Source organism: Durio zibethinus, chromosome 4, assembly GCF_047325235.1.
Source record: "Durio zibethinus cultivar Kanyao isolate XHJ-2024 chromosome 4, ASM4732523v1, whole genome shotgun sequence".
In the NCBI taxonomy this organism is placed as follows: domain Eukaryota; kingdom Viridiplantae; phylum Streptophyta; class Magnoliopsida; order Malvales; family Malvaceae; genus Durio; species Durio zibethinus.
Genome location: NC_143165.1, coordinates 4,350,566 through 4,408,454, shown reverse-complemented (window position 1 = coordinate 4,408,454; position 57,889 = coordinate 4,350,566). Strand labels below are relative to the sequence as shown.

Sequence of the window (57,889 nt, the reverse complement as noted above, 5' to 3'; positions counted from 1 at the left end):
TAAATTGATATATAAAAATAAAATAATATGTATTAAAATATAAATATTTTATTAAGTTCACGATTTATTCAAATTAGGCTTTGAGATATCTGAACTTAATTTGCTCAATAAGTTAAATTGTTCGAGCTTGAGTTAATTATGTTGAATTTAATTTTTATTTGAGTCAAGTTTTAAATAATTTTGAAGTAATAAGGTATTATTTACACCGTTAGATGATACTAATCAATGAAATATATCAAATTATGGTAACTAAATATTCATATATGAAAGAATTAGAGGTGTTTGTGAATCGGGTCAGTTGGAATTAAATTATGTTTATGTTTAATATTAATAATTTATATATTTATCTAAGTCTGACTTAATTTAATATTTCAGGTTTCAAAACTTTTTCAAACTCGATTTAAATTAAAAAAAAAATTTTAAACACATTCATTAATCTAATTTATATTATAAAAAATTAAAAAATCTTTATTTTAAAAAATAAAAATAAAATTTCACATATATAAACTTATATAATTATAATATTTTAATACATATTTTATTCAAATTAAATTAAACTCAAATTTGAATTTTTTTATTTAAGTTTGACTCAAATTTTAAATTAATTTAATAATTTTTAATTTTTTATTCAAATTCTTTTAAAATTTGAGTGAACTTTTGACATAAACGGGATAACCGACCTTTGAACAAATATAGAGAGATCTCATCTAATTGGACATGGAAACATTCACAAGAGTAGCTCTACAGTGTACTTTCCAACTTTTATGGTGCGAGCAGACTTTGCTTATATCTAAACTAGAAGATTTGTCCTGGCTACGCTAGGGAAGTGTTTTTTTTTTTTTTTTTTAAATACAAATTATTTGTGTATTTAATATTTAATAAGAAGTGTATGTATCATCTCATTTAATTTAAAGATTTTGGATTGAATCATCTCAATAAAAAATATAAAAACTTATCGATAAAAGTCTCATGTTTTTTAAAATTTTAATTATAATTTTTAAAGTAAATATTTAAATATGAAAAGATATATAAAAAAAAGGATTTTTACAACTTGACTATTCTTTTTTTTAAACAAATCAATAATTTTGCTTGAATTTTAAAAAAATTTGTCGCTCACAATGTCCTCGAAATTCCATAATTATTTGGATTTTGATTTATTTTTATTATCAAAATGTGTCACATGAAATAAAAATGATGTGCAATCATATCTATATAATTTGGATCCAATTTTGGTGGGTCCTGATTTCAACGGTAATGATTTCGACACATCATTCATCTGGCCTACAAGATTAGTATTCATCTAAGAGTGGATTATTATTTTCCATCACATAAACTCATCAATACAATAAATATAATTATATTAAAATTATCCCAACTTAATATAAAGCTCAATTTTTAGACAAGTGGGATGGATGATTAAAATTGATTTGAGGGGTATTTTCAATAGTAGTTATATTTTTTTCGGGTTAAATTTGAAATTTTTCATAAATTTGTGGTTAATTAAGTCATAACAATAATTTTTACTTTGTTGAGGGTCAAATACAAATTAATATTGTTGACTTTATATTATAGTAAATATTATATGTATGCGATTGACTTTGTTAAAAGATAATTTCAATTCAAAATAAGATAATTATTTTAATAATTTTAATTAATTTAGTAATGCTTGTGCATTAATATCTATATATTAACAACAAAAGAGGGGAAATTTACACAGCCAAACCATGCTACTTAACGAAAACATTTTAAGTGTAAATTATTTTGGGACCTATAAATCGACCAAAATCAACAACGATTGCTCCTTTATCTATCGTGTTCACCCACATGCTAAATGTTATCGTCCCTGTTTGCAAAGTGTAGTGTTAGAGGAAACTAAAATTAGTTATTTTTAGTGATCGATAAAAAAAAGTAATACAAATTGTAACAAAGTTACAACTAAGATGTAATTTATATTAAAAATAATATTTTTTATAAATATTGTACTATTAAATTTATTTTTTTGTCAAATTGAGTTGAATGCGAATTAATTATTTACATATATATATATATGTTGAGTGTGACTCTGATGTAAAAAATAATAATTTAATAATAAATTATAATCAAAACGAATAAAAAATTATCAATATTTTATCTATTTACATTTATATGTAGAGGTTTTTTTTTTTTTAGGCTATTCTTTTTTTTTAATTATTTATTTTAATATTTTAAACTATGTTTGGAAAGATGAATATATAAAAAGAAAAAGATTTGGAATTGAATTGTTTCATAAGATAGAATTAATATCATGAATAATTCTCAAACTAAGTAAAATATATAATGTGGTACTTGAATTTAAAAATTTTTTAATATGGTACTTGAATTATAAATCTGTTAATCAATGTGATATTTTATATAATGTGACTAGCTTCAAATTATAATATATGACAAATAAAAAAAATTTAAAGTATCATAATAGTTATAATTCAAGTATCATATTAGAGATTTTTAAAATTTAAATATTAAATTAAATATTTCATTATAATTTAAGCATATTTCATGATATTAATCTTATAAATTATGAAAATGAAATCAAAACATTATTCATAAATTAGTTGATAAATTTTTATTAATTATTATTTAAAAAAATTATAAACAAAATTATATTTATTGATTTATTAAATTCATCATGAATATTATTAATTTATAAAAAATTTAGATCCATAGCAAGGCACAAACATGTAGACCTAGCTATTTGTGTATGTGTATCATGTAAAATATTAAAATTCTTATATTTATATAATATTTTATATAAAAATTATGTGTTATAATTTGTGTCAACATTGAAATATAAAATATAATTTTTTTATTTATTAAATTCATATATAGTTATTGCTACAATTTTAATTCGTTTCACTTTTATATTTTATTTTTATATTCATGTCGTATTATCATATTGTAATTTATATTACCAGATTTATAAAACATGTTAATATTATTAATATTGAATGTAATTTATTGAAATTAAAAATATAAAAAATAAGTTCATCCCTTTCGAATATAAAAAATATTCAGTCCGTGAGCACCTTTGCTTTAGGGGTACGCGAACTATTCTTTGAGCCCAACAAATAAATCTCTAAGACCCGAGTAATAGAAGTTTGGGTTTGCTTGCTTTGGGCTCTATAGGTTTTGGCTTTCGGTTAAGCAATTGATCGCCAATTCGGAGCTGGAAATTGTATACACAGTTATAAAGTCGGTTGCCTCTCTCAAAAAGAGTAAAATTTTGGTAGAGAAAGTGAGCGAGAATCCATCCATGGAATCATCAAATCTGGGTTCAGTCCCTGAGGAGACCCTCGAAGAGCAGCACCAACAAGACAGCAGCAAGCCGGTTTTTTCTGCCTTTGCCTCGCGTCCTGATCGCCCTCCAACTCAGTAAGTTCTCGTTTCCAATTTTTACTTTCAGACGGTTCTTTATATTCTCTGTCGCCCCTCATTTCATTCGTTTCCTCTAACCTTGGTTTTTCATATTTTTCGATCATTTCTTGCTTAATTTTAGTTTATGTTTTTCTGTTGTTGCATAAATTTCATTTGGGGTTCTCACCATTTGCTTTGGTAAAGAGAAAAACAGTTTCACGCATTTGTTTGTGATACACATGTCTGCGATTAAGTTATTTGTTCATCCGCCTTTCTTCATCATCAAATGCAGCTTTTGAATTTGTTCTGAAATTTTGGTTTGCATTTATATTTTCTATGTTACTTATTTTCGCCTTTGATTTTTTTTTTGTTATAAAAATAACTATTGTTGTAGGAGTTCTTCTCAAAAATACTCACCTCTTGATTGGGCGGCCTATTTTGATCGAGAGGAAGATGTCTGCATATCAGACTCAAATGATGTTTGTGTTTATTGTTTTCGCAATTACATGGCAAATTTTTTTTTTTCATTTTCTATAACTATTTACTTCTAATATGCTTTATCATTTTAGGTCTTTCATTTATATATGGCAGGAAAAGAAGGACCAGTTGTTTTTTGTCTACATGGGGGTGGCTATTCTGGGTATGTTTGATCATCTTTGGTTAGTTATTTTTTTACACGTTTCTAATACATGAAGCTTGATCCTGAAAGGTGTATAACAATGTGTTTATATCAGACTTTTACCATGGCTTATTAAACCTTGACAGCTAGGATGATTGCTGGCACTTAACAAAATTATATCCTAATAATATACTAGGAAATTGCAATCTATACTGTGATTGTGTAGATGCTGCAATTCATGTGGTAAAATAGTAGCAAAAGTCAAAATGTGGTTCTGAGATTACTTTTGGGACCATTATTTGCACTCATAGTTAAAATAATGTTAAAAGGTTAGATTTGGAAGCTGGTATGCAAATGGTGACAAAGTTGATTTTGCGATATTTGCAATTCCCTGTTTAACATTTGTATGGCTTTCTGTTCCTCAAACCATTTCACTCTGTCCACAACAAACCATGTGAATATGATTCAAAACTATTGTTCTTAACAGTGGAATAAATCCATATTTTAATTTATGTTTAAAAGGAATAGGAGAGCTAATATAATAGAGAGAATAATAGAGATCAAATATGATTTAAAGTTTGGTCTTCTGGTAATTAGATTGAACTTGCTTACGTCAATTTGGTGGGATTTCATAAGGGGTGATTTACTCAAAATTTAAGGTGATCAGTTGTAGTTGTGGAAAAACTAAGAAATAAATCAGTGTGGAGACTGAATGTATGTTGGAAAAATGCTTATTGAGAATTATACAAGAATCTTAGGTTTATATACAACTAACTAGGGGTTAAACTAGGAAACTAAATCTTCCTAAAAAACTAATCCTATAATTGAGGGATTGTCTATCCTAATTTTAGGGATACAAATACTTAATTCTAGAGATACAAGTATAAATATACAGATTATAAGATTACAACCAGCTGTAAATAAGTGTTTTCCCACACTCCCCCTCAAGCTGGTGAATAGGTGTTTTCCATTCCCAGCTTGAAAATAATTTCTTGAAATGTTGCACTACTGAGACCTTTAGTCAACACATCTGCAAGTTGACCCTTGGTTGATACATAAGGTGTACAAATCAACCCACTGTCTAGTTTCTCCTTTATGAAATGCCGGTCTACTTCAATGTGTTTTGTTCTATCATGTTGCATAGGATTGTGTGCAATGCTTATTGCAGATTTGTTATCATAGTAGAGTCTCATTGGTCCATCTCACTTGATCTTCAAGTTTTCTAGTATAATCTTTAACCATAGTAGTTCACAAATTCCTTGAGCCATTGCTTTAAACTCTGCTTCAGCACTTGATCTTGCCACCACATTTTATTTTTTACTCCTCCAAGTCACAAGATTACCACCTAAGAAAGTGCAGTAGCCTGAGGTGGATCTTCTATCAGTTACTGAACCTGCATAATCAGTATCTGTATATGTTTCTAAAACTAACCCCAAATTTCTTTTGAATAAGATACCTCTCCCAGGATTAGCCTTCAAATAGTGCAATATACGGTAGACAGCCTATAGGTGCACTTCTTTAGGACTATGCATAAATTGACTTACCACACTCACAGCATATGCTATATCAGCTCTAGTATGTGAGAGATAAATGAGTTTTCCAACTAATCTTTGATTTATCTCTCTATTTACAGCAGCATCTTCATTAGCTTTTCCAATTTTATGATTAGGATCTATAGGGGTATTTGCAAGTTTACATGCAAGCTTCCCAGTTTCCTTCAGAAGATCCATCAGATATTTCTATCGTGAGATGAAAATACCATGCCGTGAGTGAGCTACTTCAATTCCTAGGAAGTACTTCAATTCCTAGGAAGTACTTCAATCTCCCTAGCTCTTTTATCTCAAATTCTCTAGCCAAACTGTTTTAGAGATTTTCTCTCTTTTTCATCATATCTAGTTACAATTATATCATCAACATACACTAATAGAACTGTGACCCTCCCTGAATCAGAGTGCTTGATAAACAATGTGTGATCTCCTTGACTCTGTTTATATCCCATTGCTAGCATCACTTTGGCAAATCTCCCAAACCAAGCATTAGGAGATTGTTTAAGGCCATATAAAGCTTTTTTCAGCGTGCATACTTTGTTTGCTTCTAGATGACCTCCAAATCCCGGTGGAACCTTCATATATATTTCTTCTTCCAAATCACCATGTAGAAAAGCATTCTTTACATCAAATTGTTGAAGTTGCCAATTGTAATTTGCAGCCAATGATAACAAAATCCTAACTGTATTCATCTTAGCAACTGGAGCAAAGGTTTCCTGGGAATCCACTCCATAGGTTTGAGTATAGCCCTTAACCACTAACCTGGATTTATACCTTTCAACAATACCATTTGCCTTGTATTTTATAGTGAAAACCCATTTACACCCCATTGGATTTTTTCCTTTAGGCAACTCTGCCAGTTTCCCATGTCTGATTTTTCTCTAAGGCCTCCATTTCTATTTTCATTGCTTGCCTCCATTTCTCACTAGATAATGCCTCGGATAATGTAGTTGGAACAGAAATAGTGTTTAGGCTCACAAGAAAATTTTTGTGGGATGGTGAGAATTTTTCAAATGACACAAAATTAGAGATTGGGTATAGTGGATGCTTGGTACATTCTCTAGTTCCTTTCCTAATGGCAATAGGCAGATCATAATCACTAGTTATAGTTTTAGGAGATTCATGCTCATTTTGAGAAACAGAGTAAAAAACTGTAGTTACCTCATTTCCAGAGTTAGGATCAGGTTCTTGGACTGGCACTGGTTCAGGATCTGGAACTTTCCTTCTTGAGTACATCTGTAATTCCTTCATAGAATCAAGAACAATATTATCCTTTATCACATTTTTCGTATTTGGAATGGGTTCAGACTCAAATTCAGTGTTTGACTTGGGCTCAGCAGAAACAGGTTTCGACTCAGAAGAATTAATGGGTGTAAATGTTGAAAAAAGGGGCAAATCAAGCAAAAAGAAGTCTTTATCCTTATCTTTCATGAATGAAGTCTCCCCCTGAAGATAAGGTTGAGTAAAAAATGGTTTATTTTCTTCAAAAGTGACATCTGCAGACACATAGAATTTTTTGGTAGGAGGGTGATATCACTTATATCATTTTTGAGTTGAAGACCCCACAAAAATACACTTAATCGCTCTTGGATCCAACTTTCCCTTGTTATGACTGTGAACATGAACAAATGATGTACAACCAAATATCTTAGGTGTGAGATTGTTTGTGGTATTGAGGTTGGGATAAAATTGTGAGAGTAGTTCCATAGGAGTTTTAAATCCCAAAACCCTTGAAGGTAACCTATTTATAATATGTGTGGCAGTGAGAACAGCTTCCCCTCAGTAAAATTTAGGTAAATTTGCTTGAAAAAGAAAGGCTCGGGTTGTGGCTAGTAAATGGTTGTTTTTCCTCTTTGTTACTCTATTCTGCTGTGGAGTATTAATACAAGATGACTCATGGATAATCCCCTCTTTTTGGAAATAGGTAGATAGACTCTGGTTGAAGTAGTCTCTTGCATTATCAGACCTAAATCTCTTGATTCTCACTCCAAATTGATTTTGGATCATGTTTTGGAAGCTTAAAAACACACTATTCACATCTGATTTGAATTTAAGTAAAAAACCCAAGAGACTTTGGTATAATCATCTATGAATGAAACAAACTATCTCGCACCAGAAATATTAGGAATTGTAGAGGGACCCCAAATATCACTATGAATCAAGTAAAAGGGAGTAGAACTTCTTTTGTTACTGATTGAAAAAGACACACGTCTATGCTTTGCAAGTTCGCAAATATCACAATAAAAATCTTCGACATTTAATCCTTTGAACAAAGAAGGAAACATGTTTCTCAAGGTTCCAAAAGAAGGATGTCCAAGACGAAATTGATAAAGCCAGATTTTGTTTTTATTGGAAGATTTTTCAGAAAGAAATGACAAAGGTAAACTATTCTTGATATTACTTGTGTTATTTCATGTCTCAAGATAGTATAGTCCATCCTTCTCCTTAGCAAGTCCAATCATCTTCCCCGAACTCTGGTCCTGAAATTCACAATAAGAGGGATAAAAGGTTACTTTGCAATTCATATCTCTGGTAAGTTTTTGTATAAATATCAAATTAGTAGATAATCCAGGAACATGAAGAACATTTTTGAGAACAAACGAGGGATTAACTTGAACATCTCCTAATCTTGCCACTGTGGTAAGTGAACCATCTGCAACAACAAATTTTTTATTACTAGGACACAGGTTATATGTACTAAACTTTTGTGAGGAATGTGTCATGTCGTCTGTGGCTCCTGAGTCAATGACCCAAGAACTCGTAATAGGCTTAACCGAGACATTTAATCCATGAGAACCGGAAGCTTTACCTGAACTAGAAACTTTACCCAAATAACATACCACAGTAGGCTTTTCAAGGATTTTCAATAAGTTTCTTAGCTTTTCAATCTTTTCCCTGTCGAACTCTTTTTGTTTTTGAGATATCTGTAGTACTCCAGTGATTTTTTCAGTTAACATTTCCTCAAATTGGGTGGTAGTGATCTTTCTTTGAAAGGGTTCGGCAATGAAGGCCTAAACAAGATTCGGCAATGAAGGCCTAAAAAAGTCAGCAATGAAGGCTGAAAATTTTGCTTCCCAAGAAGAGCCTAAAGCTCTGATACCATGTGGAAAAACTAAGAAATAAATCAGTGTGGAAACTGAATGTATGTTGGAAAACTGCTTATTGAGAATTATACAAGAATCTTAGGTTTATATACAACTAACTGGGGGCTAAACTAGGAAATTAAATCTTCCTAAAAAACTAATCCTATAATTGAGGGATTGTCTATCCTAATTTTAGGGATACAAATACTTAATTCTAGAGATACAAATATAAATATACAGATTATAAGATTACAACCAATTGTAAATAAGTGTTTTCCCATAGTAGTGATTAGATCATTGTCTTTGGTAAAAGTTGGTTCTTGTATATGTGGCAATGATCTCAAATTCTGGAGGAGAATTAGATCACTACCTTTAAGAGTGGTCTGAATTCCATCCAAAAAGATCGGACTTTTTTCACCAGCTTAGTCATATGCAAAATGGATTATGGACAAATTTCTCGTTTTAATGTGCATTCAACGTGTTTGCTTCCTTAATACAACTCCAGTCCTGTGCATATAGCCACCCTTTACCGTTTTAAAATTCTCTTTACTGCCCATTTCTAAGCACATTGCAGTCTTCGCTCCTTTTTTTAGCCAATTTATCATCATTTTAACTGGTTTAACTTTTCTTATTCTCAGTCTTTTGGTTAGTTTGATTTACAAGTTTTACATAGCTAACAACACATTAACTTAGGGGTCGTTTGGTATTGTTGTGTGTTTTATATATTATGTTTTATGTTTTTGAAAATTTTGTTTTGTTTTATTTTCGTTTTATTTTTAATTTAGTGAATTTGAAAACATGTTTGGATAGAATGTTTTTGTTTTAGAAATGTGAAAATAAAAACATATAAGAGAAAGTGGTTAAAACTTTTAGGCTCCGTTTGTTATTAATAATATAATAATATTTATTACTATGTTATTTATTAATATATTATTAATAAATATTATTTTAATAAAAAATGTATTATTTGTTAATATTATATTATTTATTAATATATTATAATTAATATAATTGATATATTATATAATTAATGTAATATATTATAATTTTTTAATATATTAATAGTATTATTTATTAATATAATAGTTATTTAATAAAAATATTATTTTATTAATATAATAATTGTAGCATTACTGTAACGATTTTATTGTAATTCTGTGAACAGTGCCTGTATGGTAATAGTGCTAAATTGTTTCCAAAAAACTGAAAACACTATTTTTCTGTTTTCAACAATTTCCAAAACTTTCCAAAATTTTGGTTTTAGTTTTCAAAAATAGAAAACAAAAACAACTTTCCAAACATGTTTTTGTTTACTATTTCAAAAAAATTGAAAACAAAAACAGAAAATAGAAAACGGAAATAAAAACAAACGACCCCTAGTTAGTAACTGAATTTTATTTTGTAAATTGTTCCTCAAATGTGATTGAGATTATATTTTTCAAATTGCTATATAAGGATATTTTGAGAATTTTATACTAAATGCCCCTTTGATTTCTTTTTTAGATGTTTTGGTCAAAAGTTAGTTCTGTGGGCAGATTTTCATGTTATCTACTAAAGATTTCACTATTTTGGCTGGGGAACATTTCTACCATAGTATCACCACTGCTTTACTATCTTATGTTAAAGATTTCAACAATTCCATGCTAGTCCCAATTGTCTTTGTGTGTAAGCTAGGTTAACTCTCTTTAACTCTTTCTCCTTTTTTTCCAGAAGAAAAATGAGTGCCATGCTGATTTGAGGAAATATCCTAGAAGTCAAGTGGGCTTGATTTTTTTTATTCCAGTTAGAGACTAGCTTCAAACAAGATAGTCCCCATTGATTTATCCTTGATGTTTATTGAATATTGCTTCTTATCATAAATCGTTAACTAATCTGGATGTATATTTTGTCTTTAGTAGATTCTCTCCTTGAAATCCAATCTAATATGTACTTTCCAATTGTATAGATGTTTGGAGATTGATATTTTGTCTATTCTTTTTTTAAATTGAATTCCTGATAAAAGCGAGTTGTCTAACTTGCTATGCCAGGCTCTCATTTGCTCTGTCAGCTGGTAAAATTAAGGAGAAGGCTCGAGTAGTTGCCATGGACCTTAGAGGACATGGAAAGTCATCCACAGAAAATGATCTTGACCTATCTATTGAGGTACACATTATTTAAGCGTAGTTAATAGAAGCAAACAAGGATGTCTTCCTACAGACTATATTTTTAATTGTTTGATCATGAATTTTGTCATTCTAGTGTCTCATTCACGGAACTAAACTATATCTTACATGTGCAGACTATGTGTAATGATGTTTTTGCTGTTTTGAATGCATTGTATGGAGATTCGCCTCCTGCAATTGTGCTTGTTGGCCACAGGTTGTTCTCTTCTGTTATTTTAGTTTTGTTTAAAAGTTTTGTACATACCTATACATAATTCATTATCAAGAGGAAAAGCAATAAGAAAAAGAGTGCTCATCCTTTCACGAGCAGTAGTTGTGGAAATGTGCCAAAGTGCCAATTGGATAGGCATGCTTTTTTCTCCATCTCTTTCTCTTCTTTGTTTGTGCGTGCGCATCTGTATGTGCATGTTTATGACCCTGATGATGGCTGTGATAGTGGTTCGATGTGAATGTGGTATATGCATCCATGATTTCTTTATTCTCGCAAATAATATATATTATTAGCTCGAATTAAAATATGTTTGTTATTTTTACAACCCTATAATTTGGAGACATGGGAGTTGGAGAATGAAGAGGTTTCAGATTGTTTCTTGGATAAACTTTACTGTTTGTCAATCAATTTGGATTGCAGAATAATCTAAGCTTCCAATTTAACTTTGTACTTTGTGCAAAGATTAATTATGTTGAATAACTATTTCATTACTAATGCCTGCATTTTATATTCAATGACATATTTCCTGAAAATAGCTATTGGTCTATTGGTGATTTAGTTCACATTCTCAAAATAGAAAAATGGACCTCCTATTAAAGTTTTATATGTTCCTTGTAAACAATGAAAATGGGAAATATACTAAGAGTGTGCCCTAAATGAGTAAATTTTTCTTTGATCATCTTATATCATTTGCATGCAGCATGGGAGGCTCCGTCGCTGTGCATGTTGCTGCTAAGAAAACATTGCGTAGTTTAGCTGGCTTGGTGGTTGTGGATGTTGTAGAGGTTGGTTCCTTTGAAAAGCTTGCTTGACATTACTTTTAACTTTTTGCTTGTTGGCATGTATTGAAACCAAACATGCTCACTTCAGGGAACAGCGATGGCATCATTAATTCACATGCAGAAAATCCTCTCCAACAGGATGCAGCATTTCTCAAGCATTGAGAAAGCAGTAAATACATTTCTCTTATGACCACTGTCTTTTTTCTGTTTATTGGCACATTAATCATTTATCTCTTTCATTTGGTTAAATGTGTTGTGTTTCAAGCTTATCTGTGTGTGTTTTGTGGGTGTGAAGGTGTATTTGCACTTCTTATTTTGTTCTATTACGCCTTCTCTGAGGCATTAACCTTAATAGTTGAAGTTGAGTGGATATGGAAACTTGTAAGGCAGCTATCAGCACATTTAATTTAATTATAACCTACTTTTCAATAATGATTATTGTAATTCCTGAAGTTAGAATTTTGTAGGTAAAAATAAATTAGTAACAGTATGCTGTAGGACCAAGTAATGATCCATCAGGACAATGTTACTGGATAATGGTTTGACAAGCTATTGAAATCATCAAGCAGAAGAATCCAGAATTCACTGCTGTAAATTGTGATAGGAGATTGTGACCTGGCTGAGTATCATCTAGGCTTGTGGCTCTTTTAACCCAGGTTGCCAAACTGTACCTGCCAATTATTCATGTACTCTTCAATTAGTATCAGTTGGAACCCCTAGGAATTTCAGATAAATAAACTTGAGATTTTCCATGAATCTTCTCTTTAATCTAAATTGCACAATACCTCCTAAACCTGGACTTAGATATAAATATGTTGTTCCCTTTTTATGTGATCTGGCTCAATGGTAGTCTCTTGAGACTAGGAACTGTGATAAACATCTATACCTTGTTAAAAATCAAAGGAATAGTTTCCGTTTGATAGTCTTTATTGGATTTGTGTCTGTTATAATTTGTTTTTGATAATACAATTCTTTTTTCAGTTATAAGAAAATAAAAATTCAGTAAATTTTTTGATTAATATGATTACTACTACTAGTCAGTTTATATGTAGGAATGTATGTGAGACAATTCAAATTAGATTAAAAAACTTATGTACCAAAATTTGGGCTTTTTTTATGAAAATAAATAGCTATTAGTGGGAAAAGTTATATAGCTTATTGACTGCTTTTGAAGAAATTTGATTTTAGGTTTCTTGTCTTTACTTGGAATAACAATGTCAAAATTTGTATTTAATAATTAAAATGATTAATTAAATATTACACATTTACAATTTCTTAATACATTCTCCCATAAAATCATGAATGTAGACTAACATGAGGGTTCTAGAATGGTTCAGATATCATTAATCACATAGGAGTGTTGAAATTTTTGTGGGACATCTACAGGTTATATATTGACTCATAAAATGCAAAAGGACTTTTATTTAGAATATTTATATGTATGTATTGATTGCAAATGCAGTGTTCCTGTGGACTTTCCACCTGATTGATTTCCAGTAGTGTTGTGGCTCTAGACAGCGTCAATACTTCTCAACTCCATTAGTATGCATGGGAAGTAGGTTTTTGGATTATTTAGTATAACTGTATAAGGAAGTGTGACAAATTAGTGAAGTTATTGGAATTCTGTCTGGAGGTGCTGCCTTCATGAGTAGGCTGCATGGTGGTTATATCAGTAAGTCAGCAGACTGTATAATAATTATATGTGAAGAAAATATGAAAATGTTAGGGAAATATAGGTGTTCTTGCTCTCAAAAAGGTTGAAATTAAGTTTTAATCACTGTTGGTTTTGATTGCCAAGAGAACTTCTCGTTCTTATTGTATACTAAACACTGATAATAGAATGCCATTAATTTTTTTTTTACCAAAAAATGGAACAGGCTTTAGACTAAACTGATTTCTTCGTTTGAAAGGCTAGTTGTTAAGTGTGAGAACCCAGGGAAAATGCACTGCTTGTTATATAATCATACCTGGCCAAGTTCACAAGTGATATAAAATATGAGCATATGCTTGGTTGAATTGTATTTTCTTCAAGCAAGCTAGTGAGATTATTGTTGTAATGACAAACTAAAATGTGCAGATTGAATGGAGTGTTAGAGGAGGTTCATTAAGAAACATTGACTCTGCTCGTGTATCCATTCCCACCACTTTAAGCTATGATGATTCAAAGCAATGGTAAGCATTTCTATTGTACTAACTATATATATTGTTATTGTGTAAATTTCCTAGTCCAACTGGAATGATTCTAACTTTTTTCTGTAGTTATGTCTACAGAGCACGGTTGGAAGAAACTGAACAATATTGGAGAGGCTGGTGAGTAAAGTTTTGTTATTAATTCATAAAACTTGTGTAATAGTGATGAGGTCGAATGCTGTTATAGATATTTGAACTGAAACCATAGTCTTCGTTGTAAATGTCTTAGCTACTAATTGGTGCTACACATGGCTGCTTGGGGTACAATTTTGTGGTTAATTAGCTGGGATACTGCATCCATGAATGCAATTTTACCAGGTTGGTTGTTCAGTGTTTATGTTAACCAGTAAGCTGTTGCAGTTTTCATGTGTGTATATTTATTTTGTTGAAACTGCTTCAGATTAACTGAAATCATGCTTATGGTTAAAGTAAGTCTGCAAATAGCTTGCAGAGTTTTGTCCTTTTTGCTGTCTGGGATTGTTGTATACCTTAAAAGTGTGTTGCACCTAGTGGCTTACAAATTTATTAGAGGAATTTCCCTGACTTTTTATGGTTGAGCATCATTTATAGTGTGCTGGAAAACTAAGTCCTTTCATGTTCATGCAATTAATTTCCTGTTTGTTTTCAAGTGATGAAGAGTTGAAGTTTTGGGAGTTTGTGTCTATGTTGTTTATAGGGAAAATAATTTAATTATTAGGACAGGCCTATGCAACCAAAGGAATTGTCAGGATTCCAATTGGCATTTTTCTATTGTAGTTGACAGAACATTCTGTCTGATAAGAGGGATGTTATGCTTATTTGATCAGATAGTGAAAGTGGGGACTAAAGAGTAGCCATTTGAGCTATTGTGTAATCCAGGTTTCCTTATACTTTGTTGTTCAAGCTGTTTAACATAGTAGATTCTGTGATAAATGAAGTATGGACCTTTTTAAATGTTTGATGGCATTATAATTTGAAATTCTTAAAATTTGTCTGTAGGAGTGACTTCTTAAAATTTCACTTTTGGATAAGATGAAAAGAATTGGATTTTTTTGGGTGGGGGGAGCTATGAACGTACCTTTATTTTTATTCACCACCCTTGATGTCAATCAAAAAGTTTTTGTCCTCTTGTAAATTTACTGAATTCTAACCTGGAATATTTGAAAGCTAAACCTCTTCCCATGATACCTTGCTCATAACAACTTAGTGTTGGACCATTTCTTGTTCTCTTTTATAATGAATCTAATCTTAATTTTGGAAGTCTGCTGTCAGTAGTAATGAATTATGCTTGTAAAGGAAAAGTTCGCACTTGGGTGGGTTAGCTCTAGGTCCTTTCCTGCTCTGATCATTTCAGGTTTTGTACCTTTCGATTATTTGAGGTTTGCTTCAGTAATTTCTCTAGTTAATTCAAGGTGGGGTGAGTTAGGTGGTGTTTTGGGTTTGAATCAAATTTTGCCACTTTTTTCTGCAAGAGGATAGTTGTGTCCTGGTTCAGATTTTAGGTTATTTCAGGTCTAGGCATTTTCCGCTAATTTAGGTCCTGGGTAGGTTGGAGTTGATTTAGATGAGATCTTTTACCAACTCTAATGATGAGTGTAAATATGTTGTTCTGGCTTCAAGGAACAATATAATGAATTATGATTTGGAGAATCCTGCTGTTAAAAGAATTCCATTCCTTTTTTTTTGGGGGTGGGGGGAGCTGCGAACTGACCTTTATTTTATTCACCACGCTGAATATGATAATTTTCTGATTTCTTTAAATATGATCTTGTCTTAAGGATATTTTGAAAGCTTAGACAATGGAAATGTCAATTAAAAACTGTGTCCTCTTGTAAATTTACTGACTTCTAACCTTGAATCTTCAAAAGCTAAACTTCTTCCCATGATACCTTGCTCATACCAACTTAGTTCTGGACCATTTCTTGTTCTCTTTTATAATAAATCTTATCTTAATTTTGGAAGTCTACTGTCAGTAGTAATGAATTATGCTTGTAAAGGAAAAGTTCGCACTTGGGTGGTTTGGATCTAGGTTCTTTCCTGTTTAGAACATTTCAGGTTTTGTACTTTTTGAATTTTTGAGGTTTGCTTCAGTAATTTCTTAGTCAATTCAAGGTGGGGTGAGTTAGGTGGGCATTTTGGGTTTAAATCAAATTTAGTCACTTTTTTTTTTTTGCAAGAGGATGGTAGTGTCCTGGCTCAGATTTTAGATTATAAGGTCCAGGTTTTTTCTGATAATTTGGTTCCTGGGTACGTTGGAGTTGATTTAGATGAGATCTTTTACCAACTCTAGTTACATATGTTGTTTTGGCTCCAAAGAACAATATAATAAATTTTGATTTGGAGAATCCTGCTGTTAAAATTATATTTGCATTAAGGTCGTTCTGTTTTTTAAACTTGAATGCCAATTTTCTTCTAAGTAGGATACGTACTGGATTTTCTGTAGCACTTCTGTGCTACATGAATATGAGCTCGTATCAATATAGTTGGACGATGGAAAGTAATGTTTAATAAGTGCCTTGCCAGTGCATCAATGTGCAAAAATGTCCCTCTAATCACTTTTACACTTCAAAGACAACTTTTTGAATTTAATACAGAAAGTGAGTGTCATCATACATAACCAACTGCATTGGTAAACCATATTCCTTAATGGCTTTTATTTGTAATCTTTTCTTGATTAAGGTGTTCTTGAAAACTATTCTGATTAAAGTAAGAGGTCCTTACACATTTTTGGTGTGCCTTTTGTTTTTTAGGTGTTACTGATAATATTTGAGTTTTAGTATAAAGCTCCTTTCAATTTTTTTGGGTGCAACATCTTGCTTTGAAAGAGATGGGGAGTATAATATATGCTTATGTATTTATACATATATATAGTTATCGTAACAGCATATTAAAGTAGAGCATATATATATATATATGTATCTAATAATTGCTATCATATGTAAAAGATCCCAAGAGAGAGTACCGTTTCATCTATTTCCAAAAAAGTGAGGATAGAGCAAAAAGGGGAAAAGAATAGTGTGAAAAAATCCTGACTGAACTGTATGGTCAACTTATTGTGCTCGTAATATTCAGTTGACTGGATCTGTTGTTTGGGAACTGAAAGCTCTGCTGCATATTCTCAAGGTTCATTAGAAAAGACGGTTCTTATTACTGAACAAGGAAGCCAGTCTTAATTGCTAGTTTTTCATTTTTTTTTTTAATCATATGAAAATGCTAGATTCTTTCAGATGAAAACTCATCTTCTTACGGTACTATCATGTTTTCTTCTAGTTTTCATTTTTAAGTTTGCTTATTGTCTTGCAGGTATGAAGGCCTTTCAGAAAAATTTCTATCTTGTCCTGTTCCAAAGGTCTTATTATTAGCCGGAACTGACAGACTGGACAGGTAGCCTCCCTTGGATCTTTAATACTCTGCCTATTTAATTTGCTTACTTTTCCTTTTTTAATATACCAAAATGTTTGTCTACTACCATAAGTGGATAAGTAGGTCATCACGTATAGTGAATTTTATTGTTATACCTCTCTTGTAATGTGACAAATTAAATAGTCATTAAACAAAAACAGGTAAATACCGAAGTCAATTAATAGCTTTCCACATTCAATGGTCTGGAGCTTCACTTGCATTGCCTTCACTAACATGGCATCTTGGCCTATGCCCGGTTTGATGAGTAGCATGACCACTGAGTGCAAGTTTTCTGGAGTTTATTTACGATAAAGCTCTCTGGCTGAAATGCTTGGAGGGGTTCTACCTTGTTGATGAGATTATAACTGATAATGTTGAGCTTCTTTGTGTTTCTAATTTACATGGTTATATTACTACTAATAATCAGCATAACTTGATGAATAAGCAACAATTTCAGTCAATCTTGATATTGCACCATCATAAAACTGATTGTTATGTTTGTGATGGAATTGGTTGACATTTGTCTGCATTATTTTGTAATAGAGCTCTCACAATTGGTCAAATGCAAGGCAAGTTTCAAATGGTGGTTGTGAGACATACAGGGCATGCTATACAGGTTCACATCATTACATTTGCTCCCACATTATTTACTTCTTTTTTAGTAAATTTTGACTTCTAGATATTAAAAAAATTGTAGGAAGATGTACCTGATGAATTTGCTACTTTGATACTCAACTTTATATCTCGTAACCGCATTGGCCCTCATGGAGTCGAGGTTTGAATTTTGTTTTTAAATGTTATTGGTTGTATTTTTGAAAATCATTTATATTCTTTGGTTATTTGATTGTGTGGATTGGATCTAAAGTGCTTTCCTCTAATAACATGTAGACAGTAGAATATTATTTTAGGCTCGTTTTTGTAATAGCTGAATTATGTTTGCAGATCCCAGGACTTGGTTGGCGAGCACAGCCACGATCTTGAATTCTATGGCCTTACCTTTAAATTTTTGCAATTTCTTTTCTTTTCATTTTAATTTTAATTCTAATTTTGTTGAAACACTGGATTTTAATTTCTGCCTTTTTTTTTTTTTAATAATAATGCCTATATACTGAAATGAGGCCTCTGGTCTATAGTGGATGTTGAGAAATGAATTGAGGTTAAATGGTTTTTTTTTTTTTTTTTCTTTTGCAATGGGCCGAATGATATATTTTTAACCATGTCTACATTTTTATTCTTTATTTTCCAATGGGCAGAAATAATACTAAAATTTTGCAAGTGGATCAGATCCATTCTCAATGATATAATGTGCACTTCGTATTTGATCAATTCTAGAGCTGAATTAGGAGTGATAACAGATAAGGTTGATCGAATAATATATAATATTGTTAATTTTTAATTTTATGGGTATGGTTTATTGATTTTTAAAATTTAGTTTTTTATATATTATTTTAATAAAAATTTTAATATGTTTAAATTGATTTATATATAAAATAATTATTTTTATTTTATAAAAATTTAAAATATATAAAAAAATTAATAAAATATATAATTTTTTTTTTTTTTCAGATTTTTACATTTCTATATGATATCGGATTTTTTATTTTTTATATTTTAATTTGAAATTTGATTTGAAATTAATATATAAATTTAATATTTAATTTTGACTCGAATCAAATAAGAAAAAATTTAATTTGAACTAAATTAAATATTATAGTTTTGAATCTATTTTTAATTTTAAAAATTTTTTTCTCATCCCTAATTGCAACAAGTGTATTTATGAGTTCAAACTTGATGCGAATTTTTTTTTATAAAATTAAATTAAAATTTTATAATATGCAAATAAAATTTATATTTTATTTATAGTTCATTTCTGATAGTGTAATTTTTTAATTTTATAAACAATTAAAATAATGTAATATGTTATTTTTTAAAATTATTTAAAATTATTTTGTTATGTCTTAAAAGTATGTCATTTTATTAAAGTTAATAGTAAAGTTCTAAAATTTTGTTTTTAATTATTGTGATAAATTTTTTTTTTAATTTATATGCGCGTATATTGTTAAATTTTAATCATAAAACTTGAATTAGATTTTACTTGATTTTGAATAGTGAACAAATTGAATTGGAATATTCATAATTTAAATAATTTATGAGTAATACAAGTCATTTACACTTTTAAGATTAGAAGGGATTAAAAACTCCAGTTGGTGCATTTACAAGGATTTACTCACTGCACCTAAAAGCTTCAGTTGGAAAAAGCTACCAATCATTCCCGGCAATGAAATCCAAACAGCATTTCAGTGCGATTTACACTCTTTTTTTTGCGTTAAAAATGATCTCACAGGAGACTCTCTTAGTAGTCCATTGGACTTAGACTTTTGTGATACCCTTGTTTACTATTTTAGCCATCTTTCTTTTGGTCATGTTCTTCCTTCTTTCTTAATCATTGGTCAAGTAAAATTTCACCATCTAAACTGTTGTCCATTATTTCCACCAATGAATTTGCTGTGGCAAAATTCTTCAGCTCAAACACATCTATTCTTTTAGTGTTCAAAGCCTTATTGAAGGTTTTGATGGAATCAACTCCTATGTCCAAGCCTATCCAACCATCTGAAATCTCAAATGTTGTCACCACCTTACTGTTAGCACCGAAAGCAACTGATATCATGGAATTGATAATAAAATCTTACAGGTTCTTGTAATTTTGAAGACCCTTCTTCACCCCACTTGTAGTATTATAACACTTTTCACCCAAAATGTGAGGGAAAAGCATATAAGATTTAACATCACAAGAATCCAATAGCAAGATAAATACAATTCCAGGAGATTTGCCTCAGCAACACAGCTGTGGTCCCCAAATGAACAAAGTTTGTTGTAAGGTTTGGCTTTGTCAATTCATCAACAAGCACATAAATGGGTTGCACTGCAGTGGTAATACTCTCTTGAAAACCTCTAAGATCAATAGTCAAAATTGGTTGATAGATGACAGCGTATGGAGTAAAACCAAGCAAGATAGATATTTCTGAGTGTGTTTGAGTAAAACAAAAAATGTTAACATATTGACCTTCAACATCACAAAAATTAATAGAGGGAGAAAATCTCATTATCTTTCATCATCCAAAACCTAGTAGAAACAGAAATAACATGGGTATCTAAAGGCTAACCTCTAAACCCCAATTCTCCATCACCTTCATTTATCTTTTTGAATTGGGATAATGTTAAGAATGGCCATTGAATTATAGTGGAATGTTCAATGTGATAACTAAACATTAAAAATCTTTAATGCAGTACCTAAATTATGAATCTATTAGCTAATATGATAGTTAAAAGGTTGTATGTTTGCCACGAGTTATGATTTGGATCTAACCACATTAGAGGTACATATCACATTAGTTAACAAATTCATGGTTTGGTATCACATTAGAGATTTTTAAAGTTCAAGTATCACATTAAACATTTCACTATAGTTCAAGGACCATACATAGCATTAACCCTATTGAATTTTAAGAGGAAAGAGCTTTCCTTATTCATAAATATGTAAAATCAAATATTAGCTAAGGATAAAATGTCCATTTCCCTCAAACTAATCATATAAACTAGTTGGTATCCAGAAAAAATCTTAAAATATTCTCTCTTATATGCTATTCCAGTAAGAGGCACAAAGAGAAATGAAGCAAGATTAGCTTAAATCAATTATGATCTCCTACTCGAATTATTATATTTCTATAGTTTGGTTCATGCTAAGATCTTATTTTTCTGGAGCTAAAGTCTTTACAACTCTTTTTTACACCTTTCCAATAGCATTACAACGAAGAGAATCCTACAAGAATAAAGGAGTTAGTAGCTTATTGACTTGAACAAGATTCATTAGAATTAAGTTCATCTCCTGGAATTAGAGATAAAGATGGTTCAGCAGCAGAGAGGTTAGACATGGATGTGCCTTTAACATATACAACCATGAGTTTACATGTTTGAGAAGTAGACATTGTACTACAATAACTTATACCATCATACACTGAAAACTATGATATTAAATTACTATAGAAATGGAAAATAAAAAATGAACAAACATATATAAGGAATTATACAGCAATACTCTTTATTTCACAAAGTTGTAAGACACAAGGCACCATGATTAAATATTGGAACTCATACTAGCATAAGCCAGACAGAATTTGAGCAATAGTCTTGTTATGTATTTCTATGTCCTTTGGCTTTCTCAAGTGACTCCATGGCTTCTTCAAATGATTTCTGAATAAAAAATTAAAATCAGTAATGTTCTGAAGCAAGTTTCCATAGATTGAATATCATTTATTATCGAATTTAATAAAAAATTCCATTAGGCACAACATTACAGGTCAAATTGCAATTTAGGTTCATGCATTATTATTCAAAAGTAATTTCCTGTTACTTTGGATTTACTGAGTACTTTTATGATGAAGTAAGGCTTCATTTATGACCAACACAATGTCATAAATAAAGCCCTGATTAGAGGGAATATATTAGATAATTTGCCATGCATATCATCGATGACTATTTAAAAAAATAAACAAATAAAAATCTTTAAATGGGCATGGCTAGGGATGAAAATGGGTCCAAGCCCTTCTGCCACATCTAACAATTTCTAATCTAATGCCTTAGTCTATGCTTAAAAAACCAAATATGCTGACAAGGATCAACATCTATAAAAAATAAAATATAACTTCTCATAAGGCACTTAAAATGTTTAAGCAAAATGATGCAGCATCCCCATAAAAATGGTTTTTTGTATACACATAGGTGCATAATGTAGAATGCAAAGAAATATCTTCTTATGATTTTATTTTCTTAATTTATTGTATTTTATAGGCATTATCAGTTGCATTTGTGTCTTAGATTTATGTTTTTTAAGTTACGCTGTAGGCTCTTATTTAATTTTTCTCCTTTTTTGAGTTTCAAGTTTGAAGAGTATTTTCCTAATTTTCTGGTTTGCTGGAAATTCAAGAATTTTTGTTTAGAATCTTAACTCAGGTTTACCTTATCTTACCTTGATTTATTAAGTTTGTAGTTTTCTATTTGGAGTCCAAGTATTTTTGTTAAAGTCATAATGGGAAAAAAGGTTATAGTTCTTTTAGGATTAGGATGTTACGAGTCTAAATAAATCAATGTGCTCTTTCTCTTGAGATATAGATTATCATCATGGAATATTCAGCATTGGTGCTCTTCTTGTTGTCTGATGCAATGAATATAACTACTGAGGTACCGTAGGTGAGAATCTTAGGGTACCTTCTCTTTATCTCTATTATGTTTTCTCTATTCCATTTTCCTGATGTTCCTCAATACTCAAGAATCATCATATCACAAAATTCCCATGAAAAATACCCTCCTACCAGTCCTATATCCGTATCAAACCCCCATGAATGTCTAGCTTTTAACACATGAAAAAGGAAGCTAGCACTATGGAATATAGTGAATTTAGAATGTTTAGAATGTTTCAGGATAAAAGTATAAATATGTAATTGCTGTATGGTCTCAACTATCAACACTGCAACTAAAATTGAGCACTTTAGAAATCAAACAGATCATCAACAATTGGTGAAGCATAAATTTGCAGATCAAACACTGTTCTGTTCCTTTGATAAAGCAAACATAACATACATACCCCAGAATTCCGCTTTTTCCACAATGCTTCTCTGCTGGTATCAAATGCAACAATTCCACCAAACAAGACACTGTCAAAGATCATAAACACACGTCATTAGTTACACAACGAATGAAATTCACTAGAAAATGATCCCAATCAAAGACCCAAAGAGATTACCCGGCAAAGGCGAGATTGAGAAGGAAGGCTCGCGTTGAGAAGAAACGAAACGCAATATTCCAGATGTTATTCTTGTAAGAATAAGAATAGGAAGGGGAAGAAGCGTAGGCATAGCCGCGGCTGGCCTTGCTGTATTGATGAGAATAATTATAAGAAGAAGAAGAAGAGGTAAGATTGTAGTGGGCACGCTTGCGATCGTCGCTGAGGACCTGGTAGGCCTCAGAGACCTGCTTGAATCTGAGGGTGGCGGAGTCTCGGAGGGGTTTTGGGGATTGGGAGTGTTTGTCGGGATGATATTTCACTGCCAGCTTTCGAAACGCTTCTTTGATTTCTTCTTTGGTGGCGCTCCTATTCACCCCCAACACCTTGTACAGATCCATTTTCTGTTTTCTACTACCATTTGTTTTCGTTTTTCTTGTTCTTTTCAGATTTTCTTTAACCACATACCAGTCGCCTTGGCGGCTCGCCCCGGTCCTCTTCTTCCTAAAACATATTTATTTATTATATTAAATATAAAATACACGGTCAGACATTATTTTATTAATTATTAAAAATCAATATTTAAAATAAATATATAAGATTAATATTTTTTAAAAAATTTTATTTATTAATTAATTTATATCATTTAGTTTATATCATTAACAAAATAATATTGTTTAATTTATTAATAATATATAAAATTTAGACACTAATTTTTTATCAGATATAAACTTTTATTTTATTTGTTTGCGAAAGGGGGATGGGTACTATTTTTTACCTTAATACTTCCATTTATTTTTTGCAAGTTTTTTTTTTTTTTTTTTCATTTGATTTTTTAGGAGCTAAGGCTTTTTTCTTTTCAAGAAAAATAATATTTTAAAAATATATTTTTTCAGTTTTTTGTGTTTATCTAATAAAAAATTTAGTCGATTAATAAAAAATAAATTACATCATTTTTTTAAAAAATATTTTTTCATTTAAAAAAAAAGAAGATATTCCAAAAAAAATTTGTTTAAGAGTAAAATTATTTATTAAACTCGTGATCATAATTCTACTAAAGCTTAAGCTTTAACATTTTTTTAAAACTCATATTTAATTTGATCAGATTTTAAATATTATTATATTAATAAAAAAAATTTATTTAATTTTAGTTAAAAGTTTTAAAATATTAATATTAGAGATATTCTAATATTTTAATTTTAAATAATTTTTATAATTCTGTTTAAGCCACCCTTGATATTATATTTAAACTCAAATTTAATACTAACTTACCCCAAATCTTATTACATTAATAAAAAGTATTATTATTTAATTTTAATTAAAAATTTATAATATTACTATTAAAAGTCTTTTGATATTTTAATTTTAAATAATTTAATTTTGTATATTATTAAACATAAATATTTTAATATTTCAATAATAAATAATTTATATTATTATATTAATAATAAATATTAATATTATTTAAATAATATTTTTATTATTTAATATTATTTTAATATTATTTTAATAATATGAATATTTTAATATTTTTGTATTTTTCATTTTAAAACATTTTATTTTTATATTTTGTTGACTAATGTAATATTTTTGTTATGATTTAATAATAAATACTATCAATATAATATATAACTATTTTAATATTAAATATTACTATTTTAATATTATGATATAATAAAAATAATATTATATATTATATATTATTTTTAAAAATTATTTTTAAGTATTAATAAATATTGTAATAAATACTTTTAATATATTTAGTAATAAATAATTTTACTATTTTAATAGTTATGTCAATATGATTAAAAACTAGATTTTTCATAAAATAACATAATCATAAAAAATATTTTTTATGGATTCATCCAAACGAAAAATCTCTAGTTTTTTTTTTTAAATAAAAACATTTTCTTAAAAACATATTTTAGAAATAAATTTTCACGAAATAAATAAAGCTTAAATTTATATTATTTTTGTGAAAAAGATTATATTGAATTACATTTTAAAAAATATATATGTTTTAAAAAGTATTAAATTGAGAATCATTATAAAAGAAAAAAGAAAAAATTTGAACTTTGACTAAAAGGAAAAATGATTGTTATGATCAAAAGTCTAGACATATTGACTAATGATGGACAAGTATTTCTGTGGATTGATAATGTAAATATTAAATTTTAAATAGCTAGTTAAAGTCCATTCGCACCTTTACCGAAGTCCTTTTAGCCTCAAACCTCCCCTTCTCTTAAGTGTAATGTTGATTTTTCTTCCATCATACCAACCGCCTTCTATTGATTGGCAATGGCACCTACTAATCCGTGTTATTCTTTATCTCATGTTTCTAAAACTCAAATACAATCTTATTGATTGGCAATCGTGCCTGTCGATTGACACTTTATCTTGCCTTACGGTAACAGTGGATTCCTAATTTTTTATAAAAGTAATTATTTATAATATATATAAATATTACAAATAAAAATTAAAGTAAAATATTATTATATTATTATAATTCACGATGAATTTTCTTATTTTTAAAAAAGATAAAATTAGTAGTATTATTAATAATATCAAATGTATATTTTTTTAATATGTATAATTAGATCATTCAATAAAAAATATTAATAAATTTAATAATTTTATCGACAACAAATTTTTCAAAAAAAATGTTTTTTTATTTTTAATTTTTGAGATTTTCCATAAACATGATAAGACATTGATCCACCTCTGCCCTACAAACTACTTTTCATCCGTTTGCTTCCGCTTTTCTATTTGGTTTCAATCCTTTCATGATTTAGGAGCTGAATATTGGTAGCGCGATAATAAAGGATAGCTAGTGGGAATTGTGCAGATTCTTGACAGCGATTTCTATTACTTTTCTTAGTAAAATAATAAATATATATATATATATATATGTATTGTTGATTTCTTTCGAAAACATAGAATTTGAATATTCAATTCTAATTTTCTTAGAAGCCATAAATTTTAAACATATTATAAAAGTACATTTGGATGAGAGATTTTAAAAGTGGATTTTCACTTGCAGAAAGATTTTCAAAATTCTAAAATGAGATTATCTTATTTGATAAAATAAAATTTTGATTTGTTGAAATTGTTATAATTTAAATGAGAAATTTTGATGGGCTCAAATCATCTTTAAATAGAATTTGTGAAATTTGTTGGTTTTATAATAAAAAAATCAACATTAATTATATTTCTTTATATATATATATATAAACTTTGGTTTTGTTCAATTTTAACTAAAAACCTCATTATAAATTCTATTTATTTTTATCTTTTCATATTATTATATCTACACATTTTTACAGTGTTATTGACACCCATAATATATTTATATATATAATAGTGTTTTGGTTTTATATATCTAATATCATTATTTCTCTATTATAATTAATTTTTATCTTGTCAAATTTAAATATTTAAAATTTCTTTCTAAAAAATAATTATTTAAAAATGCAAATATAAACTCTATTATTTTTATTTAATGCCTTTTAAAATACCAGTATTTTAAATTTTTTTAAAATTTTAAAATTCTCCATATCAATTTATGTATTTTCAAGTTTTTTTTTTTTTTTTTGAAATTCAAGTACATTTTAACTTTTATTTTGAAATTTAAATGATTAGGATGATAGCCTCTTGCCAAATTTAAATGCAAATTTAACAAGATTATATCACTTACAATTATTAAATATAATTAATCAATTATAATTTAAAATTATGTGAAAATAATCAAAATTTTAAATGAAATTTATATTTATAAATGATTGATCTTTACATAATTATTTATTTTGATAAAATAATTATAACATATATTTTAGTACAAAATAATTGTACCCAAATCCACCAGTTACCCTAAAAAGTTTTAATTTTAATTTTTTGGGGTTAATTCCATTGTTTTCAACGCTAATTCTAGGCCTACACCTACTAGTCTTGTTGGGTGGTTAAGATGAAATAATTTTGCTTTCAAAAGTCATTGTTCTTGACTTTTATTAGCGATTCCATTCTATCATCACAAAATTTATATTTTTATTTTCCACACATAATTATTCTTTATTTTGTATAACACCCAACTACTCATTTTAATGACAGTTTATAGCAACAAGGTGTCAGTTTATAGCAACAAGGCATTCGGTTTTAAATATTTTAGACAAGAATTAAAGATGGCTGCTAACTCATCCGCAAATTCTAACCCACTGATCCTATCATTTGGAGAGATGGTGGTTGACCTTCTTTCCGATGTTGCTGCTGTTTCTTCCGTTGAGTCCTCTGGTTTCCTCAAAGCACCCGGTGGTGCACCCGCTAACGTTGCTTGTGCCGTCAAGAAGCTTGGCGGCAACTCAGCCTTCATCGGCAAGGTGTGTATATATATAATATATACTTGCATACCTGTACGAGGCTATAAAAGTTTTGAAAATTAAAAACTACGCTTCCATGAAATTAATCAATTTTTTTTTTTTTTTTACTCTTAGAATTAAAAATATTTTTAATTTTTTCCAATAAGCTCAAAAGTTGTGGAATATTTCACTTATAATTTTTTTTATTATACTTTTATAATTGATTCAATCACAATAAACTAGAGATTCACTTTTATAAGTGTCGGTTACATTTAAAATTATGATAAATCTTATATAATTTTAAATTATGATTAATTAATTATAGTATAATGATTTTAGGTAATATATTTTTTAAAAATTGCCTACAACTAGTTTTTTTTTTTTATTTTATTTTTAATTGATTTCTCAGGATTTACGGTTTTCTTTTTACTAGTTTATTTTTAAGTTATTATTTATGTTCCATTAACTTGTATAAAAAATCAAAACAAAAAAAATATAACTCTTCGGGTCCTCTACCCTGGGTTCAAAAACCTTGTTGCTGATGAAGAGCATACGTAGTTGCAACAGTGGAAGATTAGCTTTCCAAGATAGGGTCGTTAGTGTTAAAAGAAGGTGATTTTAAGGCAAGTGATCATACTAGATATTTTTAGGTTTACTTTTTCTCTGCCAATAAAAATAATGCAATACGAGTTGAATGGAATAACCCTATGATAAAACCCTTATTTGATATGACCTTACAAATTGTGACATTTAATGCCTGATTTGAAAGTCATCGAAAGGTCAGTGTTACACATTTAAAGTCAGTTTTGGCTTCAATCACGCTGGTAATTCGTGTAGCTTTCCTTCAGTGTGGCACGGTTGGATATTTTCTCTTCCTGCACCTTCAGTTGCTCATTGGAGGTTCCTTTTCCAGTGGCCCACTAGGGGTGTTTTGTCTTTTTCTTATCTCCAACTGTTCGCATATATTAATACGTTTACGTTTTTATTTTTTTAATTTAAGAAATTAAGAAATAATTTTTTTTTAAATTTAATATAAAATGAAGTTTATTATATAATAAATTAGTAAAATAATAAAATTTATTATTATATTAAAAATTAAAAATATTATTATTTTATAATTTAAAATTTTTATTATATATAAAATTTAATATAATATCTTTAATAATATTTTTTCTTCTCATTTCAATTCATCTCATCATTCCACCCATTCAAATGGATTCTAAATCAATAAATATCTTTGATGAGAAATAAAAATATAATTTTCAATTAGACTAGATTTTCTGCAACAAACAGAGTTTTAAAGACTTGTTTTTAATTTGATAATGATAGGGAGAAGATTAAGATTAAATTTCTTGTATTTTTTATATTGTCTTCTCTCATCTTTGTTTATCGAGATTTAATCCATAATTTATGATTTTTTAATTATATTGTTTCAATCAACAAATTTGTCATTTTCATTAAGAACACATCGTTTAGAACTTAATAATTGCAATTAGCAACCATTTACAAGTGAAAAATCACTTTGTGCAAGTTCATTTCAATAAGAAACAATCGTTCAAGTAGAAATAGGCACAATATTCATTTGAAAATCACTTTGTGCCTTGAATTAATTTCAGTTATGCAATATTTTCAAAGCTTATTCCTAACTTTATTAACTTGGTTTCTCGAATAATTAATGAAGCATAATACTTAACTAAATATATTTCACTATTTTAAAAATATTTCTTACACGGATTTACATTGTTACAGTTTGGAGACGACGAGTTTGGGCACATGCTGGTTGATGTGCTGAAGAAACATGGAGTGAACATTGAAGGCATCTGCTTCGATTCTTATGCCAGAACTGCATGTGCAGTGGTGATAATAAAGGAGAATGGAGAGAGGGAGTTCAGTTTTTCTAAAGAGCCCAGTGCGACTATGCTGTTGAAGGAATCAGAGTTAAAAATGGGTCTGATCAAGCAATCCAAGATATTCCATTTCGGATCTATCAGCTTAATATCAGAGCCAAGTAGATCTGCTCACATGGCAGCCATGAATGCTGCCAAGGAAGCTGGAGTTCTTCTTTCTTATGATCCTAATGTGAGGATTGCTCTTTGGCCGTCTCCTGACGCTGCTAGAGAAGGGATCTTCAGCATATGGAACTGTGCTGATTTCATCAAGGTAAATTTTCATTTCATCATATTACTCATAAATTGGATAAATCTGATCAATCAAACAAATTTATTTCATGAATGTGTAAGTTTCTCATTTATAAATTGAAAAAAATCTTATTAATATGTATAAATAATTTAAAAGTGTAATTAACAAAATGTCCATTTTCATAGTTTAAATGTTTTTCACTGTTCAATCTTGCTGGCCTTTTCTTTTTTTTTTCGGTCATCCATAAAGATCCTTTGCTGATCAATCAAGAACCAAGGCTATCACCAATAGAAAAACAATCTGAAATCCTCAATATAATCTTCAGCTAGCCAAACAAAAAGTAGATTTCTTGCCTCCCTTCTAAACTCTTTATCATAACATATAGAATTATAGACTTATAGTTAGACATAACCTAAAGAGTCACCGTTATTTTTTTTTTTTGTTAAAGTGTGATTAATTACTTAAATGAATTTGTCTCTTTTTAAAGAAAAATTTCAAACTTAACTTAAGTATCGTTAAAATGTAGATTTTATGTCGACGAAACCAAGATTAGATCTATGAGTATGGTTATGTATGAAAAGATTATAGTAGTCTCGCAATGCCCATAAAATGATGATACCAGTTTGATTTCATGTTATCCAAGTCTTAAAATATTTTTGAATTTTTACCAAGTAAATTTAATTATTAGAAATTGATATTAAAATTACTCCAATCGCTTGGTAGTGATTTAAGGTAATTTTTTCACCTTAAGAGTATTCATGAAAACTCGTGTTCCAGTTTGAAGAGGTTTTGTCATTGGATTTATTAACGTATTTTCAAAAAAATCATTTTTTAAAAATCAAACAATAAAATCCTCCAATCATTTGATAAGGTTTTATATCAATACATATCCCCTAATTGTTTGTTCATATTTTTATTAAAAATCATTTTATGAAAATTTTAAAAATAAAAATCATTAAATCCTCTAATAGTTTTATAAGATTTAGCAAAAATTTGAATCTTTCAATCGTTTGGTAGGATTAAAAAATTATTTTTTTAAAAATTTATTATGAAATTCTCCAATCTTTTGGTAGAATTCATAATTCAAGAATTAAATCTTTCAATAATTTGGTAGGAATAATGAATTTATTATAAAAATTTATTTTAAATATGCATAAAAGAAAAAAGAAAAATAATTAAATAACATAAATAGATATACAAATAAAGAAGAAAAAAAATTACCTTGTCTTCTTTCTTGTTTTTTTTACAAAACAGCCTATGTTTTTTTGTTAGCACCCACGTCTGTGGTGATTGTCTAACTTAAAACATATATATCCGAAACCTTCAAAAATTTTTGCTGTAAAAACTTTTTGTTGAATGCCTTTTGTGTTTTTTCTCAATTTCTTTTCTCAACATAGAACTCCTGAAAGAAAATCATAAATATCTAAACCCAAAACATCAGAAAAGATTAAAAAAGCTTTTAATTTTTTTACTTTTTTTTACTCTCTCTCTCTTGATTTTTGATTTCAATCTTCTAATCAAAGTTAATTTTGGATTTTTAATCTAAGTTCACCTCTTAACCAAATACATTTTTTTAATTAGAACACCAGACTTTAAACCGAATTAAACTTTTTTTTTCTTCTTTAAAAAAAACCACAAATCAATTAATTAACAAAATAAATAATCCTAAACTAAATAAAATATTAAAATATTAAAATAAAATTAAAAAATACCTTCGACTAAATGAGGTGTCTATAGCTGTCATTCTTTGCACATTTTCTATGAAATAGAAATTGTACAAAGACAAAAGTTATCCATTTTGTTTGGGCCTAGAAAAATCAAAAAATAAAATTACAAAAGTTCCTCTTTAACAGAGACTTAACAATTTCAGAATATAAAATGCTCCTCTTATCGGAAGCTCAACAATTTTGAAAAATATAAAAATTTAAACATTCTACTCTTAAGAAATATGAATCTTGCCTAAAGGACTTGGGATTTTACCCAAAGGTCTTACAAATTTTAATAAAAAAAAAAAGATTCGACTCAAAAGACTTACAAATTTTGCCTGGAAGACTTAGAGACTATTCTCGGAGGTCTTACAAATATTAACATTTAAATACTCCTCTAAATAGAGGTTCTAGAACTTTGAAAATGTAAAAGATATTCTTATCTAAAGGAGATTAGGGGTTCATTCAAATATTCAAATTGAAGATTCAGGATTCTCACTGAAAAATCCTTGAGATTCGCATAAGTCTTTAGGATTCTCATCGAGGATTCAAAGAATCACATTTGAAAATTTTAGAGCTTCACATACAAGATTCAAAGATTCTTATTTGAAAAGTTCAAATCTAAAATTCAATATCTCAAATATTCGCATATGAGATTCTTATTTTGTGGTAAGAAAAAACTCCACTAAATGGATGCTACGAAACTTTAAAACTGGAAGAGTTTCTTAACCAAGATATACTAATTCTTCTTGAAATCATTCTTTTCATCCAAAGGTTTCAAACTTTATCTTCATAATATTTTCCTCATATGAAGACCAAAATTTTATCAAAAGGTCTTATTTTTTCAAATTTTAGTTTTTTTGAGATTATGCTTGGAAGTTTTAAAAATTATGCCTGAAAGTCTTATAAATCATGCTAGAGGTCTTGAAAATTATGACCAAAGGCCTTCAAAATTATGCTTGAAAGTTTTACAAATCATGTTTGGAGGTCTTGAAAATTATGTCTGAAGGGCTTACAAATTATGCCAGAGGTCTTACAAATCATGTTTAGAGGTCTTGAGAATTATGCCCAAAGGCTTTACAAATTATGCTTGAAGGTTTTGAAAATTATGCCTGAATGCCTTTCAAACTATAACTAGAGGTTTTACAAATCATGCTTAGAGGTCTTGAAAATTATGCTTGGAAGCATTATAAATTATGTCTGGAGGTTTTACAAATTATGCCCAAAAGTCTTACAAATCATTTCTTATCTTTGAAAAAGTTTCTCCTTAACAAAGATTTTGAAACTTTAAAAAAATTATTTTTTTTGGAATAAAAACATCTCATCTTGGAAAAGGCTTCACCCTCTAATCAAGGCCAAACACTTTTACAAATCTCATTTTGAAAATTTTCTTAGTCCAAAACTTATCACTTTTGTTATGAAAATTTTTTCTCAACCAAAAAATAAAATCTCATACTCAACAAATTCTCATCAATTAAGGGTCAGAATCTCATATTTCTAAATTTTTAACCTTTTAAAATCAAAATCCAAAGTCAATTGAATATGTAATGAATAAGAAGAATGTCATACATGTAATGCAAAAATCAATGTCATGAATCTTTAATTGTGGTAAATAGGTCCTCAAGCCCTTTTTCATATTTTATCATAGAGCTTTAGAACTAGCTAACAAGCTAGTTTTAAACAATAATCCTCCATCCTCTTATTTTGACTCTGAACATTTCATTTTTCAAACCATTTATATTATCCATGGATCTTTTTCAAACGTTTTACCTTGACCATTCCTTGTTTGAAAAAGTCATTCTTACCATAATGATATAAAATCACCTATCTCTTATCCACATCCATTTATGTCAATATAAATGTCTTCACAAAAAATGGCCCAACATTCATGATAACTAAAAAAATTGCCCATATAACTATTCCATGATCCAAAAAATATATATTCTTTTGAAAACATGTAATTGAATCTCTTAAAAATTGGTGATTATTACATAGAATGATGAAAGTGAATCTTAATTTGGTCTATCTAAGAGAATAAAATGGTTCGACACACTAAGATCTTAAAAGAGATTTTGCCACTAGACAGGAAAAAGTAAATTAGTATGTTTTCATTTAGGCTCACTAATGAAAAATTATATTTTAAAGCATAATCCACTTTTGTACTCTCTTAATTTCTTGATATGGTAATTTAACAAATGTCAAGACTAGCTGTGATAAGATTAAAATTAAAAAAAAAGTTTAAATTTTAAAACAAATTTTTAGATTAGGGTTCATCTTTTTGAATTTCTCAAAGATTTTCATTTGGTTCCTTCCTTTAATGATATTGCTTGAGTTGCTTTCAATCTTGCTCTAAACTGCCCTTTCGAGTTTTCACTTTAAAGCTCTATTCAATCTTCTTTTCTTTTTTCTTTTTCTTTTGACTATTCCATCATGCATTTGAAAAACTCAAAATTCATTCAAAATTAAAAGGTAATGGTGATTTCCTAAAGAAAAGCTTTTCAATTTAAATATCCACACATGATCAAAATAGGCTTTTCAAATGATGTAACGTAGGTCAAGGTTTAGAGTTTGAAAAAAGGGGTAAATAGGCCCAAAAATGTGTTTAAGGGTAATCAAATCGATGATAATTTCTTTTCTCAATGAAAATTTCCTTTTCATTTCTTAAAACATGCATTTTCATCTTTTTTTTCTTTGTTTTCCTTTTTTTCTTCATTTTTCCACATTCAGACAATTGAGTCTAAAATTTTGAAAACTTGCCTTTTGATTATAGGCATTCTTTCCTTGCTCATAACTTTGTATTGTTTTCTCAAATAGATTCTCTTTCTTGCTTGCCCTCTAATGTGGTATAGCAAATGGCTATTTTTTTTTGTTAAAAGAAATATGAAATATGGCCATTTTATCATATCAGATATGGATACCTTCATTGAAAAGTAATTCGTAAGAGAATATTTTTTTTTAATTTTAAAATCATTTAAATATCTCATATGCACGATGTTACAATCAATATTTTTTGTTATTTTGTTTTGTTTTGTTTTTTTGCAACTCAAGCTTAAATTACTACATTAAATGAAGTCCTAATGTAACAATCTTGATTTTCACAACTCACGTCAAAAGATAAAATCAATGCCCTATAGAAGAAAAGATACTGAAAAAATTAGATAATTTGACTTTTTGGTAAATTTACCCCAAAATGTGGGTAAAAAATTTTTTTAAGACAATGAAATAAAAAGGATATTGCATATATATAAATGTCGAACAAGGATATTGAGGGATATGGCCTTTTCAATGATTATATCTCAAGGAAGAAATTGAAGAGGTTAGGTTGCATTTAGGCTTGCCTTGATACTTATCAAATTACTTAAAATCTCAAATCTAAAATCTTTAAAAGAGTATCTAATGTATTAGCTTACAAAGATTTTGTAAATTTCCTTGCTCATAGCCTTAATGAAGATTATCATCATTGAAATCTCTCTCGATCAAGTGAAAATCAAGTTTGTGAGACCTGGGATGTCAAGCACTAAAATGGAGTAATTCTCAACTGAATTGGAATATGAACTGATTATAATTGGGTATGTTCTTTCTTGACAATAATTATCAATTGCCTCAAGATTATTTTCACAATGCAAGAATGCATACGACAAGATTGAAAGCAAAACATAGGTAAAAACCCATGCATATGTCAAAGCAAAACTTAGATAACAAACTTAAAATTTTGAAATCTTCCCACAAATTGTTTGATACTTCATATAAAAAAAAAAACTATTGTAAAGCATATTTTCATTGCTCCATAAGCTCTATAGTCAAAGTGTCATTATTGATAAGTTCTTCAATTTTCTCTTTCAATTGCTTGCATCTTTCAATTGAGTGTCCAATTACCTTTTTGTGATAATCACATTTACCATTTGGTTCATAATTTCTTGCTAATGGGTTTGAGGTTGTTTTTAAAGGCACATGGGTGAAGAATTAATTCTTTATTAGTAAAGGCAAAAGGTTAAGAATTGGGATTGAAATTCTCTCTTGATTATTCATTGACCTTTTTAGCTTGCTCCCTGATTGGGTAGCAAATTAAGTGACTATTGTTTGAGGACAAGGAATTGCATTAAAGCTTAACTATTTTACAAGTTGGCAAAGATAAGGATTTTACGAGAGATTGTTTATAGAAGGATATTAAGATGAGTACATCGAATAAGGCTGACATCGGCTAAAGCCTCCAGCTTATTGCCCCTCATAAATTATAACTTGAGCATCTCATTCTTTCTTCTTTGGTGCATCATCTTTCTTTGTGTCATTTGTACCACTTCTCTTAAGTTTGCCATTCTTGATTGCATTTTCTATCATTTTTCCATAAATCACTTTATCAATAAAATTTTTAGTGGTATTTTCAATCATCATTTCATAATATGGGGCTTTAAGAATATTGACAAATAGAATCATAGTCTCTTTGTCAGTGAACGGTGGTTAAACTTGGATAATAGTATCCATTCACCTCTGGATATATTCTTTAAAGCTTTTAATGTCTTTCTTCTCCATGTTTTATAAAGAAAAGTGATTAGAAGCTAAATTTATTATGTGTCAATATTGATTAATAAAGTCATGAACTAGCTTTTGCCAAATGTGAATGTAGGACTAATCTAGTTGAACATACCATTTTGTCACAAAATCAGTAAGATTATCTTGGAATAAATGTATCAAAAGCTTTTTATCTCTAGTATAGGTAGCCATTTTTTGGTAATACATCATAATATGAGTTATTAGACACTTTGTACCATCATACTTCTCAAACTTTGGAACTTTAAATTTTAGAAGAATAACAACATTTGGAACTAGACAAAGTTTAACAACATTTTATTGAACTATAAAAACCAATTTCATCTACTGCTCGCAACCTTTCCTTGCGCTTGTTCATTTTTTGGTCAGCTTTTGAGTCCTCTATTGACTCAACCATTTTTTACTTTAACTTTTCTTTTTCTTTTGGATCATCCAGATCAGGGACTTGGATTAGTTCTAAGGTTTTCTCCTAAAAGATTGGATTAATATAACTTTGGAATTAACTTTGGGTAATAGTAGTTTGCATTCCTAGGTTAGTGTATAGATAGGTCTCAGGAAAATTTGCTTGTGCCCTTTGAAAAGGTTGGCTTTGATAAGGGCTGAATCTTGTTGGGTACAAAGATTAATTACATTCTACACAAGATGCTTTGGTTGACTTAGAGCTTCTTCCACCCCTTTTTTCTTTATTCAACTCTTATATGAGTTTTTCTTAAGCTTTTTTAATCTTGTCAAAATGATTGAAGTTTTTTTGTTCCATTTATCTAGCTTGAGCTCTGGTGTTGTATTGGTGGTGAATGTGTTAGAAGGTGGAGCTATTTTTGAATCTTGAGTGTCACACTTATATTATTAGAAATGATATGCTCATGTTCGATGCATGAATGAAATGTATTAATAATATTTACCACATAACCATTATTGATAAAAGAAATCTCAATTTGAAACTTTATAAAATTTCAAAACTACACCCTAATAAAGCCAAAACAATATTCTAAAGTCCTAAACATTAATTGTAATATTTCCTAAACATTATTCTAATGCTTTCTTATGAACTTCCTAGCTTGCTGGTAATGATTTTATGCCTTATCTAGGAAGTCAAGTAATCGCTACCCACAAACTCCTACTAGTTGCACCATGGCCTTCAATTCTTCCATTTTCTCTTTCATATTTATTGCTTTATCTACAACCATGGATAGCTGATCGAACAAGTGCCTTAAATGTTTCTATTTTTTTCATGCATATACCTTTTTATTACTTATTTTGTTCAGCATATTTCTTGCATTCATTAGTCAAAACTTTTACCTGTGATATGCGCTGATCCACTATCTTTTGTAGCATTTGGTTATGTCTGTGTGCCATAGCAGTGGCCTTTTTTTGTACCCTTGCTTTCAATAATTTATTCTTTTTAAGAGTCGGGCAAGCTTGGGTGTGACTGATGAATGTGTCTTATCTAAATCATTGAATAAGGCCTTCTATTGGTTTTTTTGTTCATTGAAGCTTTGGAGTTTTTGTTCTTGCAACTTCAAACTTTCTTTCATTTCTTCCTTTAATCACTTATTTTCTTGTTCAAGCTCATCTCTCTTAGTTTGAAGTTTTCTTTAAGTAATTTCTTCCTTTAGCAAAGGATCTTAGGGAATTAGCTTTGGGGAAAGGTCAACTTTTTGTTCTTAAGGAAACACAATGTCCTTGCTCTTCCTTGCATGCCACACAAAATATTTTGAAATAATATCATATGTAAGCCTCCCTTGGTTAACCTTGACAGTCTGTTTCTATACTTTTTTTTATTATTTCAATCTTTTCATAAGCTTTTTTTTGGTAAAAAAAATTTTCACTGGTTAAGTCCGTATGTTTCTAGAATAAATTGCTCACATCCAGACTATCTTTTAACCAAAGTTAGAGCATACTTAATAAGAAAACCCAAGGTTGATTCCCATAGTTGTATAATACTAGATCATGACGTATCCAAGGTACTCTTTAAATTATCTTTTGGCTATCAAACGCCTAAATAAATGAAATCCATTATTCTTTCAACTTTGTTTTAGGTCATGTGTTATAACAAAACTCCTTGATTATAATACTGGAATGAAGGTATGGTTTATGAAACTTGCTTTTTTCACATTCGATGTGACTCTTCATTCATACATAAAGCAGTTGTATGCATCCATTAAACCGACCTTTACCATTTATATGATAGTAATTCAAAGATTGGATGGTTTCTGCCAAAATGATTGGTGTTGCATTGACTTTATGTTCTAAAAGATCAACAAAATCTATCACTGCAACATCAACATATCTAATAACTTTTGGAAAGAATACCAATATATACAGAGCTAGATTACCAATCCATATAGAGCTATAGCCATCGTTACTATTTCTTGTTCATCACCCAAATGCTCTTGAATGAAGTTTCATAGAAAATCCCATGGAATACCTTTACTCTTGCCTTTTATTTTGACACATGCATCAACTTAAGGTAAGATGAGTCTAAGCATTTGCATAAACTTCTTACGATAACCCACCTTTTGACCAATAAATCTTGTTTATGTTTGACAAATCAAAATGAAGTAAGATCATGTACTTTTTAATTATTGGTACCATATCTACTTCATTGAAGACGAAGTACCTATAAGAAGAATCCCAAAACTAAAGAATGGCTTTGATCAAATTATTGTCCATATCTACTTGGAGCGATGAAGCTATGTCCCCATATTTATTCTCAAATACCTCCTACCTTGTCCTAGTCATGCATCCCCAAACATTGCTTAAGTCAACCAAGTCATTTTTTAGAGGTTAGGATAAACTCTCTTAGGCAATGATGAAATAAAACCCTTAGGCAGACAATTACCTTTTTTTTTTTAACCTTTCTCTGACTTAATTTTCAATTGATGAATAGATTCATAATGAATTGATACAGACTTTGATTGCATTTGGCATTTCATGGATATAGGTATGAAATCTGGTTTAGCAATAATTGATTTATGGTAAAATATTTCCTACATGAGAATGATACAAATGCACAATATTAAACATGACAATGAAAATGATGCATAGACAATATGATAATGCAAACATTATAATAATTAAAATGATGCAAATGCACAAAGCCAAACAAATAAAGTGATTAGACAATTAATATATCAAACAAATTATTCCTTCTTGTGTCCTAACTTCGGTTACATCCATTAACAGATAGGAATGACTCTATCTTAAGGTTGGCCTCTTAAGTGTAGATTATATGTAGGGCTAAGTGATTTTGACTACTAAAGGTTCTTAAATTCTTTATTGTTCATCATAAACTAGTAAAGCATTTCAATCCTCACCCATCACAGGCTACCTGTCACGGACTAAGCTTTCTCTCAACAAGCACTAGCCCGCGTGGCACTTGAATGAACGCTTCCACCCAAGTCAGCCTTCAATAGATCAAGATCTAAACAAAGAACCATAAACCATGGTTAGTCTCAAGCATTCACAAAAAGGCACAATATACCAAGGTCAATCTCAAGCATACACACAACAAGGCACATTCACATCGAGAAAGAAAAGAAACACATCGAGGCAACAATCGGGCATTCAATCGAGGTGAATTTCATTAAAATCGGGAATCATACATCGGGACCTCCCACCATCACCAGGGCCAGGGGGGCAGCCCATGGTGGGTGGCCTAAGCTCGCATAGCACCCGGTGAGACAGCCCAACAATACCCTGCCGGCTCACCCCCCCCTAAAGAGCCTTAGAGATTTTAGAGCTATGCTACCAGTAACCGTTACAATGTTTGAAATGGGGACACTTTTCCTAACACAAGGGGTCTACCCGGCCAGGGCCCTATACATGGGTGGCTCCTGGCAGCCTAAGTCCCGGTCATGGCCTTATACAAGGTTGGCTCATGACATCCTCCCCCACCTATTCTATCGACGTCCTCGTCGACTTGCTGGCTTGAAATTCTTCGATCTTCCTTTGAAATCTCTGGAGGTCGTGCTCTCTCTCCCAGCTGGTTTCTTCTAGGCCTAGTCCCTCCCACCTTACTAAGTACTCCCGAACTAGTCTTCGAGATATCTTGGTTTCCCTGTCAGCTAAGATCTCTTGGACTCGACGCTCTGAGGGTGGCTTCATGGTGATGGCGGCTCTGGTTGGCTCTCTTCGACTAGCATCTGTAGGATCTGCATGGAATGGCTTCAAGTTGCTCACATGAAATACTGGGTGCACCTTCATCCACTTTGGAGGGTCGATTTTGTAAGAGGCATTCCCTACCTTGGAAAGGACCCTTACTGGACCTTCGTATTTGCGCACCAATCTACGATCTCTCTTCCTCAAGAACCTGGTTTGTTCAGGGACTAGTCGAACAAGAACCAAATCTCCAACTTGAAATTGCTGAGCTCTACGACCCTTGTCTGCCCATTTCTTCATCCGTTTTGACGCTTTCTCTAAGTAGGCTTGTGCAATCTCCGTGTTTTGTTTCCACTCCTTGCTGAGGTTGAATGCTCTGGGATTCTTTCCTCCATATTGTTCCAAGGAGGTGTGGGGCAGCCTTGGTAATTGTCCGGTGACCACCTCAAATGGGCTCTTGTTAGTGGAAGAGCTTTTGTTGGAATTAAAACAGAGTTGAGCAACGTCCAATAATGAGGGCCAGTTCTTTTGGTTGGCGTGGACAAAATGCCTCAAGTATTCCTCCAACAATCCATTGAACCGCTCTGTTTGGCCATCAGTTTGAGGGTGATAGCTTGAGGAGATGTTGAGTTGGGACCCCAAAATCTTGAAAAGTTCTCTCCAAAAGGACCCCGTGAATCTGGGATCTCTATCGCTGACAATGTTTTGAGGGAGGCCCCAATACTTGACCACATGTTTGAACAATAGTCGAGCTGTGTCCTCCGCTGTACAGTACTTAGGAGCGGGAATGAATGTGGCATACTTAGAGAACCGATCAATCACCACCAAGATAGCTCCAAGATCGCCAACCTTGGGTAGGCTCGAGATGAAATCGAGGGAGATGCTTTCCCACGGTTTGGTAGGTACCGATAATGGTTCAAGCATACCTGCAGGTTTCCTCTTCTCGACTTTGTCTTGTTGGCAAATGAGGCAAGTCTTCGTATACTCCATCACATCTTGTCGCATTTGAGGCCAATAATATCCTTGTTTCAATAACGCCAACGTGCGCTGCCAGCCCGGATGTCCCGCCCATGGGGTGTCATGACACTCCCTCATCAGCATCTGTCTCAGACCTCCTGCTCTTGGCACAAAGACTCGAGGTCCCTTGGTCCACAAGACCCCATTTTCTTTCCAGAAATGTTTGGACTTCCCTTCTTCCACTAGCTTCAAAATGGCACAAGCTTGCGGGTCTTTCCCTAAATGATCTCCAATCAACTTATGGATGTCTGTAGTGGCTCTGCTAGCCACCATTGGGGCCATTCTTCTGAGGGCCGCTAACTCAGGCCGCCTGCTCAAGGCATCCGCCACTTGATTAGTCTTTCCCGCGGTATGCTCAAAACAAAAGTCGAACTCAGCTAAAAATTCCTGCCACCTAGCTTGTTTCGCCGTGAGTCTTGGTTGGGTGAGAAAGTGGCTAACAGCTGTGTTGTCTGTCTTCACGACAAAGTGCGAACCCAACAAGTAATGCCGCCAAGTCCTCAAGCAATGAACCACCGCGAGGAGCTCTTTCTCCTGGGCCGTATATTTCCTTTCAGCTTCACTCAGCTTCCTACTTTCGAATGCTACCGGGTGATGTTGTTGTAAAAGCACCCCTCCAATAGCAAAATCAGATGCATCCGTCTGGACTTCAAAAGGCTTTTCAATATCAGGGAGAGCTAAGATGGGATCCTTCATAATAGCATCCTTCAATCCCTCAAAGGCCTCTTGGCACTCGTTCGTCCAACACCATTTATGTTCTTTCTTCAATAGCTCCGTGAGGGCCGTGGTCTTACGAGAGTACCCTTCCACAAACCTTCTGTAATAGTTGGCTAGTCCCAAAAAGGAGCGGAGCTCACTAACATTCTTCGGTATCGTCCACTCTTTGATGGCCCTGACCTTTTCCATGTCCATTCGGATGTGGCCACGTTCAACAATGTGACCGAGAAACTGGATTTGGGTCTGAGCGAATGCACACTTCTCCCTTTTTACATATAACTGGTGGTCCTGTAACCTTTGAAATACCTGGCGCAGGTGTTCTTGATGTTCTTCCAATGTGGAGCTATATACCACTATATCGTCTAAATAAATGACTACAAACTTGTCAAGGTAGTCATGAAACACCTGATTCATCAGTGTACAAAATGTGGCAGGAGCATTGGTTAGTCCAAAAGGCATAACAAGGAATTCAAATGCACCATACCGTGTTACACAAGTGGTCTTCGGCTCATCTCCCTCGAGGATTCTGACCTGATGGTATCCCGATCTCAGGTCCAGTTTGGAGAAGTACTTGGCCCCGCTCAATTGATCAAACAGGTCTGCTATGAGCGGGATAGGATATTTGTTTCTTACGGTGACTTTGTTCAAAGCCCTGTAATCAACACATAAGCGCAAACTCCCATCATGCTTTTTCTGGAATAGCACTGGCGCTCCGAAAGGAGCCTTTGATGGTCGGATGAACCCAGCTTGTAGAAGCTCATCTAACTGTTTTCTCAGCTCGGCCAACTCTGGCGGGGCCATGCGATAGGGAGCTCTAGCAGGGGGTTTTGCCCCTGGAAGGAGCTCAATTTCGTGGTCCACTGCTCGTCGAGGGGGTAGAACCTTGGGTAACATCTCTGGCATCACCTCTCTGAACTCTTCTAACACTTTCTTCACGCCATTGGGTATTGGTTCTACTTTCGACCCTTCTTTATAGATCGGCATGGCCACAAAAGAGGGTTCCCCTCTCTTTACCCCTTTCTTGAATTGCAAAGCCGAAATCATTTTCTTCCCACTCTTTGGCAAGATATTGGCTGGCACCACACATGGGTGTTCTCCTAAGAACAACAAGCAGCTAGCAGCGGGGATAGGGATCACCTGAGCCAACGTCATGAAGTCCAATCCGAGAACGACATCAAAGTCATCCATGGGGGAGACTGTGAAGTCTACCTTCCCTTCCCATGGCCCCAATCGGGTTGTCACACTTTTCGAGCTTCCACTGATTGCAAAGGCTGGCGAATTGACCGCCTTCATTCGCCCACAGTCTTTACTAATCTGAAGACCACACCTTTTTGCTTCTTCTGGTGTGATGAAAGTGTCGGTTGCACCTGTATCCACCATGGCCTTGGTGGCTTTCCCATTGATCGTCAAGTTCACGTACATCAAGCCTCTGCTTTGCTCTTTCTTTATAGTGTTCAATTGTGTACGGAGGGCACTGAGGAACCTTATTGAGCCCATCCTGGCTGGCTCCTCTTCAGCTTCTTCAACGCTCTCTGGCGCTTTTGCAGACTCTTGGGATGAGGTCCTTAAGGCATTAAGGGCTCCTCGGTGCGGGCACTCAGCCACTCGATGTGGCCCCTTACACAGAAAGCAAGCTAGCGGTTGCCTAGGCTTGAAAATCCCCGCGTTGCTTGTCCTAGTCTGGGTGCTATCTCGCCCAAAGGACCTCCTGTCTGATCCCCAACTAAAGGGTCGATCCAACTTAGTTATCTTTCCCCCACTCCCAAGATTAAAGCTACTGCCAGTCGGTGGAGGGTTCTTCCGTTTTAAAGAGCCATCATTAAAATCATGAAGACGTTCTGCTGCAGCCATGGCCGTCGCCACATCTTGCACTTTTTGCCTCTGTAGCTCTGTCCTCGCCCACGGCTTGAGGCCCTCAATAAAATGGAATAACTTGTCCCTTTCGGACATGTCCCGAATATCTAGCATCAGGGTAGAAAAGTTCCTCACGAACTCTCGCACCGTTCCGGTTTGCACCAACTCTCGAAGTCTCTTTCGAGCAATATAATCCACATTCTCCGGAAAAAACTGGTTTTTCAGTTCTCCCTTCAGATCCGTCCAAGTCTTAATCGGGCACTCGTCATCGACAAACTTGGAGCGCCACCACAACTTGGCATCCCCTACGAGGTACATCGATGCCATTGTCACCTTGTCTTCCTCTGAACTTGTGTGTACAGCTCGGAAGTATTGTTCCATGTCAAACAGGAAATTCTCAATTTCCTTAGCATCCCTTGCCCCCTCGTAGCATCGAGGCTCCGGCACTCTGGGCCTTTGTCCCCTGTCCATCGAGCTAGAACCCGAACTGGCCACCGCCATTTGTAGGATGCTCATCTGGGCCCTGAGCTCCTCAAACTCCTTTTGGAGAATGTTCAAGGCATCTCTAGCCTCTTCGCTCACATTGTGGAGAGTATCGGACAACTCCCGCTGGGTTGTCTCGATCTCCCTCACTCGATCTTTTGTCACCATATGAGTTTTCATTGCGGCCACCGCGGCCTCCAATTCCTCAATTCTCTGCCGATGATCCGGTCCACCGCTTGTGGCCATCTCATCCATTTCTCTAGCACTTCTCAACCGTGCTCTGATACCACGTGTCACGGACTAAGCTTTCTCTCAACAAGCACTAGCCCGCGTGGCACTTGAATGAACGCTTCCACCCAAGTCAGCCTTCAATAGATCAAGATCTAAACAAAGAACCATAAACCATGGTTAGTCTCAAGCATTCACAAAAAGGCACAATATACCAAGGTCAATCTCAAGCATACACACAACAAGGCACATTCACATCGAGAAAGAAAAGAAACACATCGAGGCAACAATCGGGCATTCAATCGAGGTGAATTTCATTAAAATCGGGAATCATACATCGGGACCTCCCACCATCACCAGGGCCAGGGGGGCAGCCCATGGTGGGTGGCCTAAGCTCGCATAGCACCCGGTGAGACAGCCCAACAATACCCTGCCGGCTCACCCCCCCCTAAAGAGCCTTAGAGATTTTAGAGCTATGCTACCAGTAACCGTTACAATGTTTGAAATGGGGACACTTTTCCTAACACAAGGGGTCTACCCGGCCAGGGCCCTATACATGGGTGGCTCCTGGCAGCCTAAGTCCCGGTCATGGCCTTATACAAGGTTGGCTCATGACACTACCTATGGAAATGAGTCAATTTAAATGGGAGTATTTTATTAGCCATTGCAAAGATTATCATTTCACGAGAGCATAGGTACTTTTCTCTCTCTTAAAAGAGATAGAGCTCGGGTATAGAGCTTATGTAATGCAAATACATGTGATAGTGTGTGTGAAGGGATATATAATTTTCAAACCCCCATAAATAAAAGACAAAAAAAATGTTAGTAAACAAATAACACAATCATTACAATTTAAAACTGTTAGCTCAAAGGATATGATAAATTTAAAATGTTATGGCTTGACTCTCTATTAGTCCCCAGTGAAGTTGTCAAATTGTCATAACATATAAATCCATAGACCTATAGCTAGATCTAATCTAAGGAGTTGCCACCAATCTTTTTTGCTAAGGTGTGATAGGCCACCTAAGTGAATCTATCCCTTTTTAAAGAGAAATTTCAAGCTTAACTTAGGTATCTTTAAAAGGTAAATTTTATGTCTATAAAACCAAGACTAGATTTGGGAGTATAGTTACATGTAAGAAATGTTATGGCACCTTCACAATGCCCATTAAATAATGGTACCAGTTTGATTTCATGTTATTTAAGCCTTAAAATATTTTTGAATTTTTACCAAGTAAATTTAATTATTGAAAATTGATCTTAAAATTACTTCAATCATTTGGTAGTAATTTAAGATAATTTTTTCATTTCAGGAGTAGTCATGGAGACTCGTGTCCCACTCTGAAGAGGTTTCGTTGTCAGATTCATTAACATATTTTCTAAGAAATCATTTTTTTAAATCAAACAATAAAATCCTCTAATTGTTTGGTAGGATTTTATATCAATGCATATCTGCCAATTGTTTGGTGGGATTTTTGTTGAAAATCTTTTTATGAAAATTTTAAAAATAAAGGTTATTAAATCCTCCAATAGTTTTGTAAGATTTAACAAAAATTTGAATCATTCAATCGTTTGGTAGGATTAAAAAATTATTTTTTTTAAAAATTTATTATGAAATTCTCTAATCATTTGGTAGAATTCATAATTCAAGATTTACATCCTTCAATAATTTGGTAGGAATCATGAATTTATTATAAAATTTTATTTTAAATATGTAAAAGAGAAAAAGAGAAACAATTAAGTAACATAAATAGATATACAAATAAAAAAGAAAAAAATTACCTTTATCTTCTTTCTTGTTTTTCTACAAAACAGCCTATAACTTTGCTAGTGCCCTTCACTTGTGCTGATTGTCTAACCTAAAACATATATACTCGAAGCCTTAAAAAATTTTGCTGCTAAAATTTTTTGTTAAATGCCTCCCTTTTGTATTTCTTCTTAACTCCTTTCCCCAACATAGAACTCTCGAAAGAAAATCTTAATTATCTAAACCCAAAAACCAGAAAAGACTAAAAAAACTCTTAATTTTTCTAAGCTTTTTTTTTTTTTTTACTCTTTCTCTCTTGATTTTTCTGATTAATTCTTCCTTCATCCTTATGGGGTTTTTTTTTTTATAGGCTTTTAATCCAAATCATAATAAAAAAAAGGTTTTCTTGATTTCAATCTCTTAATCAAAGTCAATTTTGAATTTTTTATCCAAGTCCACCTCTTAACCCAATACATTCTTTTTAATTAGATCACTAGACTTCAAACTAAATCAAACTCTTTTTTTTTCTTTTTTTTAAAACATAAATCAATTAATAACAAAATAAATAATTCTAAACTAAACAAAATACTAAAATTCTAAAATTAAATTAAAAAATACCCGAGACTAAATGGGGTGTCTACACTTTCCTGTTTCTAAAACATAGGAAAAAGAAAACCTTGTGTCATTAATGGGCTGAGTTTCTTTATTTTTGTTCAACTCATCTTCCACAGCCCAATTAGGGTTCAAAATGTTGTCATCCTTACTTTAGGCTTTATCAATCTCACGGCTAAATGTTATGAGAGGTAAGCCCACTTATTTTTCATCATTCGTGTCAGCTACAATCTCTTGCTTGTTCATCATGCTGTCAAAGCCAGCCATATGTGGCTCCTTGAGTGACTCGTCTTTTGTAATTGGAGACACATCATTGGTACACCTCTCTCTTGTTCCTGCATTGAATATCATCATATGGTACCAAAGCACTTGTCTCTTTGTTTTCATGAGAATCAGCAACCATTTCTGTATCTTCTTCATTGGGAAGATAATTTTCCTTCAGAAGATTATACAGCTTCATCGACTCTTAATCTTCGCTTGAGCTGGAACTAGCTACTTCATAGTTTCTTTAGCTTCTTCACACATTGGTTTTGTGGTATACCTGTGAAAATGTGATACTATTTTAGAATCAATCTCACTAACCCGTACTTCGAATACCTTATCACCAACTGTTAAATCGATAAATTCTTCAATCTTGTTTAAAAAAATCTATGTATATGAGCATAACACCACGAAGGAAAGATTGAAATTTTAATGTTTGAGAATCCAAGGTCACACACTCACCCCAAAAGCTGGCTATATTCTCAAATGTACTAAGATTCCAAGCATGCACTGGAACACCATAAACAGTCAACCATGTTTGTCTTTTCATTAGCTTAAAATTTCACCCTTATATCAATTACTCTCTCCAATCACATTGCTTTCGGTAAAAATTTTTTAAACATCCACTACAGTTCTAGAGAGCCAATGTAGTGTTTCGTTGGTTATTTCCTCTGCACATGATTTCCAGCTGTTGCTTGTAAAACTCTTGTTATGTTGTTGACCAAAATCAGAGAAGGAAGGAGAATTATTATGCTGTACAAGAGATTGTAAAAATGTTTTTTTGACCATCACCTTTACTCTGATTCACTGCTGTGCTTGAAGCTCTCCTATCACCTTGATTGTTGCTATTAATTTCCATCCTCTCTGATGTTCTTGTACCAACTTCAACTTCATGAACTTACCTTTTCCACCAAAAATATTTTTTCGAGCAAATCTTGCAATATTAGCACCATATTTATAGTCCGATAACCAGATTAAATTAAGATTCAGCACTGCTTTCTTCACATCTTCGAAGCTTGTTAATCTTACAAATCTAATCTTTTCTTGACTTTACTTTTATTTGTAACTTAAGAGATGAGTTTTGAAAATAATACTTTTAAAAGAGATTAAGTTAGATTAATTAACTTAATGAAGAAAGACAACCTAAATAAGATTAATCTAGATTGCCAAGATGAAACCCCACGAATACGTAGAGTACAAAATAAAAATAATTTTAAAATTTAGACTATCAATGTTAAGTAAAATAAAAGAAAAAAATAATTTGCATAAGAAGATTTCATATAGTAAAAATATTGTTAGAGCTTTGTTGTTTATATGCAATTTTTGAATGATTATTAGTGAGCAAAATAATGTAGGTTAGTGATGAAGAGGTGGCCTTTCTCACTCAAGGGGATCCTGAAAGGGACGATGTTGTGTTGTCTTTGTGGCATGACAATCTCAAGTTGCTTGTCGTCACTGATGGAGAAAAAGGATGCAGATACTTCACCAAGGTTTAATTCCTCTTTTCCCTTTCTCTCTCTCTTTCAAGGCAGTGGCAAAAGCTTTCTAGTTGTCTTTTAAGAAAGCTATCTTTGACATTATTTAATGCTTTTTCACTCTCTCCTATGCATCTAATGAAACAGCATTTCAAAGGAAAGGTCAATGGGTTCTCAGTTAAAACTGTTGATACAACTGGAGCTGGTGATGCATTTGTTGGGGCAGTTCTTTTCTCAGTGGCCAACCAAACTAATCTTTTCCATGTATTTTCTTTCCCATTCTACATTATATCTTTGGACTTTGATTTCATTTTGTTATAGTGATAACTTGAAAGTGATTTTATAAATTCATGATTTCTTCAAGTAATTATAAAGACGAAAATTAATAAATTATCACTTAGTGTACATGTATCAATTAACAAACCTATTTGTGAAATTTAAAAATTTTATTGACAGTTTTATAAAACCATAACCCTTGTTAATAATGTAAACTTGTCTTGTATCTTTGCAGGATGAGGAGAAATTGAGGGAAGCTTTGTTATTTGCAAATGCTTGTGCAGCAATTTGTGTAACTACAAAGGGAGCAATTCCAGGTCTTCCAACCAGTTCAGATGCTTTTGAGCTCATTAAGTCCAAGGCCAAATGAGAGCCCTTTTTCCATCCAGTTTAAAAAATTTTACAAGAACTAGCATGCTCTTTTCTTCTCTCTTTATTTTAGTTTCAATTTTAGTATTTCTTCTATATAAAAGCTAAATAAGTCGTTAGAGATATTTTAATAGAAAATAAAATTTTATTATGTTTATTGCACTATTATACATTAGTGCATGTTGCATTGGTGCTAAAATAAAAATAAAAAATACAACATGTATTTTACTACTTGTAAGGCAATAATTATATTGTTCAGTTCAGATATTTATGTTAAAATATGATTTTATGCCTAAATGATATAGGAAAATAATATTTATTTTATTTTCATTGAAAACTTTTTAATTTTGTTTTTTTTCAACATTTACAAACTAATATATAAATCTTATTAACAAAAAATGTTAAATACTTATTTTCATCGTTAAATTCAATAACATATAGAAAGATGTTTGTCCTATGTTTTACCAACATCCGCTCACAACATAAATTTTGGGAAAAAAAATGAAGTCAACACTATGTGGCACCTAGCTTTAGCTTTTACATTTGAAATAAAAAAGAAATGATAGTAAGGATTTTGCATAACAGAGGGGAAGTGGTACGAAAGAAATATTAAAGAGAACTGAATGATGGCTCGGATCCGACCTCCTTTAACTGTATTAAGCAATTTTTATAATTTCTGAAAGGTTTTTTTTAAAATCATTTGATATATTTTTTTTATTTTGATTCCAGATTATACCAAATCCAAGTAGCTTGGAACAACTTCAGAACATGCAAAGGCTGGATAAGGTCTCTATTGGCTGGATTTGGTCATTTTCCCAAAATTTTCATTTTAAATTGCATGGGTCAGACCTGTTTGAGGCCATTTCCAAGATGAAGGTCGAATTTGGTCTCGGTTGGGGTAATTTGGTGTATATTTTGTTTATCTCTAATTTTTTTTTAAAATTGATCCAAAAATTAGTGAGAAGATAAAGGAAGGGAAACAAAAGGAAAAAGGAAATAAAAAATAGAGAATAGGAAGGGATTTTTTTAAAAAAAATTTAGCATATATTTTTTTTGTTACTCTCATTTTCTAATTATTTAATTTTTATAATTACATGAGTTAGAATAGAAGCACCAAGGAGATTCGACATGATGGCTTTGGAAGACTAATCGATGCAATCTCTAGGTTTTGACCATCCAACTTCTTTATTGGCTTAAAAAAGTTAGTTTAGTAAAAATCCATAATGATCCAAAGTAGTTTGCATCTAGATTTGTAAATATGTTTGACATATTATAAATGCTAAGCATGTCTAAAAGGCATGATAGGATTTATTTACAAGTTTGATATATAATAAATGTTATGTATGCTGTGAGACTTATGATAAATTTAAATCCCTCACAAAATATTAAGTTACATGTTTTTCAACATGACTAATTTGCCTGATTAATAAAAAAATTTATCTACCTAAGCTAAGAGCTCTGAGCTAGGTTAGACTTTTGGTCCCTACTTAAACTTCTAGGCTAGGCTAGTTAGCCTGATGACCTTCAAGCATTTAGCTTTTTGAGAGTGAAAGAGAGCACTCGAGATGAAGAAGATAAAATTCTAAGTTGTGATGTGAAAAATAAGAAACGAAAAGTATAGCTAGGATGGAATGAAGAATTTAGATGGCAGTTAATGGATAGCTCAAATTGGAGATAAAATTAAAAAATTATCACTTGGAAATGATGATTTCCAAAGTTAATTATTCCAAGAGGTAATTAATGAGATAATTCCCAAAATTAACTAATTTTCTAGAACTTTCAACATAATAGTGTTAACCAACACTCATGACCGCCAATCAACATGCTTATGTCTTTCCAAATTCAAAATGTTTCATAAATAGATTGATTCAAAATTATGTTAAGGAAACAACCTTAGTCTATCAGTATTTGAAGTGTTAGAATTCACCAAATTTCGAAAAAGGCACTCATATTCATGCTTATTGCAAAAAAGTCCTTATCAGTATAATTACTCATTGATCAATAACAAGCTAGTTGATTGGAACTATCATATGGTTATCAATTTCTTCCTTCATTATTTTTTAAAAAGTAGTCTTTTTAATTACCAATTTGGTTGCAAATTTTGGTGTTTACAATCAATTAGGGGTGGGTATCAATTCTGTAATTTTTTAGTCCCTAACTCATCATTTTGCAGTTGTGCTTGCTCATAATCCTCGAACTAAGTATTTGCAAAGTTCACTGTTCTTCAAGAATTCTCCCATGCCTCTCAATGCATTTCTTTATTCCTATTTCCCTAAATTGTCCAAGTGAATTAAAATGTTGTTGTTGTGGACCACTAATAACTTTTTTTAGCCATTCTTTAGCACTTGAAACTTCACTTTGGTGGAACTTCTAGTGGAAGTTTAGTTGCTTTCAAACCTCATTTGTTGTAGCAAGGCAATCTTTTACAACATGCTTTACAGTTTCTTCAGCTCACCCATACTGAAAGCAAAACCTGTTTACTTTCAATTTTCACTTATCAAGATTAACCATCACTGTTAGAATTTCCTCTAGTATCTATGTGTAAAACTTTTATTTTTTTGGTACCTTGGCCTTCCACAAACTCCTGCAGAGTGTTGTTGCATTATAGTTGAACTACTTCCCTCTTTACTTGTATTTACCTTATTACGTTGTTCTTTATTACAAAGCAAAATATATCTGCTACACAAAATATAAATCCCTTTATTACCATAGTGTTATATCCTTAAACCAAGGGAGCCAAATCTACTATGAGGAATAATACATGTTGCCTTAACTTTTATTAGTGTAAAGATATTGTAAATAATATCCTTAATCTAATGCATAGTTTGTTGGTCTAACTATTTATGAATCAAAAAGCATCCTCATTTATATTGTCTCTTTCGTGATTGTGGCTGAAAATATTTATGATGTGGTAATCACTTATCTTTCCCAATATTTATAGATTGCCCATTTCCAACTTGTCATCTCACTTTTTTATGCACGATAGCTTTTACCTTCTAAATGCTCTCAATGTAAGTGATGGATGCTACCTTAACTCAAATCAACTTGACATTTCACTCTTTTATGCACGATAGCTATTACCTCCTAAGTGCTTTTTAGCTTTTACCTCCCAAATGCTCTCTACGTGAGTGATGGATAATGCTCTCTACGTGAGTGATGGATGCTACCTAACTCAAATTCAACAAGAAAACTCTCTTAAATTTTTTAAAACTTGGTATGCTAAAGATGTTGTGCTCTTTAAAAGTCTTGGCCTTGCATGCCTAATAAAGTTGTATTAAAATTCTCTAGATCTCAAAATCTCACTCTCCTTTAGCTTTTATACACATGGCATTTTCTAATTGAGGCAATGAATACCTCGCCTTCCATTACCATGAATCCAAAAAAAGTTTTTAATCATACTATTTATCTATTGAAAGAAGGATTTTGGTAATAAAAAACAGTTTATGGCATACATTGGTATAGCTAGCAAAATTGATTTGATGAAGATTTCTTTACCATATTGCGACAAGTTTTGGTTGTTCCAGCCTTGGATTATTGATTAGATCCTACGCTTTAACTCTCTAAATGCAAGTTTTCATGCTCAACCATACGTCGCAAGTAGGCCTAGATACTTGTTTAGAATTGTGGCCATATACATAGCAAAAATGCCTTTGATTTCTTCTCTATGCAACTCTTTTATATTGCTAACTGTAGATACCAAATTTTGTCCAAAATATTTTAACATAGTTAAACAAAGCCCATTTGAAGTCTTTAAAAAGGCCCTTTAAACCTATAAATGCTTCGATATTTAGGCCTAATAAAAAAAAAAGACCAATATGATTACTGTCAAACTTTTTCGTATGGGATTTATATTGATGATATTTTTCCACGTGGATGTATTGAAAATAAAGAATAAATAAAATAAGTAAACCCCAAAAGTCAACTCAACTAAAAATTTCATAAAAGTTGGTCAAAATAAATAGAACTGGGGTTAATCTTCAAAGTTCAAAGTCTAATTGAAATCATTGTGGTTTAAAATTAAATTTGGTGATTTTTAAAACACTAAAAATTTTTATTGCACTAGTGAAAGTATAAAATTATCAAAATACCTCTATAAGGGATATTTTCATGAAATTTTTTAGATATTGATTTCATAATATTTTATGATTTTTGGTGTATTTGAAATCACAGCTGTACCCCAAGAAGTGTGAAATTATCAAAATACCCTTATAAAGGTATTTTCGTAATTTAATCTTCTTGAGTTCAGATTTCTATGAAACCTTTCAAATCTTAATTTCATAATATTTCATAATTTTTGATGCATTTGAAATCACAGAGTATCCCAAAAAATGTAAAAATACTAAAATACCCATATAAGGGTATTTTTGTAATTTGATCTTTCGAAGCTCAAATTTTTATGAAACTTTTTATATCTCAATTTTATAATTTTTCATTATTTTTTGTGTTTTATAATCCAAAAAATGAGCATGGGAACATTGATTTATAAGAAAATGGTATAAATACTGAAAACTTTGTACTATGGGTAAAATGGTCTTTTCATGTGTTTTGAGGATATAAAAGTCCAATATTTACAGTGAATAATGTAGACTATTGGATCTTTTATTGATCTTGATCCAATGGCCAAAGGTGGTTCAGTGAAAAGAATAAAAAGATAAGCTTTGACCATTGGATGAAATCTCATCCAAAGGTCTATATTCACCAAGAATGAGATTTTTTTTTAGGTGATTGACTTTTAAGAAGAAGAGGGGGTTTGGTCAAAGGAGAGGGCTAGAAAGCTAAAAAAAGGAAAAAAAGAGAGCTAGTATAAAACAAAAAAAAGGGAAAAAATGGCAAAGAAAAAAAAAAGAAGCTAACTGAATAGAGAAAGGGGGAAGGAGAAGAAAAAGAAAAAGAAAAAGAAAAGGAGATGGTGTACCAAAAAGTAGAGAGGTTGCTGAAAGGAAAGAAAAAGCTGCTAGCAAAAGAAAAAAACAAAAAAAAGAGAAAGAAACATTTATTTGAAGAAAAAAGGAGAGCAAAGGTAGCCTTCCTTACCTTTTTTGTGAATGTTGTCATTTCCATGAATAAAGCTCCCTCTTATTTTATGTTTGTTGCCTTCATCCTCGCTATATACTAGTTTGTTTGATGCAAGTTTGTTAGTTTAGTTGGATTGGTGTCCATGTTTATGTTGTGACAATTTTTCTAGTTGATGCTTTATATGTGGATATAGTTGCTAATCTAGTTCCAAGATCATTTTCATGTATTAAAGCTATAAGTATTATGGTTGGTTTGTGTTTTGAATGGTTTGTGTTTTGAATGGTTTCTTAGAAGAAAGCTGGTTAAAGGAAGGGTAGTAGCATTATGGCCTTAGAAAACTCTACCAATAACCAAAAAAAAAAAAAAAAAGAAAAAAAAGAAAAAAAGTCTTCAAAGTATAAATGCTAGGACTTGTAGTTTAAGACTTGTTAAATTCTTTTTTTATCATTTTATGACTTTGAACAAACAATACTGCATAGAAGGTGATGTTGGTAGAGGGCCATAAGTTTTTATTTTACTTTAATAAGAAACAAAAGCTTCAATACATGCTGAAATTGCTTGTTCTCCAATATGCTTCTTTTCATGCATGACTCTCAAAGCTATGCACTCTTTTACAATTTAAATTTTCTATTTTTTTAGTCTTTTTGTGAGTAGATCTCTATGTTTGTCTTGGTTTCTTATGCAATTTAAAATTTTATATTCCAATTTACTTTTTAAATAATATGTTTTTTTATGTACGTTAGATTTATGCAAAATTTATTAATAAGAAATTGAATGAAATTTTCGAGGATGATATTTTAAAAAAACCCGGGTAGTGATTCTTTAAAATGTCTAGGTGAGGATATTTTTCTAAAAATACTACCAAAGTAATGGCGTATTTAGAAAAATATGCAATACAAAAAGCTTCATTTGTCTATTTTCCTAAAATTTTGATAAATGTTAACAATAATGTGTATTGATTATTTTAGTAATGAAATTGATATAATTAAAGTTTAAAAATTAGAAAAAAATATAATTAATTAAGTAAGAAAGGACAAAGTGAATAAAAATTTTCGAGGATGAGATTCTAAGGAAGTTCAAGTAGAGATTCCTAAGAAATCTCTAAGTAAAAATTTTTTTCTAAAGTACCGCCAAAGTATCGGGATATCTAGGAAAATTTTCAATAAAATTTTTATTTACTTTGTTCCTTTCAAAAGTGTTAGTGATAATTGAAAAATAATTAAAGAAGATTAAAATATAATAAGTGTTATATTTTTCGTATGCATATTCTACTTTATTGTTTGCATTACATAGTTTTAAATGTAAATAAAACTTTTCAATGATAGGACCTCACAAAGTCCAAGTAGTGATTTCTAAGAATTCCCTAGGTAAAAAAAATATCTTCTAAAAATTGCTAAAGTATTGGAATGTTTAGAAGTTCTTTTCAATATGAAAGATTTCTATTTTATAATTTGAACAAGTTTGTCTTAATAAACAAGAGTGTTTTTGGAATTAAATATATTTGTGGATAATTATATTATTGCATGATTTTAAATAAAAAAAAAATCTCCAAAGATGAGATTCCAAAGAAGTTTAAGTAGTGATTCTTTAGGAATCTTTAAGTAAAAAAAATCTATCTAAAATACTGAAATGTATTGGAGTATTTAATTTTCGATAAAGATTTCCTGCTCTTTTAAATGGCATTGAAATGAGTTTAGGAAAATACTATTTGTTTTTCAAATCATAAATATCATATTTTATGATTTTTTTTTTCAAAAATAAATGTTGAAAATAAACATGGACCGCTGAGAATAGGAATTTTTTAGAATTTTGAGTAGCGATTCTTAAAAATTTCTTAAGTGAAATGGTTCATTGTAGTATTGCCAAAGTATTGGAATATTTTTAGAAAATTTTCAATATAAGGTTCTCATTTATTTTTTCATGCTTGCTAAAAAATAAAAATATGTTTTTAAAGAAAATTAAGAAAATTAAATTTTAAATAGCAAAAATTAAGACCATTTTTATCAATATTAAAAGATGACACATAATTAATTGGTATCGTTTTAAATGGGCATTGTAGGAGTGTAAATCATTCTCCATGCGTACTGAATCCCAAACACAAATTGTTTTCGTAAACCTAAAAATTATCATTTTAATTAATTTTAAAATTTTATTAAGATGATAAGTTTTAATAAGTGGCCAATTACACCTAGAAAAAAAAGATTATTGGCGACTCCATTTCTTTTATTTTTCAAATTTGTTTAGTGGTCCTTAAAAACATTACAACAGCTTAGCGACTCCATTGGGGATGTAATTTTTTTAGAGAGTCAGGCCAAAAATTAATTAAAGGTTATCCTTAATTTTGATTTAATGGTCTTAATTCATATTTAACATTAATATTCTTAATTTTGATTTTGATTTTAAATAACAATAGTAATAAAAATTCAAATGCATTTCATTTTAGTTATGTCATTTGTTCGTTATTTATTTTATGTTATTTTCAATAAATTGTGGGGCATGTAGGATAAAAATTGTGATATTGTTTATTTTCACACGTGATGACACATCTCATTTTATGCATGAGCTCTATACCTAGACTTTAACCCTTTTAAGAAAGAGTAAAGTACCTATGCTTTTATGAAGTGATAAGTTCTGCTATAGTAAACAAAATACTCCCACTCAGATTGAACCCTTTCTGTGTATAGCTTATAATAGGTGAAGATCAGAGTGCCTTACTAGTCCTATATAGATGCCAGTAAAGAATTATTTATGAACCTTTTAGATGTATAAATCCACACTCAGCATATTATGAACTTTAGGGGACTAGCCTTAGGTAGAGCCATGCTAACATTTTTTGTAGATAATTACCTGAATTAGGGCATAAAGAAACATTCCAATACAATTGGTGTATGGATGGTGTAAATAAAACTTAATAGTGTAAAACAATAATGGCACGAGTAAAATTAAAATTTTGAAAAGGAAAAAAATAACAAAAAGAAAAGAAAATTTTCTTTTAACATAATACATGCATTGCATCCCATCCACATCAATGGATAGTACATGCATCTCATTTTATGCACATGTTGATAAATGATACATGTATCATGTGCACATTTTAATAAGTAGTGCATGCACTCGATCTCATTATATATCTTAAGGTAATGTCAACCTCATTAGGCCAATACAACACATGCATTGCATTCTATATAGACATATCTCATACACACGGTAAGTCCATGCATTTCATATAAGTATGTTGTAGGTATATGTCTCATCACCTATGCAAGCATGTCATTGCATTTCATGCAAATGGAATCATGAATGGTAGGGTTTTATAAAACAAACATTGCATCTCATATCCCACCATTCTTACAACAGAACACTACATTCCTTGTATACATAGTCATGGATGAAATTTTTATCATTTGGGTCCTTGCATAAATAAAAATCCATTGTCTTAGGCATATATGCATTTCATGACATTCTGTAGTCATCATATTCATGTATTCATAAACATGCTCTATGTTTTATTGTTTTTGTGGTATTCATCCAATAAAGGTAATAATATAGAATTTTTGGGTTTAAGTCCCAAAATAAAATGCTTGTCTTAGTGGGAAACAGAATGGCGAAAATGAGAGATCAATTAAAAGCAAGGATTAGAACATTGGAGTTAATTCAAGAAGAATTTTGGCTTAAGCTTCAGGAGATGAAACAACAGATGGCTCAATTGATAGAAATGGCTAAGGTAGTGGTGAGATTGAGTTTGTTGCTCTGCAAAGGTCATTGTCACTTTTGATTTCATTAAATGAAGATCAACTGGCTCATATTAGTTCTAGCATTTTTCTTAAGTATAATAAGGCATTGGGTG

At 31.1% G+C, this 57,889-nt stretch overlaps 3 protein-coding genes across 9 annotated transcripts; 2 read left to right on the top strand and 1 right to left on the bottom strand.

Annotated features, from left to right (window-relative positions):
• The first annotated feature begins 3,066 nt into the window (after positions 1-3,066).
• LOC111287206 (esterase/lipase/thioesterase family protein) lies at positions 3,067-18,640 on the top strand. 5 transcript variants are annotated; one of them, XM_022877550.2, is made up of 13 exons: positions 3,073-3,408; positions 3,785-3,869; positions 3,960-4,030; positions 10,667-10,781; positions 10,918-10,997; positions 11,713-11,797; positions 11,883-11,963; positions 13,872-13,966; positions 14,054-14,104; positions 17,267-17,347; positions 17,906-17,981; positions 18,063-18,140; positions 18,308-18,640. In XM_022877550.2, the coding sequence occupies exons 1-13, from the start codon at positions 3,290-3,292 to the stop codon at positions 18,344-18,346; spliced, it is 1,056 nt and encodes a 351-aa protein (XP_022733285.1). In that variant the 5' UTR covers positions 3,073-3,289; the 3' UTR covers positions 18,347-18,640. The 5 variants fall into 5 exon arrangements, with proteins under 5 accessions (XP_022733287.1, XP_089615277.1, XP_022733285.1 ...); XM_022877551.2 differs by having other exon boundaries at positions 3,077-3,408; positions 17,909-17,981; XM_089759152.1 differs by lacking the exon at positions 3,785-3,869.
• Positions 12,169-23,667, bottom strand: LOC111288256 (Chaperone DnaJ-domain superfamily protein). 3 transcript variants are annotated; one of them, XM_089759153.1, is made up of 3 exons: positions 23,166-23,666; positions 23,007-23,076; positions 12,169-12,465 (listed from the first exon to the last, which is right to left on the bottom strand). In XM_089759153.1, the coding sequence occupies exons 1-3, from the start codon at positions 23,543-23,545 to the stop codon at positions 12,442-12,444; spliced, it is 474 nt and encodes a 157-aa protein (XP_089615279.1). In that variant the 5' UTR covers positions 23,546-23,666; the 3' UTR covers positions 12,169-12,441. The 3 variants fall into 3 exon arrangements, with proteins under 3 accessions (XP_089615279.1, XP_022734806.1, XP_022734805.1); XM_022879071.2 differs by lacking the exon at positions 12,169-12,465 and adding an exon at positions 20,008-20,387 and having other exon boundaries at positions 23,166-23,667; XM_022879070.2 differs by lacking the exon at positions 12,169-12,465 and adding an exon at positions 21,290-21,616 and having other exon boundaries at positions 23,166-23,665.
• Positions 23,668-27,216: 3,549 nt separating this feature from the next.
• On the top strand, positions 27,217-49,257 carry LOC111288489 (putative fructokinase-5). Its single transcript, XM_022879394.2, has 5 exons — positions 27,217-27,514; positions 29,243-29,653; positions 48,262-48,396; positions 48,529-48,645; positions 48,893-49,257. Exons 1-5 carry the CDS (start codon positions 27,242-27,244, stop codon positions 49,025-49,027), a joined length of 1,071 nt encoding a protein of 356 aa, XP_022735129.2. The 5' UTR covers positions 27,217-27,241; the 3' UTR covers positions 49,028-49,257.
• Positions 49,258-57,889: the final 8,632 nt, after the last annotated feature.

What these genes read in the sequence shown, in the direction of transcription:
- LOC111287206 (XM_022877550.2), top strand. Translation starts at nt 3,290, where the DNA reads ATGGAATCATCAAATCTGGGTTCAGTCCCTGAGGAGACCCTCGAAGAG. An exon ending in CCTGATCGCCCTCCAACTCA is followed by an intron (nt 3,409 to 3,784) that starts GTAAGTTCTCGT and finishes CTATTGTTGTAG; the next exon opens with GAGTTCTTCTCAAAAATACT. An exon ending in GCATATCAGACTCAAATGAT is followed by an intron (nt 3,870 to 3,959) that starts GTTTGTGTTTAT and finishes TTATCATTTTAG; the next exon opens with GTCTTTCATTTATATATGGC.
- LOC111288256 (XM_022879070.2), bottom strand. Translation starts at nt 23,545, where the DNA reads ATGGATCTGTACAAGGTGTTGGGGGTGAATAGGAGCGCCACCAAAGAA. An exon ending in CTCAATCTCGCCTTTGCCGG is followed by an intron (nt 23,077 to 23,165) that starts GTAATCTCTTTG and finishes GATCTTTGACAG; the next exon opens with TGTCTTGTTTGGTGGAATTG. An exon ending in GGAAAAAGCGGAATTCTGGG is followed by an intron (nt 21,617 to 23,006) that starts GTATGTATGTTA and finishes TTTTTTATTCAG; the next exon opens with AAATCATTTGAAGAAGCCAT.
- LOC111288489 (XM_022879394.2), top strand. Translation starts at nt 27,242, where the DNA reads ATGACAGTTTATAGCAACAAGGTGTCAGTTTATAGCAACAAGGCATTC. An exon ending in ACTGTGCTGATTTCATCAAG is followed by an intron (nt 29,654 to 48,261) that starts GTAAATTTTCAT and finishes AAAATAATGTAG; the next exon opens with GTTAGTGATGAAGAGGTGGC. An exon ending in GATGCAGATACTTCACCAAG is followed by an intron (nt 48,397 to 48,528) that starts GTTTAATTCCTC and finishes CTAATGAAACAG; the next exon opens with CATTTCAAAGGAAAGGTCAA.